At 52.4% G+C, this 57,825-nt stretch overlaps 2 protein-coding genes and 1 pseudogene across 5 annotated transcripts in view; 1 reads left to right on the top strand and 2 right to left on the bottom strand.

Annotated features, from left to right (window-relative positions):
* The window catches only part of PVR (PVR cell adhesion molecule), a 15,180-nt gene extending 2,474 nt beyond the window's left edge, over positions 1–12,706 (bottom strand). The window contains exons 1-8 of one of the 2 annotated variants that reach the window (XM_058280394.2): positions 12,512–12,706; positions 9,701–10,060; positions 8,196–8,492; positions 5,504–5,621; positions 3,538–3,686; positions 2,594–2,713; positions 953–984; positions 1–551 (exon numbers count right to left, since the gene is read on the bottom strand). The exon at positions 1–551 is cut by the window's left edge and continues 2,474 nt beyond it. In XM_058280394.2, coding sequence (XP_058136377.1) covers positions 438–551; positions 953–984; positions 2,594–2,713; positions 3,538–3,686; positions 5,504–5,621; positions 8,196–8,492; positions 9,701–10,060; positions 12,512–12,605 — 1,284 coding nt within the window. In that variant the 5' untranslated portion in view covers positions 12,606–12,706 and the 3' untranslated portion in view covers positions 1–437. Of the gene's footprint in view, positions 552–952; positions 985–1,383; positions 2,714–3,537; positions 3,687–5,503; positions 5,622–8,195; positions 8,493–9,700; positions 10,061–12,511 lie in introns of those variants that run through there. The other variant, XM_058280393.1, reaches the window with a different exon arrangement.
* A 6,320-nt stretch (positions 12,707–19,026) lies between these two features.
* On the top strand, positions 19,027–19,296 carry LOC139436834 (non-histone chromosomal protein HMG-17 pseudogene; annotated as a pseudogene).
* Positions 19,297–20,063: 767 nt separating this feature from the next.
* Positions 20,064–42,293, bottom strand: IGSF23 (immunoglobulin superfamily member 23). Of its 3 annotated transcripts, none has more exons than XM_004483878.5 (5): positions 42,166–42,293; positions 31,253–31,594; positions 24,842–25,111; positions 22,598–22,742; positions 20,064–20,426 (listed from the first exon to the last, which is right to left on the bottom strand). In XM_004483878.5, exons 1-5 carry the CDS (start codon positions 42,227–42,229, stop codon positions 20,390–20,392), a joined length of 858 nt encoding a protein of 285 aa, XP_004483935.1. In that variant the 5' UTR covers positions 42,230–42,293; the 3' UTR covers positions 20,064–20,389. The 3 variants fall into 3 exon arrangements, with proteins under 3 accessions (XP_004483935.1, XP_004483936.1, XP_004483934.2); XM_004483879.5 differs by having other exon boundaries at positions 20,064–20,423; XM_004483877.5 differs by having other exon boundaries at positions 22,598–22,739.
* Between the last annotated feature and the right edge of the window lie 15,532 nt (positions 42,294–57,825).

Raw genomic sequence — 57,825 nt, 5'->3', positions numbered from 1 at the left:
TCCTTCCCCTTTTGTGAAGGCATCTTGCTCTCCTCGGCGGCTGGCCACCCGCATTCCGCCGGGTCCCGTCCATCCAGCACGGTGGCTGCAGATGGTCTCCAGGGGCCCAAATCCGGGCGATGACGACCTCCCAGCTCACATCCACCGGCTCTTCCTGCTCCTTGCAGAGCCCCAGGCAGCTGCTGGGATCCTGAGTCACAGCCTCTGCCTCCCCTCCCAGCTCAAGCTTCAGCGGATTTCCTGTTACCCGGGAGCTTCAACGGGAAGGTCAAGTTCAGAGACCAAAAACTTAGAAATTCGCAGGTTGCCAGAACATTCTGTGAGCCCTAACCACAGGGTTCTGTCGCTGAGGAGACAGGGAGGTGGGGACGGCAGCTGGTCGTCTTGGAGGGGATCTTCATCCCTTGGGGAGGGGCCCGGCCGGCAAAGTCCACGTCCTAGCCCGCTGCAGTCTCTCTCCTTCCAGGCAGCCTTGCTGCCGTCACCTCCTCTGCCGGTGGCGCTTCCGGTGGTGGCGCTTCCTGGGGACGGCTGGCCTGAAGGGAGAACTCCTGGAAGGAGGATTTTCAAATGACAGCCTCAGGGTCCTTTTCCACAAATCCATCAGAATCTTCCCCCATGTTCTCTTCCTTCCCCCCCCCCCTCATTCTGGAAGCCAGGGCCTGGGGGAGCCCAGCCAAACCCCTTACAAACCCACCAGACGGGACTGGGGGGGCGCAGGGAATCTGCATTTTAGCAAACTCTACAGGGGATTCAGCCCTGCAGGAAGGCTGCAGCGGCCTTTAGAGAAAAGATGCAGGACCCAGCTTCCCAGGCCCAGCAGGCTGCTGGCTGAGCACTGCAGGCCGCCCAGAGAAGTCCGGGCTTCTGTCCCCTCCTGAGGAAAGCCCCAGCTCTTGGTCTGCAGTCTCATCCACACCCTCTTCCACGTAATCCCCCACCCCGCACTTACCCTTTGAGTAGAGGGCGTGTAAGTATTCTTACCTGGGGAAAAAGGAGTTGTCAGGAATGAATAACAATGTTTGGACAAAGAGCCCCTGAAATGCTGAGTTTTATAGTCGTGGAGGCACCACTTCTCTTCTGGCTTATCCATCAATAATAAAGGGCTGGGGTATTGCTCTTTAAGGATTCAGTCACTTAACAAATGAAGTTTCTGGAGCATGGATCCGAAGCCAGGCGGCCTGGGGCAAACCCCAGCTCTGCCCTGTAGGAGCTGTGTGAGTTTGGACTAGTGCTTTGACCTCTCTGTGCCTCAATTTCCTCAACCATCCAATAGGCATTTATTTAATCATTTATTTGTTCAGCAAACATTAAATGCTGGCTTTGTGCCAGGTGTGTTCCTAGGGCTGGGGTTATAGCTGTGAACAAAACAGACGCCAACCCTGCTCTTAAATAGCTTTTATTAATAATAATAAAAATAATAACAGTAACGACTGTTATTACAATAGTAATAATAATCATAGCTAAGATATACCGAGTGTGGGCTTACCACGTGCCAAACTCTGTGCAAAGTGCTTTACCCGGATTATCAGGTACAGATGAGGAAACTGAGTCATTGAGATGAAGCAGTTTGCCCATGGTGATATAACTAATAAAGTGGTGGAGAGAAGACCCACACACAGGCAGCCTGGCTTTGGAGTTGACATGACTCAGCAAATACTTTCCCCAGTAAGTGCTCTGGGTCTGACCTGGGTAGGGTGGTGCTGGGGACACAGCTGTCACAGAGCCTCGTCTGGTCCCCATGGGGCTCAGTCCAGTGGGGGAGACAAACCCATCCTGGGACAGGGGCGGCCCAGGGTGGGCAGGGCTGGGGTTGGGGAGCCAGAACGGCTGCTTGATCCAGGCGGGAGAATCAAGGAGGGCTTCCTGGAGAAGGCATCCAGCTGGGATGTGAGGGGGCGGTGTTGTTTAGTGGCTGAAACACCTTTGTCGTCAGCAGGCCCGTGATGGCAGCGAGGGGGCCCTCAGCAGGTGAACTTCACGTGGGAGCAAACCCTTCCTTACCAGCAAAGTGGGGCTCACGGCAAGCAGGACCCACTTTGCAGGGTGGCCGTGAGCACTCCAGGCACATGGTAAGTGTGCAGTAAAAGGGGCTCTTGGATGACAGAATCAGCTGCAGGGCTTCTTCCGAAGGAAGGAGCCGTGGGGAGGCTGCTCGGGCATAGCCCTGAAGGCAGGCAATCACCGGCCTGGAGAGGTGCTCCCTCCCCGCCCCCACCTCCGTTCCAAGAGGGCCGGGGGTTCCCGCGCCCCCTCCTCCTGGTGAGAGCAGCTGCGCCGTGGCGAGGCCGGCCGAGGGAAGCCGAGGGCCTCGGTAGACTTCTGCTCCACCCATCTGGCAGGGCTTCTGTGCCGCCCGGGTGCAAGTCCAGGGTCCTTCCCGCAGACCTTGAGGCTCTAAACGACCTGCCCTAGTGCCTAGGGATCTGCCCATTGGACGGGTGAACTGAGCAAAGAGGCTCCCCGGCCTGAGCGTCCTCGTCTGTAACGTGGGGCGTCCTCACCGTCCTGAGGTGATGAGAGGAGGGTGTGGCACAGAACTGAGCACCTACTGTATGCCGCCCCTGTCGGGCTGTGGGAGGAGGGGACTCACGGGAGTTTCTGAATATCTTGAAATAAAGCAGAGCCCCAAGCAGCAGCAGCAGCAGCAGGGCACCCACAACTATGGCAGCGATGATGCCAAGGGACAGGGCTGAGCGCGACTGCCCCCTCGCTGGAAGAGAAGAAGGAACAGGTATCTGGTTGGTTAAGGAGCCTTTGGGGGTTTCCCCTACTCAGCAAGTACCCTCCCTTGTTCTGGAAAGGGCACCCTGAGTCTCCTTCAGGAGCTACTGTCCCGCCCTCAGTCCCTATGGCTGGGGTAGACTTGACCCCATCCTCTGATTCCTAGGACAGGACTTGAGGCCAGCCCTGGCCAGTTGGGGCATTCCCTTCTCCTGGGCTGCAGTGATTGCCTGATAGGGAGGCTGTGACGTACGTTGGGCCAATGAGACCCAGCCCTGGGATTTTTGACAAGAGCTACGGAGCAGTGTGTTCTTCCCTGAGACGGCCAAGCTGGGAGGAAACGAGACTGCAGCTGCTGAGGGCTGTCTGGCTTCACCGAGAGCAGGGCGGGGAGCCCACCTGAGAATAAAGCCAGCAATGGAGAACCGCAGAGACCAGAGATGTGAAGAAAAGTTCCTAGATTATGTGACCGGGCACCTGGATCTAGCCATACCTGAAGACTCTTTTTTTTTTCTTGGACTACTTTGATTGGAATTTCTGTCGATTGCAATTGATAGAGTCCTGCCAATTACCGTTGGAAAGGTCTCTCTGAGGCCCCGGGGGAAGCGGCATGCCTCAACTACCCCAGCTGGGACGGGGGACGCACGGTTAACGGGAGAGTAAAGCTGAGCCTCCTGCCCTTTTCATGAGGGGCGTAGGGGAAGATGGGCTCAGAGAGCCTTCCTGGGGTTGGGGGGTTCCCTGAACCAGGGCCCTCCTCCAAACCCGCCTTCGAGGGGAGCCCCTCCTCCCGCGGTCGCCCTCTTGCCCCACCTCGGACCAGGACGGTCTGCTCGGCCTGGCCAGTCCCCACGGTGTTGTTGACGCTGCAGATGAAGGTCGTGTTGGCGGACAAGTCCACGGGCTGGATCAGGAGCTGGTGGCCCCGGGCTACGGCACTGGGAGGCAGGGGCCCCGCTGCCCTGGGAGCGACAGACAGGTGAGGCCGAGAGTGACGGGTGCCTGGTCTCCCCCATGCCGGGAACGCAGACTCCCTCACGACATCGGTGCTGGAGCCGGGAGCCGATCCTGGGGTCCCCCAGCTCCTCTTTTCCTCTCACACCAACGTCCAACCCGTCAGCAGGTCCTGTCGACTCCACCTTCAAAACCTCCCCAGAACCCCACGGCTCCCCGGCTGCCCCACGGCCGCCACCCTGGGGACCGCTGCGGCCTCGTCCTGCCTGGCCCTGCTCCCTCCCGTCCCCTCCCGTGGCTGCGGGTCACTCAGGGCCGTTCTGACCACCCCGTCCATTACTCTCCCCTTGGCTCCCACCTCCCCGTCCCCGTGGCTGCCCCCGCCGACCCTGGCGCTCCAGGGATGCCGCCACCCCGGAGCCTTTGGTTCCGAGGTCTGGAGTACTTTCCCCGGGTGCCCACACAGCTCACCCGCCCCTCCCTCAGGCTCCACTTTTGTTTTGTCACCTTAGTGAGGCTTCCTTGGTAACCCAATTTCAGTGGCAATGATGCCTTTCCTCTTCCCCACCCCAAAAAGTGCTTTGTTTTTCTCGTGGCATTTACCACCATTGGACACCCCAGCCCCTCCTCCCTCAGACCAGGAGTCCAGCCCCAGCCCCTCCTCCCTCAGACCAGGAGTCCAGCCCCAGCCCCTCCTCCCTCAGACCAGGAGTCCAGGCCCAGCCCCTCCTCCCTCAGACCAGGAGTCCAGGCCCAGCCCCTCCTCCCTCAGACCAGGGGTCCAGGCCCAGCCCCTCCTCCCTCAGACCAGGAGTCCAGGCCCCAGCCCTCCTCCCTCAGACCCAGGGGTCCAGCCCCAGCCCCCTCCTCCCTCAGACCAGGAGTTCAGCCCTAGCCCCTCCTCCCTCAGACCAGGAGTCCAGGCCCAGCCCCTCCTCCCTCAGACCAGGAGTCCAGGCCCAGCCCCTCCTCCCTCAGACCAGGGGTCCAGGTCCAGCCCCCTCCTCCCTCAGACCAGGGATCCAGGCCCCAGCCCCTCCTCCCTCAGACCAGGGGTCCAGGCCCCAGCCCCCTCTTCCCTCAGACCAGGAGTTCAGCCCCAGCCCCTCCTCCCTCAGACCAGGAGTCCAGGCCCAGCCCCCTCTTCCCTCAGACCAGGAGTCCAGCCCTAGCCCCTCCTCCCTCAGAGCAGGGGTCCAGGCCCAGCCCCTCCTCCCTCAGATCAGGAGCCCAGGCCCAGCCCCTCCTCCCTCAGACCAGGAGTCCAGGCCCAGCCCCTCCTCCCTCAGACCCAGGGATCCAGGCCCCAGCCCCTCCTCCCTCAGACCAGGAGTCCAGGCCCAGCCCCCTCTTCCCTCAGACCAGGGATCCAGGCCCCAGCTCCTCCTCCCTCAGACCCAGGGGTCCAGGCCCAGCCCCCTCCTCCCTCAGACCCAGGGGTCCAGGCCCAGCCCCCTCCTCCCTCAGACCAGGGGTCCAGGCCCCAGCCCCTCCTCCCTCAGACCCAGGGGTCCAGGCCCCAGCCCCCTCCTCCCTCAGACCAGGAGTCCAGGCCCAGCCCCTCCTCCCTCAGACCAGGAGTCCAGGCCCAGCCCCTCCTCCCTCAGACCCAGGGGTCCAGGCCCAGCCCCTCTTCCCTCAGACCCAGGGGTCCAGGCCCCAGCCCCCTCCTCCCTCAGATCAGTGGTCCAGGCCCAGCCCCCTCCTCCCTCAGACCAGGGGTCCAGGCCCAGCCCCCTCCTCCCTCAGACCAGGGGTCCAGGCCCAGCCCCCTCCTCCCTCAGACCAGGGGTCCAGGCCCAGCCCCCTCCTCCCTCAGACTCACGTTCTCCAGTTGTAGACCGTGGGCTCCGGATTACTGTGGACGTCACAGCTCAGGGTGGCCTCACTGAGGCCGAGGTACCAGTCGTCGCTGTAGCCTGAGATGGACACCGTGGGTGCGTCTGGGGGAAATGGACACAGGCTTGGAGACCGGGAGCCTTCAGGAGGCCTGGCGCTCTCTGGGGCTACTGTCGCAGGACCAGGCCCCAGCAGGTCTGGGGAACAGCCACGGTGAAGAGACCCGCGAGGAGTCTGGGGCAATGGGGCTCCCTCGCGGTGGAGATTCGGCCCGAAGGGTATCGGGAATGAAACAAAGAGAAAGAGAGAGAGCGCTGGGATCAGGGGGTTTTGTGAGGAGAGACTCATCAGACAACTTCATTGTTTCCAAGGGGCTTCTATATACCCCAGTCTACGTGAGAGCAAGCAGCAACCTGCACTTAACTACCAGCATTACTCAGGAGGGAAGGAACTCAAAAAATCTTATCTCAAGGTACAAAGGTCTAAGTGTTCTAGGCACTACAAAGTGTATCTGCTCATCTTTTCTTTCAGCCTTTAACAGCTTCATCTTGTTTGCTCGGAACTCTTAATTGCCACATTCCTTAGGGTGCAAGTGTAGCCATGGAAACAGCCCAACTCTTCTTGCGAGACCACTGTGCCTTAGTTTCCAACACTCTGGGAGAGCAGAAACCTGGGAGTGCTCTGTGGGGGGCGGGGCAGGGCGCAGAAGAGGGCCCCGAGCGGGAGCTGCCACCCTCCGTGTCCTGAGTGCCAGGTCCTGTGCGTCTTGGGGTCCCGGGAGAACAATCTCTGGGCACTCACACGGGAGCACACTCAAGCAGGAAAGTGTCCTGCCTGACCCCGCATCAGCCTGCTGCTTGGCCTTCCCATGTGTGACCGACACAGAAGACTCCGCAGGTCCCGGGGGAAGGCCAAGGAGGCAGGCGGTTTTAGGGGGGTGGGGAGGGGGTCAGCGTAGCTCCCCTCTTCCCTCAGACCCAGTAACAATGTTGAGGGGGCCAGGGTGGACAGCGCCCGAGGGAATCTGTGTGGCCACTGCTTGGGGGCGTAGCTGGTACAGACAACTTAGGGAGGGCCCATAGGGGCAGCACCCAGAAGAGCCTGTGCAGATATTACTGAGGTCTAGAAGATCGTCTAGGGTTCAGGACACAGGCGAAGGCTGGACATTCCCCAGAGGAGAGAGGGACAAAGGAGGGGAATTGCCACGACAGAAGCGTGAGTTGAAACCAGCGGCAGCTGCTGCCGGCACCCTCCCCCACACTAGATATTCTTGAGGGACTCGGTGTAGACGGTGGGTTGGGGTGTCAGAGCAGATGATACTGTGTAGTCAGTTGCCGAGAGAGCCAGTGCTGCAAATGTTGGGGGACACACACGTGCTATGCAGAGGGTGCCCAAGGGAATTGGCAAATTCGTACAGGCTGTGTGTGTAGACAGTATCTGGATGAGCCAGTGTAGACGAGGCGGGAGCTCAGGCTAGATCTGTGCTGCCCAGGGTGTGGTGGCCACTGGCCCCGTGGGGCTACGGAGCCCTCGACCTATGTCTGCTCTGAAATACACCCTGAATTTCAAAGACTCAACATTAAAAAAAGGAGGTAAAAGATCTCACTGATAATTTTAAAAATCAATTACATGTTGAAATAAGCGTTTTCCTATATTGGGTTTGGTTAACTATGGGATTAACAGTGACATCTTCTGCTTTTTGCTTTTTTAAGGGGACTCCTAGAAAGGTCATTGCCATGTGTGGAGCTTGCACCACGTTGCTCTCAGCCCGTGCTGGTCTAGAGGGTCCCTGGGGGTGGCAGGGTCGATGATGCCTGTGGTAGCTTGGGGAGGAGATGCTGTGTAGGCAGGATTAGGGGTTGTGTAGACAGAACACAGGCAAGCCAGTGTGGGGAGGGTAGATAGTCCCTGGACGAGCCAGTGTAGACAATATTGGGGCAGAAGACTGTGTAGAATGTACTGGGGATACAACATAGACAGTGCCTAGGGGCGCCAGTGTAGACCGTGTGGAGACAGCTGACTGTGGCTCAGGGGAGCTGGTGAAGACAATGTGGGGGTTCGGTGTATATGGTTCTCCAAGGGAGCCCATCTAGGACAGTGTTGGAGGTTGGTAGAGAGAGTGCCTAGGAGAACCAGCGTAGACAATGTGGAGTGTCAATACAGGCCGTGGGGTGGGGGGCAGCCTAGACAACATGGCGAGTGGCAACAGCCCCCCATAGCTGGAGGCCTACAGTATTGGTGTAGAAAACCGGAGCAAGGCTGTTGGTGTTGACAGTGATAAAGCGGTATAGAAAATGGACAAGGGGGTTGGGGGAGACCACGAGGGGAGCAGCCTTGGTTGACGGTGGCTCAGGGAACTGCTGGGGCAAAGAGAGGAGGTCGGTGTAGATGGTTCCCGCAGGGAAACAGGTGCGGGCCATGTGTGTGGGGGCAGTGTAGACTGTGCTGCAGGGAACCGTGGCAGACAGTGTAGACAGTGCCCAGGGGAGCCAGGGTGGCCCAAGCCATTGGTGCAGACAATAGGGGGCAGTGCTGTTTGTGGCTCAGAGGAGAGACTGTAGACGATAGCCAGGGGCGCTAGTGCCAATAACGGGGCAATGATGACAGCGGCCTGGGGGGCCCGTGCAGACAGCGGGGAGGGGGCAGAGGCCGCCAGGCTCAGGCCTGGGCACACTCACAGCGCACGGCGAGGGTCAAGGGCAGCAGGGCGGGCTCCTCGAGGCTCTCGTGCTCCACTATGCAGGTCACTGTCTCACCGTCCACCTGGCTTGAGGGCACCAGGGTGAGAAGGCTGGTGACCGTGACTGTGCCGGGCCGGGGCCCTGGCACCTGGCTGTTGGTGGCCTTCCCCCCCGGGTGTGTGGACCAGGAGATGCGGGCGGGCGGGCGGCCCCCACTGGAGACGCAGCGGGCCACGGGCACGGGCTCCGGGCCGAGCATGATGGCCAGGGCTTCCACCTGGTTCTGTGGCTCGGCTGGGGGAGAAGCACAAAGGCTGCATCACTCCTCACTGCGCCATTCGACACCCCCTCAGCGGCGGAGCAGGGGGGTTCAGGGCACAAACCACCCCCATTCAAATCCCAGCTCTACCCCTTCGTAGCTGGGTGGCCTTGCAGGAGTCTGGGCCTCAGTGTCCCAGTCTGTCAAATGGGGATAATGATGGCTCATGGGCAATGTGCAGGTCAGGCCCTAAAAATGGCACATGGCCCATGATACGTCAATCACTATTAGTATAAATCGTCGAATACATTGTCTGGCTCCGCGGTGGGGAATGTTAGCGACCTGGCAATGACCCACACAGCCCCAGCTCTGCCCTCATGGGGTTCACAGTCCAGGGGCAAGACAGACCCGGTGCTAGACAGTGACCACCCAGGCGGGCAGGGCTGGGATGGAGTGCCTGGGGGGTCCGGAAGGTTGGGAGGGGAAGCTACTTGCCCAAGGTCACACAGCTGGAAGCCAAAGAGCTGGCTTTCCCACTGGTCAGTCTTGACCATTTCCTTTCTTTTTTTTTGAATCTTGTTTTATTGATATTTTCTTATTGGTTTGATTATATTGCCTTTTTTTTTTTTTTTAAGGTGCCAGGGCGGGGATTACCCCGGACCTCATATGTGGGAAGCCGGCGCTCAACCGCTGAGCCACATCAGCTCCTTGGCTGTTTCTTAACTGTTGCTCTGGCGAGTTCCAAACCTTGGGTTTCCCTCTGTTCCTTCCCCAATGTTACCTGAGTCATAAGTTACTGCAGATTTCTCTGTAATTGAACCAGCTGTTTCTGTTTTACCCACATCCTAAGCCACAAGATTAAAAAACCCCAGCAGTGCTGGAATGCCCAGAGCTGCCTTGGTGGGTTTTTGTTGGGGTGCTAAGACCCTCAACAGGGCCTGGCACAGAAGCCAAAAATAAATGCCAGCTCTTAGCAATCCTCAGAGCCACCCCCGTCTCACAGATGAGAAACCGAGGCACAGAGAGTTCCTGCTCGGGTGCGGATCCTGCTGTGAAGGCGAAGCCCCAGGATCAGCAGGGCCTCCCTAGGGAATGCCCTGGCCGCTGGCTGACCTTCACCTTCCCCCGGTCAGACTGACCACAGCTCCACTCCCTCCACCGCCTGCTCCCCCATCTCTGGCCTACCCCCCGGTTTTCTGCTCCCCTCACTCCCTGCAGGCCCTGCCACCCCCGCGCCGCCCACCGAGCACGCGGAGCCGGGTGGAAGCCCTCCCGCTGCCCTGCGGGAAGGTGGAGAACACGCAGGTGTAGTTGGCCTCGTCTTCGGCGACCACCGCCCGCACCGCCAGCGTCGCGTCCCGCAGCTCCGCGCCCGGCCTGGCGGCGACGAACTCCATCCGCTCGGGGTCGAGGAAGCTGACGCCCCGCGTGGGGTGGAAGACGGCAACGCTGCGGGCCTGCCCCGCGGGCTCCCGCCGCAGCCAGGTCACCTGCGTCACGTGCACGCCCGGCGCCAGCTGCGACAGGTGGCACCGCAGCGTCGCGGGACCCCCCAGGAAGGCTTCCTCGCGGGCGGGCGCCTCCACGTGCAGCACCGGGGTCCCTGCGGGAAAGCGCGGGGAGGGGGGGCGGTGTCAGGCAGGGGCGTCCCGGGTCTCCACCGAGAGGGGGCGCTCGGGAGGCCGCGCACCTGCCTGTGCACCGGGCACCTGCCGGTGCCGGCCTGCAGCCCCCCAGGTGGAGCTAGTCCCGGAAAGGGCAGGGGCAGGGCAGCTGCGGGTGAGCGTGGACTAGGGCTACCGCACTCTCGGCGCCGGATCTCTGCTGCCGCTATTAAGGCGATAAAAGGAAATGATTCGTTTTATTGTGGTAACACCACAGAAAAGAAAACTGGCCATATAAGCCAATCTAAAGTATGCAATTCAGTGGCATTAAGCACAGTCACCACTGTTTAGTTCAGGCCCTTTTCATCAGGATCATCGATTTTAAGGGGTGCTGTCATTGACAGCCGTGACTCACCATCGCTCTTAAAGCACCCCCAACTTAGAGGTGTGAAAACGGGAGGAAATTCTGTAGGTTATAGAGTCCATGAAAGGGGATCATGATTACTTTAGGTGGACTGGGATTGGGTGAAGGTTTGCAGGGGTCTCTGGTACAAGAAAGGAGGAGATTTTAGCCCAAGGGCTTGGGGTCCCTTCTGATCTCGGCTGGTTACTTAACCTGAGACTTTATCTTCATCTGTAAAATGGGACTAATAACTGGACACTCACAGGGTGCTGACCACAGGTCAGTGCTTCACACATCTCTGAACATTTAGTCCTAAAGATGGGGAAACTGAGGTACAGAGTCCTTTGCTCCAGGTTACATGGGTGGCACAGGTGGGACTTGAACTTGGGTCATCTGCCTTTGGAGTACCTGCCTCTAACCCACTAGGAAAAGCTCTCTGAGGACCCAGCACACAGTAGCTTCTCTTTATTGATAGTAGTAAACAACACAATGCTATGTGTTCCTAGAAATAATAATAATAATAGTGAGTAAAGTTCTCTGAGCCCCAGCCTTGCCACTCACTAGCTGCGGGCAGGTGATTCTGGGCCCCTGAGCCTTTGTCCTCATTTGTAAAATGGGGTGATAACATAACATGGCTCTGGGGAGAAGTAAATGAGGAAATCCATGTAAAAGGATCAGCACTGCTAAACACACCGTACAGGTGAAAGTTACAACTCTTGCTATCGTGAAGGACAGGGAGCCTGGAGCAGGAGGGCACAGCTTGGATATGGGTAATGGAGGAGTGGTGAGCGTGCTCATCTGCGAAGTGGGCTCGAAGGCTGGCTCTGTCCTTGCCTCGCTGTGCAGCTTTGGGCAAGTGAATCTCCTTCTCTGAGCCCCAGTTTCCTCCTCCGTGGAGGGGGCCTGGAAGGGCTGCCAGGAGGATGAAATTGGGAGAGGTGGCCTTTCCCTTGGCGTGTTCCCTAGGTGACAGCCAGGCTCGGCTGCCAGGTAGATGCTACTCCCTTTTGGGCAGCTGCCCCCAGCCCTGCCCTGGTGAGAGCGCGTGCCCACTGTCTCAGTTCCACCACTCCCCGCTGGGTGCTTCCAGCAAGTCACTTCCCCCTTCCATGCCTCAGTCTCCTCATCTGTAAATGGGGGTCACAAGAGGACCCATGTGGGGAATCTCCTTGAGGGGCTTTGAACTGTTCAGACCATGGGACCCCTTTCCTGGAAAAGCGCCGAGGGTCCCTGGCCCCCCCCCCCGACTTCCCACTCGTTACTGTTATTGTTTACCCGTATTACCATTATCGTTACTGAGTGCAGGCCACCTCCCAAGAGTTTCTCATGACAGTCTTATTTAATGCTCACAGCAGCCCTACAAGCTAGGTTAAGAGTCTCTCATTTTATGCATTCAGGGTTTATGTAACTTTCCTCAGGTCAGAAAGCTGAATTTTGAACTTAAAGCTATATCCTGGAAAATTGGTCCACTGCCTGGCTCAATAAATGGATGCAAGAATTTATGAATGAATGAATGAATGAATGAATGAATGAATGAATGAAAGGCCACATCCTTGGAGCCAGATATTTGGGGTCAGGCAACGACCCGAATACTGCCCCCCCTCCCGTGAGATCACAAAGCTGAAGTTTGAACCCAAAGTTGTATCCCCGGCACTTGGACCACTTCTTGGCTCAATGAATGAATAAATGAGAGAAAGGTCACATGTTTGAAGCCAGATATTTGGAGTCAGGGGAGGACCCCGAGTCCTCCCTCCTCCCCCAACAAGTCGCTGTTGGGATCTGAGGAGCACCGCAGGGTGGGAGTGGTGAGGAGGGGGGGCAGGAGTTCAAGCGTCAGGTATCCTGGGCCAGAGCCACCTCCGGCTGAGGCTGAGGCTGAGTTTATTTCGGGAGATGACGCGGGCATCTGGGTGTCCGACGCAGTTGCTCTGGGCGGGCTGAAAGGAGAGTGCCAACCTCCCTCCCCACAGGACCGGCAGGGCCGTCAGCCTTCCCCTGCCCAGGAGGCCGCGGGTCCGGGCTGGGTGGGGTGCGCGGGGTCACTCACCGGCTCCGGGGGGCGCCCAGCACAGCCGCAGCAGCAGCAGCGGCAGCAGCGGCCAGGCGGGGGGGCCGGCCGGGGCCCTGCTCGCCGGGGCCATGCTCGCCGCGCCCAGCTCCCGCGCCAGGGTCGCGTCTCCGTCGCCGCCCGCCGCCGGTCGGGATCGCGGGAGTCCGCCGGGCCCGCCCCGGGCACCGCGAGGCTCGGGCGGAGCCGCGGGGGCCACGAGCCGCGGGCCTCGCTGCGGATTGGCCCGCGCCGCCGCCCGCCCGCCCTCGGGGCGGAGCCGCGGTCTCCCGCTTCCGGGAGGCGCTGGTAAGGCGAGGAAACTGAGGCAGCGTAGGCGGCGTGTGGTAAGTGGCAGCGCTGTGATTCGAGCCCACAGCGGGGACAGAGCCCGCGCCCCTCCGGCCCCCGCGCCCCTCCGGCCCCCGGCCCCCGCGCCCCTCCGGCCCCCGCGCCCCTCCGGCCCCCGCGCCCGGTCCACCGCGCCCCTCCGGCCCCCGCGCCCCTCGGGCCCCCGCGCCCCTCCGGCGCCCGCGCCCCGTCCACCGCGCCCCTCGGGCCCCGCGCCCCGTCCACCGCGCCCCTCGGGCCCCCGCGCCCCGTCCACCGCGCCCCGTCCACCGCGCCCCTCGGGCCCCGCGCCCCGTCCACCGCGCCCCTCGGGCCCCCGCGCCCCGTCCACCGCGCCCCGTCCACCGCGCCCCTCGGGCCCCGCGCACCGTCCACCGCGCCCCTCGGGCCCCGCGCCCCGTCCACCGCGCAGGCTAACGCCACGGGCTTTGGGGCCCGCCAGGCCTGGCTCAAATCGGGCAAGTTGCTTCTGCTCTTGGGACCTGTTTCCTCATCTGGAAAATGGCCGTGATAATAGTATTCGCCTCGCAGGGGCTTAACCCAATTCCTGGAATAGACTTTGTGCTCAGCAGTCACAACAATAGGGACAATTAGAAGACCACAATTTATTATTTTATTATTTTATTCATTTCCTACAGTTGTATCGAGGAAGAATGTCATTCATACTTATTTTGTTGTTTTTTAAAAAATTATTAGAGCGAAGCAAGCCAGACACAAAAGGACAAATACTGTATGATTGCGTTACTATGAACCAAATATATTGTGTAACATATTGTATGATTTTAAAAAATTTGTATGTATCAGTACATTTAATTGAGATTGTATATTTTTATTCAACTATTTTTAATTATTGTTTACATTTTCAACCAGTAAATATACAAAATAAAGTTTAAAACTCATATTTTAAAACAAAAAATTTATATGTATCTAGTACATTTAATTGAGAAATGTATGTTTTTATTTTATTTTTTAAAGATTTATTTATTTCTCTCCCCTTCTTCCCCCTGTGGTCTGCTCTCTGTGTGCATTTGCTGTATGTTCTTCTGTGTTTGCTTGCATTCTTGTCATGTGGCACAGGGAAACTATGTTGCTTTTGTTTTTTTGCTGTTGTATCATCTTGCTGCATCAGCTCTCCATATGTGCGGTGCCACTCCTGGGTAGACTGTGCTTTTATCGTGCAGGGTGGCTCTCCTTGTGGGGCACACTCCTTGCAGGGCACACTCCTTGCGTGTGGGGCACCCCTACACGGGGACACCCCTGCGTGGCACGGCACTCCTTGCGCATCAGCACTGCACGTGGGCCAGCTCCACACGGGTCAGGAGGCCCTGGGTTTGAAACCCTGGACCTCCCATAGGGTAGGCAAGGCTCTATCAGTTGAGCCACAATCGCTTCCCTGTATGTTTTTATTAAACTGTTTTCTTTTTCTTTTTAAATTATTGTTTATATTTTCAATTTTTAAATGTACAAAATAAAGTTTTAAAAAATTTTTAGAGTACTTGTCGGTTTACAGAAAAATCATTCAGAAAGTACAGCATCCCCATATAGTAATATTCCCCCCAGCTCTCCCCCTAACAATTTTCCCCATTATTACCATTTTGCTTTAGTGTGGTACCTTTGTTCCAATTGATGACATAATATTATTATAATTGTACTATTAACTGTAGTCCACTGTTTACATTAGGGTTCATTTTTTGTGTTGTACAATTCTATGGTGTTTTTTTTAAAAAATTTATTCTGGTTACGTTTATACAACCTAAAATTTCCCATTTTGTCCACTTTCAACTATGCCATTCAGAGGTGTTACTTACATTCACAGCCTGGTACCCCCATCGCCTCCATCCATGACCGAAACTTCATTTGACCTGTGTACATTGAACCGAGCATTGTGCCAGGGACTAGGGATTCAGCAGGAAATGATACAGACAAAAATCCCTGCCCTCAGGGAGCTGACTGGTGGAGGGAAACGGCCATAAGCACATTGATACACGGGACAGCAGCACGTCTGGAGCTGATGGGGGCCGTGCAGGGGGAGGGATAGGGAGAGGTGGGTGTGGAGCGCCAGGGAGATCAAGGCCCCTGACAAAGATCTGGAGGCAGTGAGGCAGTGAGCTGTGCAGACATCCGTGGGGAAGAGCATTTCAACAAGTGGGAACGGCCAGGTTAGAAGCCCAGAGGCGGGAGGTACCTGCCGTGGGCCACGGCAAAAGAGGCAGGAGAAAGGAAGAATTTACTCCCTGAACCTTTGCGGGGACTTTCTGAGGGGGGACTTTTCATATACTCACATTTCATGTACTCCCAGCAAGGAAATGGGAGTCTGGAGGGCCCTTAGAGGCCTTTTTAACCCCTCACAGCTTGTATGCTCCCAGGGATGGTGAAGTCACTACCTCATTCAGAGGCCTGACGCCCTGTTGGGCAGCTCTAGCTTCACCAGCTCTTTGACATCTACCCGATCCCTGGTACCTGTGAATGTGGCCTTTTTTGGAAATATGGTCTTTGCACTGACATCAAGTTAAGATGAGGTCATACTGGAGTCCGGGGGTGAGGGTGGGGCCCTAATGCAGGAAGAATAATGTCCTTATAGGAAGAGAAGAGATAGACACGTAGAGGAGACTGCCGTGTGAAGACAGAGACCCACGGGGAGAAGACGGCTGGAACGATGGAAGCAGAGATTGCAGTCATGCTGTCACAAGCCAAGGGAATGCCTGGGCCCACCAGAAACTGGAAGAAGCAAGGAAGCTTTTTCTCTTAGAGAAGGAGCACAGCCCTGCTGACCCCTTGATTTCAGATCAGCCCCCAGTGGCCTGAGCCACGTCTGCTCCCTGAGGGCTGCAGCATCTGCTGGCTTGTGGCATCTGCTCGTTGTGGCTTCTACCTTGTGGCGGGGTCAGCATCTAGCTTGTCTTCTTTTGGGAGGCACGGGGACCGAACCCAGGACCTCCCATGTGGTAGACGGGCACCCACCTGGTGGAGCCGCATTTGCTTTCCCCCGTTGTTTTAAGCCACCCAGTTGTGGTCATTCATTACGGCAGCCCTAGGAAAACGAACTCAGCCAGGAATTCCACTCCCAGGTAGATTCCCAAGGGAAGTGAAACTGCACGCCTACGTAAAAGCGGGCACATGAGTGCTCACAGCCGCGTTAACCATCATCACTGAAAAGTGGAAACCACCCAGAGGCCCGTCAGCCGGTGAATGGCTAAAGAAAATGGGGCCTGGCCACATCATCGAATATTCCTCGTGAAAAAGCAAGATGACTTGGCTACAAGGTGGAGGGACTTTGACAGCTTTATGGTCCGTGAAAGCAGCCAGTCCCAAACAGCCACGTGTGATATGACTCCTTTTACACAAAATGCCCAGAATAGGCAAATTCACAGAACCAGAAGGGTGCGTGCTTGTCGGGCTGGAGGGCAGAGGGAATGGGAAGGGGTTTCCTTTTAGGGTGATAAAAATATTCTGGAGTTAGGTAGTGGTGATGATTGCACGACTCTGTGAACCTCTAACAGCCTCTGAATTGCATGGACACTTTGAAAGGATGAATTTTATGCTTTGTGAATTCTCTCCATAATGCTGGAAAAAACCATAGCGTTTTAAAAACGGAGGTAAAATTTCTATACAGTAGAATAACTAAATGTCAAAGGTACAGCTTTTGGTAAGTTTCTTTTATGTATGTATGCACAACCAAGTGAATACTATCCCAGCCAAGATATAGCAAATTTCCAGCTTCCCAAAAAGTTCCCCAGACTTCCCTGAGGTAAGCACTGTTCTGATTTGTGTCACCACAGAAGACTTTTGCCTAGTTTTGAACGCTATGTGCCAGGCACTGGGGATGCTTCTGTGAACAAGACAGAAGTCCCTGCCTTCTAATGGGGGACCCAGCCCATAAATAAGGAGGTAAACAGACAGTATAATTTTAGTTACTAGTAAGTGCAAGAAGAGCAGTACATCTGGGTGAGGGAGAGAGGATGATGGGAATGGGGCTATTTTAAAGAGGGATCTGGGAAGGCATCTCTGAGGAGGTGACATTTGAATTGAGATGCAGCTGCCAAGCAACAGTGAGAAATGCAAAGACCTAGGGGAAGAATGCTCCAGGCTTAGGTTAGAGCAAGTGCAAAGGCCCTGAGGCACGCCTTCTTATTGGTTGATGCTTGCTGCAGAGAGCAGTTGTGCTAGGACTGTTGAAGAAGACAGTGGAGCTGTTTTCAACCTCGAGAATGTCTCCTAAAATAAGGGGAGGTGGGGCTGGCCTGCTGTTTCTGGGGTGCTCACCAAGCCCCAGCCCCCTTCCCTGAGAACCACGTCTTTTCTCGTAGACTCACGCTCCTGAGGTTACATTTGTTCCAGGGGGCTTTGAACCCAGCCACAGCTGAGTGGACCAGACACTTGTCATCTAACCCGGGCTTCTCCTAGGAATGTGGGCCTGATAGATTGGCCTGGAGCACAGGAGTGTGACGGCTTGGGAGCCAGGGCGGCCACCGGGCATGGCCGGAGGGAGAGAGGTGGTCTGCAGAGAGAGGAGGATGGGGTGGGGAGGAGGCAGGAGGGCAGGGCCCAGAGCCTGAGTGGGAGGGAGCGACAGGCAAAAAGACTAAGAGAGATGGGTGGGGACTTAGAGGGGATTCCACGGCTGACGGTGTGGATGCGTCCAGGCACTGGGCAGCACGGAGGCCTCGGGTCTTTTTGGGGGTGGTGGTGAGGATGGGCTGGAGATGCGCTCACGGGGAGCCAGCACTGTCTGTGCAGAGCCTCAGGATCCCTCTTTGGCCCTCCCAGAGGCCCTGCGAGTTGTCGGTTATCCTCTTCTACCTCCACTAGCCAAAGTGGTGCCTATTGTTTGCAACTGAGTGCTGGCCAGTAGCAGGGATGGGGAATTCTGGGGGCTGGTGGGGACAGGATGTGCTGCAGTCAGGGCAGGTGTGGTTGATTTGTATGATGGTGACCAGTTATTTGCTGCTTGCCCTGCAAGAGGCTTCTGCTGCCCTGCCCCACCGCCAGCAGGCAGGGCCGTGGGATTTGTCTGGGTCCGTGGAATCTGAGTGGCAGTGAGGGGAGCTGCTTCCCAGCAGAAGCTTGAAAGCCCTGCCTGGCTTAGCCACCATTGCCCTTCCTTGGTCACGGTAACTGCCTCTCCCAGATGGGGTCGCTTCTTCGGCTATGATCCAGGATGAAGAGGACGTGCAGCCAACCCGCAGCCAGCATGGAACACGAGCAAGGAATGGTTGATGCAAACCACCAGGATTTGGGGGTTGTTTGTTATTGCAGCAAAACCTGGTGAATGCTGACTGATAGAGAAATCATCTCCCAGGTGGTGAGTGTGAGAGAGACCAAAATGAGGGAAGCTCTGAAATGCCTGGGGTGGGGTGGAGGGAGTAAAGCATTCTAGGCAGAGGGAACAGCAGGTGCAAATGCCTGGTGGCACGAGGGAATGGGGTGAAGACAGAAGAGGCTGGTGGGAGGTAGACTGGCGATCTATTCACTAAACCCACTTTCTCCTCTGGGGGTACTCAGCTAGATTACATTTCTCAGCCATTCTCACCATTCCTTGTGGTCATGGGACCTAGAGGAGGGCTGAGCCCTTAGGCTAGCAGGAGCCTGGGTCCCCGAATGACCCAGTGGAGCAGAGCCTCCCTGGTGACCTGCACTGGACTGTGACATGAGCGAGAAACACCCTGTTACTGGATTAAGCCCCTGAAGCTTTGGGCCTGTTGATTACAGCAATTGGTCAGCCCTGACCAAGCCTGGCCAGTGTGGCTGGAGACGACTCATGAGGCTGGAGATGCGAGCAAGGCCAGGCCTTGCAGGGCCATGGGACCGGTGGCATGGGAGTGGCAGCGATCTGAGCAGCTTCTTGGTCCTCTTTGAGGACATCTGTATAGTTATATTGGGGGAGGGGCATCACAATGGTGCTGAGGTGTTCCAAGGGGCAGGGGGCACTGTGTTCCTTTATTCTTTTTTGTTTCTTGGAGGTACCGGGGCCAGGGATTGAACCCGGGACTTCGTAATGTGGAAAGCCAACGCTCAACCACTGAGCCACTTTGGCTGCCAACTGTGTTCCTTAAAAGGCTTCCAGGGAGCAGTGTGAGGAAGAGGCGAGGACGACCCCCGGACCGACCAAAGCCCGTGCGCCGCTGCATCCCCACGTCCAGCGCCCACGTCCCGCCGCCGCCAGCATGCCCAAGAGAAAGGCTGAAGGGGACGTTAAAGGAGATAAAGCCAAGGTAAAGGACGAACCACAGAGATCGGCAAGGTTATCTGCTAAACCTGCTCCTCCAAAGCCAGAACCCAAGCCTAAAAAGGCCCCTGCAGAGAAAGGAGAGAAGGTACCCAAAGGGAAAAAAGGGAAAGCTGATGCTGGCAAGGATGGGAATAACCCTGCAGAAAATGGAGATGCCAAAACAGACCAGGCACAGAAAGCGGAAGGTGCTGGAGATGCCAAGTGAAGTGTGTGCATTTTTGATAACTGTGTACTTCTGGTGACTGTACAGTTTGAAATACTATTTTTTATCAAGTTTTATAAAAATGCAGAATTTTGTTTTACTTTTTTTTTTTTTTAAGCTATGTTGTTAGCACACAGAACACTTCATTGTTTTGGGGGAAGGGGCAAATGTCACTAATAGAATATCTCTGAAGCTGGATTAATATGGGAGAAAACACCTTTCCCCTTAGTTTTTTGAGAGACTTCCTCTTTACTTCCAGAAGGGAATCCCTGACGTTGATAAACATTATTCAACTTGGCACAGATGCCTTGCAGTGCGGAAAAACTAAAATTTGTTTTTATGTCCTCATGACCTATTCTCTCTCTCTGCCTTCAGCATACACTTGACTCCCTTAACCCAGAGACCTGTTGGGGCCTGACCCAAAAAAAATTGGTTACCAGGATGTCAGGCAATCTGGACTTTCCAGTGATGCCATGGATATGGCATCTCTCAAAAAAAGTAGCAATTCCTTTTTTAGATTGTGGATAATTCTGCTGTTTTCATTTCATTTCCTGAAAGTCAGGGTCGGCTCGTGAAAAGTTGTTAAACAACATGCTAAATGTGAAATGTCAACCCTCACTCTAAACTTCCCCTGTTCAGAGCATCAAATGAAGACTTCATTGGGTTTTATAGTGGCTTTCTGATTTTGGTAGTCCATTGAAGAAGGGAGTTTGAAAGTTGTTGTATACCGTTAACGATTGTCTGCCCACGTCCTGCCTGAAATGCCATGATTGTTTATGAAAAGTATCTTTAATAAAAGCTGGATACAGTTTGGAAAAAAAAAAAAAAAAGGCTTCCAGATGGGGTGCCAACAGCGAGAGGAGAGAAGAGCAGCCCCTGGGGCTTTTGACAAGATGGGGACATGTGACCGACAAACGATGAGGAAACGGGGAGAGAGGAAGTCTCCTGCATCTTCTCCGGGGCAGGCGCCCACACTTCAGCAGCACATCTGCATCCTGCACCTGTCAGTCCTGCTGTGAAGAGGGAGAAACGATGATGCCACTGCCCGAGGAGAGAGGAAGTCTCCTGCATCTTCTCCGGGGCAGGCGCCCACACTTCAGCAGCACATCCGCATCCTGCGCCTGTCAGTCCTGCTGTGAAGAGGGAGAAACGATGATGCCACTGCCCGAGGCCTTCCTCCCATCCTCTTCAGTCCTCACACCCCTGCCCCTTTGAGGCAGCTGTTATTCTCCCCGCGTTACAGACAAGCCGCGGGGACGTAGAAAGGCTAAAGGGCTCACCCAAAGCCACGGGCCAGCAGATGGCAGCGCCGGGCCGTGAACCCAGGCAGCCCACAGCTGCAAAGCCTGGGCCCTGGCCGAGTGCCGCGGCCCCGGGGGGTGTCTCCTCCAGCCCGCGCCCCTCTTTTCTCCGGACTGGCCCTCCCCGCTGCAGGAGAGGTGGCAGGCCTGCTGCGCCCCAGGACCTCATCCCCAGGGGTCACCGCCGGCTGCCAGGGCTGCTTCCCTCGGGCCGGGCCGAGGCCGGCCCTGCTGTGCTGGGCATCTGTTGTGTGCAGCCAGCTGCGGGTCCGGGCCAAGACGGTGGTGAGGACAGGACGTGACCCCTCCCGCCTGCTCGGGGTAGGGGCGGTGACCCGGACGGCCTGGGCGGGGACCTTCCTGCCAGCCTGATTCTTGGCCCTTGCGCCTCTTAGACGTGGCTTTGGGTTGAGATCCAGGTTCCTTGCAGCGCCAGCCATTCGTTGGCCCGTGTCCTCGGGCCAGCCGGTGAACTTCCCTGAGCTCTAGTTTTACCAGTTTGGAAAATGAGGACAATGACAGCAGCCCCCTCCAAGAGCTGTTGTGACTGGGAGGCTTCTGGCGCTTACTGAGGGCCCGGGGCATCGGAACTGGCACCGCGGCAAAGAGGAGGCGCAAAGGGGAGGCCAACGATTCCACACTGCCTGGCCCCCACCCCCGCCCCCGGGGGGCCCATGTGGGGGCGTGGCCTGGAGGCCTGGCCCCCATCTCTCTACACCATCATGACCCAGGAACTTCGCTTCCCCAGAGTGCAGAGTGCCAGGGCTTGTATCAGTAATGGTGGAAAAGAGGCAGCATTGAGGAGCTAGAGCTCGGGGACGTGGGTTCAAATCCCTGCTCCAACTGTGGGGCCAGGGGCAAATCCCTTCTCTCTGAGCCTTGGTCTACTCTGACCAAACAAGCTCTTCATCCCCGCCCCCCCCCTAATGTTTTTGGGGGAATAAATGGATTAATGTTTAGAAAGCATATCATAGGCACTCAATAAGTAGTAAGATATCAATCGTGTCCTCAGAACAGCTGACACGTACAGGGTTAAAGGGCAAGTCAGCTCTTGTCCCTCCTCTCTGCGCTAACACTTCCATAGCTCCCATCTTACTTGGGACAAAAGTCAGGCCTTTACATTGCCCATGAAACCGTACACCTTCAGCGCTTCCCGCCCCCCCCCCCCCCAGTTCCCTCTCTGACCCTGGGTCCTACTTTTCTTCCCACCTCTCACTCCACTCCAGCCACACTTGATTCCTTGAGCATTGCCAGGCTAGTCCTGCCTCAGGGCTTTGCACCTGCTGTTCCCTCTGCCGGTTGTGCCCTTCCCCTAGAAGTCCCCAGGTTCCCTCTCTCTTCTCCTTCAGGCCTTTGCCCAAACGTCACCTCCTTAGGGAGGGCCCCCTGACTTATTTAAATTGCACCCCCACTCTTCCTGTCCCCCTTCCCCGCTCTACTCCTCTCAGCACTCACCATCTGACACATTATCTGTATTTTACTTTTCCGTGTCCCCGACTAGGATGCGAGGCCCATGAGGGCAGGGATTTTTCGCTGCTGATTCCCATGGTTTCCCCGGTCCCTGGCACAGACTAGGGGCTCAGGAGACACGAGTGGCAGGTATGACGCCAGTGCTTACCCTGTCCCAGGCACTGGTCTAAGCGCTTTAGAAATAGCAGCTCGACTAGTCCTCACAATAACCTGGGAGGCAGATGCTGTTACTGTCACCCCTGTTGAGCAGATGGAGAAACCGAGGCCCAGAGAAGTGAAGTGGCTTGCCCACGGCCTTGCAGCTGGTAAGGGACAGAGCTGGGATTTGAACCTGGCACATGGCTCCAGTACCCATTTCTTCCTGTCTCTGGGGACAGACGCACAGCTGGAGAGCCACAACTTGGCCGAGACTCTCTCCCAACGAGCTGGAGCTTCTCGGGCGGGGACCCTTGATTTGGCCTCTCCGTGCAGTGGCGCGTGCTCTGTGGCCCACGGCGGCCAGGGCTGCGTGGACGGGGCGGGGGCGGCGGTACCTTTGGCTCTGGATGATGGTGAAGATTATGCCTGCGGTCAGCAGCACGGCCCCGATATTGCCAGCGACGGTGAGGGCGATCGCGGAACCTCCCCGCAGGGTGAGGGTGGGGTCTGGCTCGATGGGCTCCGGGTCTGTGGGTTCTTCTGGGGACCAAAGAGGGGGAGACTGAAGAGCCCCCTCCCTCCACAGCCCCCGCGGGCCGCCACCCCACCTCCGGGGTGTCCCTCCAATCCATCTTTCCCTCCCCAGCCCCCGTGTCCTCCCTGCTCTTCTGTCCCAGTGTCACCCCACCCAGTTCCCCATCACGTGGAAACCAGAAGGGTCTTCTTAAAGCTCCAAACAGACCCCGTTTCTCCCTGATCTGAACCCCGGCGTGGCTCCCCAGCGTTCCGAGCATGCCTTTATGTCATTTTTCTCCACCTTGACCTGGGTAGTTCCTTTGACTCCGTGTTCCAGCTCAGATGTCGCCTCCTCCAGGAAGCACTCCCTGACCCCCTGGGCTGGGTCAGGGGCCCCTCTGGATCCTCCTTCCCAGTCCTGCCCACTCTGGGTCGTCACTCTCTAGGGACAAGGCTGTCCCCCCACTGGACTGAGAGCCTGTGCAGGTGGGCCTGGGAATGTCTGTCACTGCTGTGCCCCTAGCCCCAGCACGGGCCAGGCCCATAGTAGGTGCTCAGTAAACATTTTCCCATAGTTGATGGATGAGTAAAGAGGGTCTTGAAAGTATGGTCGTTCTGAATGAACAGGTGCTACAAGGTTTTAATTTATTTCTTCCAATAACTCACCCAGCACCAAATCCCAAAGCTCCTGCTGGACCCTGGCTGGGGAGAGGAGGCAGCTTTCTAGGAACCCCCCAGGCTGGGATTTTCATCGCCCCTGCCCTACCCATGCTGGCCCAGCTCTGGACCTTTGCTCCCCTGCTGCCCCAATACCCTTCCTCTTTTCTCCCCTTGACCAGCTCCTCTGCATCCTTCTAGACCTGCCCAAGTCCCATGTGCTCTGTGAATAGAAAATCACAGTCGTGGGGAGCAGATGTAGCTCAAGGCGTTGAGCACCTGCTTCCCATGTAGGAGGTCCTGGGTTTGATCCCTTGTACCTCCTATAAAACAAATCATATTTGTGAAAGCAGCTACCATTTAAAGCACCCAGTTACTGATAGGTGCTCCATGGGACCTCATTCATGCATTCGTTTTTGTTCCTGTGATAACCCTGCAAAGGTAGATGGGGTCATCTTCATTTTACAGAGGAGGAAACTGAGGCTTAGAGGGGAAAAGTCATTTGCCCAAAGCTGAGAAGACATGGGGCCAGGTTTTAAACCCTAGTTCGACCACTTCTCTGATCCCAATAACCAGGTGTGTGTGTGTGTGTGTGTGTTTTTGTCCCTTTTTTAAGGAGGTACCAGGGTTTGAACCCAGGACCTTGTACGTGGGAAGCAGGTGCTCAACCACTGAACTACATCTGCTTCCCAGCAATATTATTATTTTAACTGAATTAAATTTCATTGTTTCTAGGGCAAACTCTAGAGGCTTTTGTTGTTTTTCTGTTTTAGCAAATTCTAGCACATTATTATCAAAAAACTCTGTACATTTGTCATGATAAACTTGAAAGTGAAACAAATAAGATATAAATACAGATATGGATGGAACGTGAAAAAGCCAAAGAAACCAAAAAGCCAAAATGAAAACAAAAACCCATCTGGGAGTGTGGGGTTCCTGCGTGTGAACACCGCCGGCAGTATTAGTTCAGGCTCTTCCCCTGCCTGGCTTGTTGAAGGCTTATAACCACTTTGGGTGGGCACTGCGATTCCCCAGTTTCACAGATGAGGAGACTGAGGCACGGAGAAGTCAAAGCACTGATCCAAAGTCACCCAGTCAGGAAGCGGTGGAGCCGGGACCCAAATTTGAGCCCAGGCTCCGAACTCCTTGCTGCTGTTGTGACCCACATTTTTCAGAGGTGTGTGCTGAGGCTCGGAGAGGTCAAGGGGCTCCCCAGGTTCACACAGCCCGCAGGTGGTCGGAGCCGGGCCCCAGGCATCCCGCCCCCTTCCAGGACACGGCTTTTGTTAGAGCTGGCCGTGGGCGAACGGTAGCCTCTCGTCTGTAAAGAGGGCTAATGAGCGCCACCTCTGCAGGTGCAGGAAGGATGGAACGATGTCTTGGCTATGAAAGGGTCTTAGAGGCTCGGCGTAACGGGGAAGGGTGGCCACAGCCCAGCGAGGGCGCAGGGGCCGGGTGGGACTCACCTGCCAGCAAGACATTCACGGGCTTTGAGGATGCCTGCCCCTCGCTGTTCTTGGCCATGCACACGTAGGTGCCCAGGTGCTGCCGGGACAGTCTCCGGATGATCACCCTCTCTCCGGTCTTGTAGGGCTCCCCGTTGAAGGTCCAGCTCCGCACGGGCTCGGGCTTACCGCTCGCCACACACGACAGGACCACGGAGTAGTTGAGTTCGCTCCTGATGACACCCTGTTGGGTCTCCGGGTAAGTGCTGAGCAATGCGAAGCCGGGGGCGGCTGTGCGGGCAGGGAGGAGGGCGCCGGGTGAAGAGCCTGGGCTTTCCTTGCGCCCAGCACGGGGGCAGTCATTCATTCGTTCATGCCTGCATGCATTCACCCACACACGTTTGGAGTGCCAGGTGCAGACCCTGGGCAGGGCCCCACCCCACCCCCTCGCCCTGACCCCTTCCATCCCGCATCCCGCTGCCTGGGCTCTCTTGCTGGCCGGTGGAGCCTACTCTGCCCGTGCAGGCAGCAGGCCACACGTGCTGGGAAATTAGCCCCCGGAGCAGCCCCTGACACGGGGTGGTGTGTAAGTAGCCCAGCGCCCTCGCCCTTGGCGGGTAAGCCCGCGGAGCATGCTCTCTCCAGGTTCCTGGGCCCCCTGTGGGTTGTGCTCCAGTTGCGCCCCGTGGCGACAGACTGGAGAAGACGGCCTTCGTGGCTCCTTCCTTCCCCCTCCCCAGTTCTCTGCCTCTCCCCTAAAACCATGGGCTCCCAAATCCTTGCCTCCAGATCTGCTTCTGGGAAAAGCCAATCTAAGACACTGGGGCTCCGCAGAGGTGAAACACACAGTCCCTGGCCTCGTGGAGCTGACAGCTGAATTGGGAGACAGTCAACTAAGAGACCAATAAATGTATAGTATGTCCGGTGGCACAGTAAGCGCTTTGAAGGAAACCGGGCTTGGACTGGAGGTGAAGTAAGCCCATTTTAGGTGGAGCAGGGAGGGCTTCCCTGAGGAGGTGGCAGCTGAGCGGGGACCTACGGAGGTGAGGAAGGAGGTCCTGTGGATTTGGGGGTGTGTGTTCCAGGCAGAGGGGATAAAAAGCAAGTGCAAAGGCCCTGGGGTGGGAGTGAACAGAATGTGCCTGGAGCAGAGCGGGAAAAGGGGAGAGAGGTGGGAGAAGAGGTGGGAGAGGGAACAGGCGCAGCTCGCGCAGGGCCTCAAGGGCCACGGTGAGGACTTTGTCCTCTACCCTGAGTGAGACAGGAGCCAGGCAGGGCTCCGCACGGAGGACGGATGTGACCTGGCTCATCCTACAGGTGTGCATTGATGCCTCGGCTGCCGTGTGCGACGCAGACGTGAGGGAGCCCAGCGAGGAGGTGACCGAAGTGGCCCAGGAGAGAGGATGGGCCGGGGCGGAAGCTGAGGAGGTGGCAGAAGGGGTGGATTATGGATTATTTTGGGGGCAGAGCCCGCAGCATTTGCTGACGGTCAGGGTGCAGGTGGGAGAGAAAGGCAGGGGTGGGAGGGGCCTCCAGGCTTAGGAATGCTCTTTATAGAGAGGCCAAAAAGACGATCCTCACCCTAGCTCTCTTTCCAGGTGGAGAAGACGCTGAGGATTAGAGAAGCTAAGGTCCTGGGATGTGTAGAGCCAGGCCGCAGGGTCGGAGGGTGGCAGAGATGGGGTCTGCACCCCGGCCGGCTGATGTCTGGGTGTGCCGGGAAGCTCCTCCCCGAGCTCATTCCCATTTCAGTGAAATGTGACCAGGGAAGCACAACGAGCGTGAGCGTCGGCTCAGCCACAAAGCTCTCGGAGACCCCCTGGAGGGGCCAGGGCCTGAATCAACCCCTGAAGGAGGAGGAGCCCACCAGAGGGCAGAAACGTCGGCCGAAGTCACGACCACGCGCCTTAACTCGGAGCCAGGCCCCGCTCCGAGCCCCGCGCATGTGTCACCTCCGGGCCTGATAAATGGCGAGCGCAGCCTGTTTGTGGGTGGAGAATTCATTTGGTAAGTTGTGATCAACAGGCAGTGAAATGTAATAGCAAATATCAGAGTGCATCTCTCATCGCAATGATGAAAACTCTCTTAGGAGTTAGCTGCGATGTCAGTAGATACGGATTCCGGGGTTGTGATCTAAAACAGATTGTGTACTGTGGGTCACGATGGCAAGAGCTCGGAAGCCTCTGTGTTTACTCATGCAATCCCCACAACAGCCCTGTGAAGTAGATTTTTTTTTTTAAAGTATACATTTAGCTTTTTAAAAAAATATTTCTCTCCTCCCCCCGAGTTGTCTGCTCTCTGTGTGTTCTTCCATGTCCACTTGTATTCTTGTCAGCACACTGGGAAACTGTGTCTCTTTTTTGGTGCATCATCTTGCTGCATTGGCTCTCCCTGTGTGCGGCGCCACTCCTAGGCAGGCTGCACTTTCTTTCGCGCTGGGTGGCTCTCCTTATGGGGCGCACTCCTTGTGCGTGGGGCTCCCCTACGCACGGGGACACCCCTGCGTGGCAGGGCACTCCTTGCGCATCAGCACTGCGCATGGGCCAGCTCCGCACGGGTCAGGAGGCCTGGGGTTTGAACTGTGGACCTCCCATGTGGTAGGCAGATGCCCTAACCACTGGGCCAAGTCTGCTTCCCTGAAGCAGATGTTATTACCCCCATTTTGAAGGCTCACAGAGGGCAAGTCCCTTGGAATAATCATGGCGAATGTTCACCATCTCTGTACTAGGACTTTACATGGATTGACTCATTCAGTCCTCACAACCTTAAGGGCCCATTTTGCAGAGGAGGAAACTGAGGCACACAGCCGGGATGTCAGTTTTCCCAGGACACAAGGTTGGTCAGCGGTGGAGCAGACAGGGGACTCCTGCACTCCTGCGCAAGCTCCTACTCCTTCTCCATTTGCAAAGTGTGTGGAGGAGCCCGGGTGTGGATGGAAGCCTGCAGAGGAAGAACTGGCTTCGAATCCCAGGAAAACTGTGCAGTGGGCCGTAGCAGCCCTTAATTTTCTGGGAAAGCTAAAAGTCCCTTCATGCAAAAGCAAGTCCCAAGCCGACTCTCCTGGCCTTCGGGACATGGAGATGCACTTGAGAGGTGCTGCGGGCTAGAGAGGCAGTGTGGAAGGAGACGTCGTTTTGGATCCCAGCTGTGCCATTTGCTCACTTTATGGCCAAAGGGGACTGGCCTTGCCCCTCTGAGCCTCAGTTTCCCCAGTTGTGAAGGGGGCTGGTGCGCATGGCATCTTCTTTCTCAGGTTGTGGTGAGATCACCCAGTGCCTGGCGCAGGGGGAGTCTTTGGTGACGGGGAGCTGTAGCCTCTTGCTTCCTGTCGTCCACTCCGGCTGGCCCCTCTGCAGGAGCGCTCCCCTCCCCACTCTTCACCCGGTGAGCTCCTGCTCCTCCTGCAGGTCTCAGCTCAGAAGCCCCTTCCTCTGGGAAGCCCTAAGTGCACCATCTCCCCCCCCACCACCACTAGAGCTTTAGTTCTGCCATACCTCTGGCTATGATGCCAGCATCCAGGACAGAGAACTAGGAAAGTATTTGATGCATAAATAAAAATCAGCATTGGGGAATGTTTTATTGAACGGAAGTCTAAACTCTCTCCTCAGGCTCCCAAGGCTTGGCATGGTCTGCCCCCTGCTGACCCCCAAGCTCTGCCCGCCTCGCCCATCCCCAGCCCTATTGAAACACCAGTGGCCTCACACGTCCCTCGACATGCGCCCTCGATGCTGCCCTACTCCCAATTTTTCAGACTCGCCAGGATTTTGCTTGCCCCTCCAGCCCTTGCACATGCTGTTCCCGATGCCTGGTACAACCATTCACATCATCGTTGTTGACCAACTTCCATTCTGCTCCAGATAGCATTTTAAACGTCACTTGCTCAGAGAAGCTTTCTTGGACTCTGCCCTTGGAATTATTCATTTCATGTCTGTGGCCCCTGGTAGATTGGGAATTCTCTGTGTTGTTTGTTTCCCCTGTCCAGGAAGCCCTCTGGTCGCCCTAAAGAGAACCCGCAGCCTCCCCCGCCGCCGGTTCTCTCAGCCCAGCTCCGTGCGCTCTTGTGGCCACTGTCTGGACCTGTCTCCTCTAGTGCACTCTGAGCCCCGGGTGGGGAGGGCAAGTCCAAGGTTTACTCAGTCCCCGCTGTGTCCCCAGTGCTGCGCAGCCCAGGACTGGGCAAAGGGCAGATGCGGATGGTTTGAAGCAAAGTGGTCACGCCCATCTCAAGCGTCCCCGCAAAGCCCCCGTCCTCCTCCCGCAGACCCCTTCCTCCTAGGAAATGACACCATTTCTTTACGCTTCCTCCGCTACCCCTCGCGGAGCTGGGAGCCCCCAGGAATTCTGGCACACAGGGACAGACAGATGAGGGAGGGGGCTAGTGTAGGAGCCAAAGACTTTGTGGTTGGAAGGACCACTTGGCTAAGTTATTTGGGATGAGGGTAAGACCCCAAGGGGCTGCTCTAGTAGCAACCTGTGGCAGAAACTGATGAGTGTCTTTCATCATCTCTTCTCCCCTTCCTTTAGTTGCAGAACCCTATGTTGTAGCTAGGCATATGTTTGCCCAGGATACAGACAACATTTCCAGCTTCTCTCTCAACTAAGTATGGCCATGTGAGCAGCTCCCAGTGAACGGGATATGAGCAACCTCTGGGTTGGGCCTTGAAGGGAAGGGGTCCTCACTCTCCCTCCCCTTTCTCTGATGCTGGTTGAAATGCAGATGGGAGCCATCTTGGAGCACGGAAGCCTTGAACCCTAGAGACACCACATCAGCCCTGAACTGCTTACGCCAGGCTCTTGTGGCAGCGAGAACTAAACTTCCATCTTGTTGAAGACTTATTTTGGGTCTTTGTTAGAGCACCCGAATTTGAACCCCAAATAACAGAATCTCTAAACTGCCTTGAAAGAGGGATGGGTCTGGTTAACCTCAGGGCTTTGTTTTTCTGGTTCAGGTATGAAAGTTCGAGTTCAGAGCTGAAGAATTCATAGAATTATAGTTGCTGTTGAAGGCTTGCCATGGAGAACATCTCCAAGTGACAGATATTTAAGGACTATCTGTTGGCGGGTGTGATAGATTGCATAAATCCACTGCAACACTTTTGCAGCTTTCTTACCCAGAGTTGGAGTCTGTTTCCCTCCCGTAGATCTGGGCAGGCCATGTGGTTTGCTCTGGCTGAGGAAATGCGGCAGAAATAACTGTGCCAATTCTGAGCCTGGACCTCAGGACTTGCAGCTTCTGCGCTTGCTCCTGGTCCACCGTCAAGGTGAGCAAGCTTGGGCTAGCCTGCTGGAGGATGAGCGCCTCCCCCATGGCCCTGGCCATCAGCCAGGTCACTAGCCCTCACTCATGAGTGAGCCCAGCTGAACCCAGCGGAGGGGAGCGGAGGTGACTCAAGCTGTTGAGCACCTGCTTCCCACATGGGAGGCCCCGGGTTTGGTTCCCAGTGCCTCCTAAAAACAAACTACAAGCAAATGAATGAAAAAGCCAACTCAGGGGAGCTGATGTGGCTCAGGGGTTGAGCGCCAGCTTCACACATGCAAGGTCCCGGGTTCATTCCCTGGCCCCTGTACCTCAAAAAAAAAAAAAAAAAAAAAGGCTGAGCTCAGACTCATGAGCTAAATACAGTTGATTCTCATTATCTGCAGTACTTAAGTTCTATAAAGTCACTGTGAACCCTGAATCAGCAAATACTGGACCATTGCTCCTAGGGGAAATACAGGGTGAGGGTCCTGTGAGCTTCTGGCAACAACATTTTCACCAGCCAAGCAGGACATAGCCTTCTTCTTCTATGTATGTTTCTGTTTAAAGATGTCTTGTTTAAAATATATTGTTGATTCATAAACATCGAACTCATGGCCCACAGCACTATAACCCATACTTGAACGAAGTTTACCCCACACACGTATTTTCCCTGTCAGGCCCACCCCAGCCTTCTTGCACTTTGGAACACTAGACAGCACTTCAGCACTATGCTTGGAGGCCATTTTAAACAGTGACATCACCAACAGGAAGCACGAAAATGCCAAAAGAAACCCCTCCCAAACATGGTACTAAATATACTGCAGAAAAGTACATTTCTAAAATGAGAGTTGAAACAAGAAAGCAGGGCATCACCTTGTTTCACCTCAACTGGGGATGTGCGCATCTGGTGAGCAAAGTTTTCACTGCTCTGCCCATGTCTGCGAATGACCACGGACGTGCCCGGAGAATTGATTTTGTGGTTACAGGTAACTTTTAGGGGGTAGGGAAATTCGCAAGTTCAGCTTCTGTGAAGCATGAGGATCGACTGTAAGTGGCTGCTGTTTTAAGCTTTGGGGTGGTTTGTTATGTAGCTGCAAATCACTGGCACATAACAGTGTCCTGCTTTGGGCCCTGCTGGGCTCCGGTGGCCTGAGAACTGGGGAGAGCCCCTCCCACCGTGGGGCCCCACTCACTCTGGACGGGTGGCTCCTTCAGCACACTCCTGCGTCTCCTGACAGTCTCCAGCACCGTGGTGTAGTTGCCCGAGTCTTGAGCTGACACCTCTTCCATGACCAGGTTGTCTCGGCTGCCCAGCACCTCCCGGCCAGTGTGCCCAGGTCCTGGGAGACCCTCAGGGGAGAAGATCGTGGCTTCCGGTTGCGCTTTGTGTCCCCGGAACCAAGAAGTGATGAGAATGCCATCGAGGCTTCCAGGCACGGTCAGGTGGGCACCGGTTCCTTGGGTCAAGGGGTCTGACTTCGCAGAGATGGACAGCTCCAGGGAGGCAGAGCAGGTGCACGATGTGAGCAGGGTGCCTTGAGGGAGGCGAGAAGGAAGCAGAGAGAGCACGGGGACACGTGAACACCAAGGCCAGGTGCCGACCCAGCGAGTAACCCTTCCAAGCCGTTGAGCGGGAGTGTGGGGCAGCAAGAGTTGATGGCAACGAACGCAATGATTAAAATAGTGGTGGAAAGAAAAGGGAACGTTCACTGAGCGCTTCCTATGAGCCAGACAATGTTTTATGTGCTAATGTATCTGAACTCGTGTATTCCTTCCGGGGATCACAAAGCACGCATTACTATCACGCTGGATGTCATGGGGATCGGCCCTTCACCCTTCTCTGTACTGCTCTGTGCCCCAAAAGGCTGACTTCTCTGGACTGCATTGTTGGAGTTCCCCCACTTTCTGCTTCTGGTTGGCTTTGGCCACTGGGAACACTGGGATGAGAAGGGAGGGCTGGAAGGGAGTGAGACTGAGCAATAAATTCCACAGTGCCCACCCTGCCCTGTCACCACAGTTCCCGGTGTCTCTCTACGAGAGCCCTGGGTGAGCCCCGTGGGTGCGAGCTCGTTTGTAAACAGGATCTTTGATCTTTGACGGTGAGGCCAGATTAAATGAGTGTGGACTTTACTCCAACCTGACTGAAGTCCTTATAAGCAGAGGAATTTTGGACCGAGCAGGAGACAGATGGGGAGAGAGGCGGCCACGTGGCAGAGGCAGAGGTGGAGTTCAGGATCGCCGCTAAGCAGGCAGCAGACTGCTCCGGAGAGAGAAGCACGGCGCTGCCGACACCTTGCATTTGGATTTCTAGCCTCCCGCGCTGTGAGACAATAGGTAACTGTCACTTAAGCCCATCGGCCTGCAGTTATTGTACGGCAGCCTTGGCACGCTGAGACCGGAGGCCCTTCCCATACACTGCCCTCTTGGGTTTGGGGCGAATGCCTCCTCTTAGGGCTCCTAGCCCAGGGCTGGTGACAGCTCCCTGCTGTTGCTAGACCCCACATGCTGCCGGCAGCTCTGCACAGAGTCCTGCCGTTAAACTCTCCTCAGTTACCCTCTTTTTTGTAGACCATCTTTTTTTTGCGAAGACCCCGACTGCTGCTGTATTATACCCCTTTTACAGATAAAGAAATGGAGACTCCGAGAATTTAAGTCATTTATCTAGGATGTCACAGGTTGTAATTGGCAGAACTGTGATCCACATCTGGGCAGCCGGAATTCTCAGCTGTTAACTCGTACCATCTGGCGCGCTGACCCCACTCTGTTCCCACTTCCCATTCCTGGCTTTGGTTTCTGTCACTTATTCTCATTAAGTTTTCCACATGGTCTGGAGCTTGAATTTTAATCCTTGGATTTTGGCTCCAGATCTCATGCATTTACCCACTGTCTTACAGGAATGGCAACTTTTCATAAGAACACAAGCTCCAGCCATAAAAGACTGACAAATGTGACCCCATAAAAATAAAAAGAAATTTCTTCAAGGTGAAAAAACAAACCATGTGCAAAGTCAAAAGAACAACGATGATACCAGGAAGGGTTATTTGCAGCTGCTATCACAAACAAAGAAATAATTTCACTAATATATAAAGCGCTCCTGCAAATCAACAAGAAAGATATCAATAGCCAAATACAAAAATATAGACAGGGTATGAGTAGGCAGTTCATAGAAAAGAAAATTCAAATGTCTCTTGACATAGGCAAGAATACCCAGTTCTGCTCATAGTAAGAAATGCAAACTAAAACAAATGGAGATAACATTTTCTACCTATCAGATTGGCAGAGAGCTAAAAGTGTGATGGCTCATTGTGTGACCCAAACTGAGGACAACAGGAACTCTCACACATTGCTGGTGCAACCCCTGTAGAGGGCAATCTGGCAAAATCTTTCAAAATTATGAATTCTGATATCCTTTGATATCAGAATTAAACTTCAATTTATACCTTCTACAGATACACATGCACAGTGTGAAATGACTGATGTACAAGGTTATTTAACACATCTTGCTCGTAATAGCAAAAGACTGGAAATGCCTGTCTGTTAATAGGGAACTGATTAAATAAACTACAGTTCATTCACACAATGGAATAATACAGAGCTGCACAGAAGAATAAGGAGCAGAGAGTAGATGTGGCTCAAGCAGTTGAGTGCCATGGGAGGTCCCGGGTTCGGTTCCCGGTGCCTCCTAAATACAAAAAACAGGAAGTGGATGTGGCTTAACTGATAGAGCATCCACCTACCATATAGGAGGTCCAGGGTTAAAATCCAGGGCCTCCTGGCCTGTGTGGAGAGCTGGCCCATGTGAAGTGCTGCTGCGTGCAAAGAGTGCCACGCAGGGGTGTCCCTTGCAAAGGAGAGCTCCACGTGCAAGGAACGCGCCCCGCAAGGAGAGCCACCCCGTGTGAAAAAAGCACAGCCCACCCAGGAGAGGCACCGCACACACAGAGAGCTGATGTAGCAAGATGACACAACAAAAAAGAGACAGAGGTTCCTGGTGCTGCGAGAATGCAAGCAGACACAGAAGAACACACAGTGAATGGATACAAGGGAGAAGACAATGGGGGCATGGGGGGGAAGGGGAGAGAAATAAATAAAATAAATCTTAAAAAAAAAAACAACAAACAAATGAAGAAACCAACTCAGGGGAGCTCAGTGGTTGAGCACCGGCTTCCCACTTATGAGGTCCCGGGTTCAATCCCGGGCCCCTAGTACCTAAAAAAAAAAAATAAGGAGGACCAATAAGAGAGAGACAGATTGGTGAGATAGGTAATTAAGACATAAATGCAAGGAGCTGAACAATCTGTAGTATGCTACCTTTTGTGTAAAAACAGGAGAAAACTATATAGTTGCATTTGCTTATAAACACATGAAGACACTCTGAAAGGATACATAAAGAATGGTTATCTATTTGTGTGTCTTTGGCGGAGAGAGGTAGGGACATGGGGAAATGGGTGGGTGGGACAGGACAGAGATCTCAGCAGAGGCCTGTATATAGATCTTCGAGATTTGAACCATAAGGATGCAAAACCCAATGAAAAACAAAGTAAAATTTGAATTAAACAAATAAGAGCCTATACATTAGGTTCTTTTAATTGCCTCTCTCACACATGCTTGGGGGCAGACACACAAATTCACACACGCCAGATCGCAGGCTCCAGAATCAGACTGCCCGAGTGCAAGTCCATCCCCGTACTAGCACTTGTGACTCTGGGAAAGGTGCTTAACCTTTGCGAGCCTCGGTTTCCTTCTCTATAAAAGGTGAATAAGAATGTATCTCCTTCCTAGGACTTTGTGAGAACTCAAGGATCTAGTTTAGATAACTGATCTAAAGAACAATAGTTCTCAACCAGGACGGTTTTGTCCTACCGGGGCTATTTGGCAATGTCTGGGGAAGTTTTTGATGATCACAAGTTGGGGTGGGGTGGTGTTGCTACTGCCATCTAGTGACTCTGCTGCTTGATACCCTAACGTACAGGATGATCCCCCACGTCAGAGAATTATCTGGCCCCAAATGTCAGCAGTGCTGATGTTAAGAAACCCTGACCTAGTGCCTGTAAAGTTTACGACAGTGTGCTAACATGCTGATTGCTGGATGAACGCTTGATGTTATACTTGCCATGGTTTTTATTACCACTGCAAGTACTGGGTGTGCTGCAAACACGCCTTTTAAAGATCTCTTGAAAAAGCAATGTAGAAACGCTCACAGAACCAATATCCACTGATGGAACAAATAGCAGCTTACAGAACAAATATAAAGACATTAGCTCTTTTCATGGTAAATGACTAAGAAATGATGGCGTTGGAGAGCACCTCCCGGGGCAGAATGAACCGTGCTGCGGTCTGGAAGCTTAAGAAAGCCGCCCCGGTGACCCTGCGTGGCTGATGCCAGGGATCTCGCCAAGCCTGCAACCATTACTCACTGAACCCCTTCAACAACTCTGCGGTTGGCGCTAGTCCTGTTTTATAGGCAAGGAAACTGAGGCACAGCAAGCTTGAAACTCAGACGCAAGGTCATAAGCAGAGAGCTGGGAGTTCCCTCACCGTGGTGTCTTATCTGGGCTCACTGCCTCCCTCCTCCATTGTGTTATCTTTGAATTAGTAGCTGGTGTGGCTTTTCTAAGTGACCACATTACTCTCCTGCTCATAAACCTTCCATGGCTCCCTAGTTCCTTCAGGATACAGACTCCTTAGCATGGTACTGCTGCTAAAGCTCCTTGTTTGTCTCCCCCTTACTTTCCACCTCAGTCAGACTGAACTCGTTGCAGTTGCCCTGGACTCGAGACCTTTGCCCAAGCTTTCTCCCTGCCTGAAGGCCTGTTAGGGATTGCACTGAAATGTGCAAGTCCTAACCTCTGACCCTGGAATGTGACCTTACGTGCAAACAGAATCTTTGAGGATGTTAAGATGGGGCCAAACTGGACGAAGGGTCCTAGTCTGATATGGTTGGTGTCCTTATAAGGGGAGGAAATTTGGACACAGAGGCAGAGAGAGAGAGACACCCTGTGACAGAAGTGGAGATGGGAGTGACGCAGCCGCAAGCTGAGAAATGCCGGGAGCGGTCAGGAGCTGGGAGGAGGAAGGAGGGGTGGTCCCTAGAGCCTTTGGAGGGGCAGGGCCCCGCTGACACCTTGATGTTGGACTCGAGCCTCCGAAGTGTGAGAGAATGAAATCCCTGCGGCCTCGGCCGACCAGCGCGGTGCTTTCCTACAGCAGTCCTGGCAAACCGAGACAAGGCTCTTCCCCCACTCTTTACCTACTCGAGATTCAAGTTTCCATCAGACACACCCTCTTCTGAAGCCGGCGGTGCCCGGGTGGGATGGCGAGGGGATACCGCGTAGGTACTAGCGGGTTTGCGCAGGCACCTCCGTTGGCTTGATGGGTGAGGAAGCTCTTGTCAGAAAATGACAGGAATAGAGTGTCATGCCCAGGAACCCGCTGAGTTTTCCTTTCCTGTTCTGATGGAACCAAAGCATGGGGATGCAATTTGCACAGTGGAAATCATGCATTTCTGAGACTCTGATTTTGGTGGCCTTGGAAGGTTTTCCCCTGACATGCCCCCCCCACTTTTAGACTTGACCCCTCTTCTCTGGGGTCCTTCCCCCTCCCCTGCCCCCAGGCCCCGCCCACTCGGGGTCACGGCTGTCTGGGGACAGGTCTGTCTTCCTCACTGGGACTGGGAGTCCCAGGAGGGCAGGGCCAGAGCTGTGCTGGTCACTGCTGTCCGCCGGGCCGGGCCCAGAGCGGGCACTCAGGCAGTGTTGGCTGAACAAACGAGCAAAGGGCGCAACGCTCGGTCATCCAGCCCGCATCCCCGGATGGCGTTCTGGCTCTGACACAACGGCAGGTGGCCGGTGCTTCTGGGAGTGTCCCAAAGGTACCATACGCAGAAGACCACACACGTCTTTTGCAACAGGCTGGGGACTGAAGTCATGTCCCCCACTAAAGGCATGTTCCGGTCCCTGGTCCGGGGGTGTGAGCCCACCTGTAAATGGGCCTTCGAAGAGGTTTTTCATTAAGGTGGGGCCAGCTGGGTCAGGACGGGCCTTTACCCCGTATCCCGGGGTAAAGAAGGCCACAGGGGGAAAGCCGGGTGGCGTCTGGAAGGGAGAGCAGAAGGGGCCTCCGTGTGCCTGGCCGTATCGTGGACAGGCCAAGGAACCAAGCGTTGCTGGCTGGCCAAGAAGTTACCGACCCCGGGAGGGGGCGAGCCTTCCAGCCCCTGACACCCCGAGCCAAGAATTCTTGTGCTTGGGCCAGCTCGGCGCGTGGTATTCATCTGAGCGGCTGGAGGGCTGAAATGCGACACTTACTACAGCCCAGGAAGCCTCCCGGCTCCATTTACAGACTTTGAGGCCTCCCCACCTGGTCCATGGCCCTGACTCTGGGCTACCAGCCTCAGTGTCCCCACTCACCAAGGAGGGGGATGGATAGTACCATTTTACATAAGTGCGGGAGAGTCAATGAGATCATGAATTTTCAGGGCTGAGGATGGGCGAAATTAACATCGGCACGCCAGCCGGTCCCAAACGGAAACCGCCTGCCTCCCTGGCCCGGGCCTGCTTCTCACGCTCATTCCTGACTTCTTCCAGTGAGCCCCCGCCCCCTCCCCGCTCTCAGGCGTCTTCCATCCCCGCTCCCCTCACTAGCTGCAGGTGGCTAGGACCTTCTCCCCACCCCCCCCGCCCCAACTTGTGCATTGCCTCTGGAACATTCCTGCCTCCACTTTTCTGAACAGAGGCTGTAACTGAGCCTTTACTGAGACTTAACTATATCTATATTTTACAGCTTTATTGAGATATTATTCATGTCACACAGTTCACTCAAAGTACACACTTCAGTGGTTTTTAGTATATTCGCAGAGATGTGCAAATATCACCACAATCAATTTTTAGAATATTTCCATCACCCCAACAAAAATCTTGTACCCCTTAGCTGTCATCCTCCAATTCCTCCATCTCCCCCAGCCCTAGCTCCACTAATCTACTGCCTTCCCTTAAATTTGCCTACTCTGGACATTTCATAGAAATAGAATTATACAATGTGGCTTGCTTGCTGTCTGCTCTCTGTGCCTGTTCACAAGGGGGGGGAGGGGAAATAAAATAAACAAATACAGACACAGAAGAGCACACACACACACAAAATGAATTAGAACCTGATAAAGCCAAACCTCCCTTCGAATTCCATCCTGGGGTTTCCAATACTCTACTGGCTCATGCTGTCATGGAGCTTGTATTTTGTGTTTACAGAGTTTGAGCACTTTTTTTTTTCCCTCTCTGACCACTGTGACATAAAGTTTTCTCCCCTGTCACTGCAAACACTTTACCTAAGCCACTTTCTAAAAGCTGGCTGCTATTTTACTGAGTGGCACTGCCAAACCTTTGCTTGATCAGTGAGGGCTTCTTGGTTGCCTACGGTGTGAACTTGATGCTGTCTTTCATTTACTTTTTTTTTTTTTAAAGCACAACACATTTTGGTCACTATTAAATGACATTAAATAGTTTTAAGTTTTTAAGTTTCAACTACTAAACAGCACTTTGAATGGTGAAAACACAGATAGTATATTGTCATACTTGAATGCTTTTCTTTAAAAACACAATTCCAGTCCTTATATATATTACAAAACAGCCTTAAAAGAAGTGACATTTTCTACAGTACTTAGGATACTCAACACAGAACTGAAAAGCAGTCTAACAGAAACAAAGGCAAATCTTCACAGCTGTATGATTTCGGCAACCAAAACTGGATGATGTGGTGGACTTGGCCCAGTGGTTAGGGCGTCCGCCTACCACCTGGGAGGTCCGAGGTTCAAACCCCGGGCCTCCTTGACCCGTGTGGAGCTGGCCCATGCGCAGTGCTGATGCGCGCAAAGAGTGCCCTGCCATGCAGGGGTGTCCCCGCGTAGGGGAGCCCCACGCGCAAGGAGTGCGCCCCGTAAGGAGAGCCGCCCAGTGTGAAAGAAAGTGCAGCCTGCCCAGGAATGGTGCTGCACACACGGAGAGCTGACACAACAAGATGACGCAACAAAAAGAAATACAGATTCCCATGCCACTGACAACTGGAGCGGACAAAGAAGACACAGCAAATAGACGCAGAGAACAGACAACCCGGGTGGGGGGAGAAGGGAGAGAAATAAATAAATAAATAAATATCTAAAAAACAACAACAAAAAAAAACCTGGATGATGGACTGAAACATTAGTATACAACTGGGACAAAACATACACAATATCACAATACTAAGCAAAAACGCTTTACACCCAAAGAAATAAAACAGGTTACAAAATGTGGAGAAATTTAGCAGGCAAACTGTATTACAAGCAACATTTTAAATAGTCATTTTAAAGACATTACAACTATTTAAAACATCTAAAACAAATATAAAAATGAGCCGTCTAGTATCTTATTGATGTGATTCTTCCATCTTTAAATATTTGTTAAAGCTTGATGTTATACTCAAATTACATAGTATGTAGCTAAAATGTCAAGTGCGGAAAGTATATGCAAAGTGGTCCAAGTGTTATTTCAAATTGATATTTCCAATTAGTCCTTCAAATATTATTCTTTAAGTCAGAGTTTCCGCCACGGCAAAAAAGATTTAGAGGGCTGCCTAAAATTTTCATATCTATGTTTTGAGCAAATAATTAGACTACGTTGAAAATCCTCAGGTCCAGGAGTCATTTACTTGTTCTATGCATATGGAAGCAGAGTGTTTAACTCCGAGCATGGAAGCTACCGCTCGGGTACAAGGTTGGTGAGGGACAGAAGCCCTTCCTTAAGCTGGCAGGGGCACTAGAGACGCCGTCTGGCTGTGTTGCTGAGGCCTGAGGGCAGAGCCTCTTCCCGGCCCGGTCCCGCCACGGATCAGCGCCAGAGCTCTCACCTGCGCCCTTCCGACCAGGGCCACCTCACCCCTCCTTAGGCACCTGCTGGTCCCCCGGTTCCGGGAGGTCTTGACACCGAGCTCAGCCCGGAACTCCTGGCCCACGCGGTCCTCCCGCCTCAGCCCGCGGGCGGCTGGGAGCACAGGCCACCGCGCAGCCACACTGTCAGGCCTTGAGTCAACCTCTGCTACTGGGCATTTGGGGGTTCAGGAAAAATATTATTCTAAATAACCATGTCCCGGGAAGCAGATTTGGATCAACTGACAGAGTGTCCGCCTACCACAGGGGAGGTCCAGGGTTCAAACCCCGGGCCTCCTTGACCCGTGTGGAGCTGGCCCATGCGCAGTGCTGATGCGTGCAAGGAGTGCCTCGCCAGGCAGGGGTGTCCCCCGCGTAGGGAAGCCCCACACGCAAGGAGTGTGCCCTGCAAGGAGAGCCACCGGGCATGAAAAAAGTGCAGCCTGCCCAGGAATGGTACCGCACACATAGAGAGCTGACACACCAAGATGATGCAACAAAGAGACACAGATTCCCGTGCTGCTAACAAGAATGCAAGTGGATATAGAAGAACACACAGCAAATGGACACAGAGAGCAGACAACTGAGGGGGGGGGGGGCGGGGAGAGGAAGGGGAGAGAAATAAATAGAAATAAATAAATCTTAAAAAAATAACCATGTTCCTGTAAAATAACAGTTCTTGGGTCATCTCAATGATTCTAGCTGAGAAATTCCATCCTTCATCTGGCAGGCTTAAAAATATATTTTAATGCACATTTATATTTATATAGGTAAATATAATTATTTATCTATATAAAAAACAGAATGTTAAGTATGACTTCTCCCATTGTCTCAAAATCCCCAATCGGCACAAAACAACGGATGCCGAGACCGGCGCGTCCCCAGGGCCGGCGGCGGGGAAAGGGGTCACTCGCCACGGGCTCTGCCAGCACCGGCCCCTGCCAGGCCTTGCGGACATGGAGGGGAAGAAGTGACGGGGAGCAGGCTTCCCTGGGGGCTGAGAATGTGGGGTCTGCCCCAGTGGGCGAGGGGCTGGCGCTTCCCGGGCACCTCCGCCAGGCGAAGGCGGCCCCAGGGAACCTCCTGGGTGGGGGGACGGACACCTATAAAATTCTGCAGGAGAGGGGTGGGGCCTGGGGCAGGGGAAATAGGGCCCGAGGGGTGGGGCGGAGGCGCCTGTGCGTTGCCACCCGACCTGCGGGCGCCCCAGAAGGGAGCGGCGGGGGGCGGGCCAACACCCTCAGCCAGAGCTCGCTGCCCGGGGAGCTGGGGGGATGGCGGCGGGCCCCCCGCGGGCCCATTTCATGGGAGCCTTGGGGCGTGCTCTCCAGTGACGAGGGGTCCCCAAAGACCTCCCGAGGCGCAGCCTCTCGGAAAAGTCCCCCAACGGCTCCTGAGCGAGGCGCGTGGCCCGAGTTCAGCCCCAGGGTCCGCGTTCCTGATCCTTATCCTTCCTCCTCTCTGCCCACCACCCTGAGGTGCCTCAGGCAACCGGCGGGGTGGGGAGACAAGAGAGAACTAGGCATCGCTTCCTCCCTGCAGTCGTCACGGCCGCAGCTTAAGGGACAGGGAGTGGCTTTAAACTGGCCGGAGTATGGGGAGAAGTGAAGTTTTCAAGACCTGGGAAAAGAGGCAATTCTGAGAGGGAGATGTCAGTGGTCCCTGGAGAGTGTGACCTGGTAGCCAGACCATCTGGGTTCAAATCCTTCTGCCACTTCCAAGCTGTGTGACCTGGGGAAGGTACTTAACCTCTCTGAGACTCAGTTTCCTTCTCTGTGAGATAGGGACCACATGATCCCTGCCTCAAAGGCTGGTGTTAAGAACGACAGGTTAGTACATGTAAAGCAGGCAGAACAGCCCGGCATGGAGAAGCGCCCAGTCGTGACGGCTTATCATTATTATTATTAATTATGTGGATGGTGCGGATGGCTGGCGTGATTCGGGATGCTCCGGTGGAGAGGAGCTGGGTGGGGGCCCAGATTCCGATTCTGTCCCTTGCCAGCGTGTGACCGTGGGCGGGTGCCCCCTGTCCCCTCTCTGAGCCTCGCCTTCCTCTTGTAAAAGGGGACAACGGCCCTGCCTCCTGGGGCTTTCGAGAGCTCCAGCCTTGGCGCCTGCGCTACCTGGACGCTGAGCTGGGCGGAGCGGGGTTCCCGAGCAGGGGGTGCGCCTCCTTGTCTCCCACCCCAGGTGAGGCCGTCTCGCACGCACCTGCCAGGAGCAGCCCCTTCCAGGCAGGGCTGGAGCCCGCGCCGGCGTCCCCACGACCCTCCATGCTGCGCTCTGCAGGCGGCGGGAGGGCGCTCCCCGTCCCGCGCGCGGTCGTGGACGGCGCCGTCGTCGCCCCGCCCCGGCCGCCCCGCGCCCCAGCCGCACCCCGCCCGGCCCCGCTCAGGCTCCGGCTGCTGTCGCCCCCAGGCCTGCGCCCTTCTCTGGCCCCTGGGCCCTGGTGGTGGTGAGTGGGGAACAAGACGGGGCGGGGCTCCTGGAAAGGGGGCGCTAGGGTCTCGCCCTCCTCCCTTCTCGCCCCCCTCGCCCCGGAGAACGAGGAAGCTGGAGCTGGGGCAGGGTTGTCCGGCTGCTGTCAGCCACATCAGAGGGGAGGAGCGGCCAAAGGGCATCAGCTGGGGTGGGAGCGGGGCTTCCGGCTGGCCCTGCCACCCTCAGCTCTGGGCCTCGGTTTTCCCCCTTGTGAAATGGGGACATTAATACTTGTGCCTGCCCCAGGGTCAGATAGGGCCGTGGGGCACGGGGGCCCAGCCCAGGGCCGGAACGGAGCAGGTGCTCAGTGACTGGGGGGAGCTATTAAAAGATTGCTCATGATTGTGGGTCCCAGGATCACCTGGAGGAAGAAGCCCCTGCTTGGCCTTGTTGGTGCCCCACCCTGCACTTTAGATTCTGGGAGGATAAACCTGCAAGGCTCCTTTCTCTCCGCTGAGTTCCTAGGCCCCTTCTCTCCTTCTCAGATTAATAACTGTGTTGCTCCAACTATAACTGGACGCCTGCTGGGTTGACATAGTAAATCAATTTCCTAGTTTTTAGATTGGAAATTTAAAATTGTTTTAAAGGCAATTTTAAATTTCTTTAAAAAATTATTGCCCATTTTCATCCTTCTAGCCACCTTGAGGGGTAGATATGGTTGTCCTCATTTTCTAGTGGCCCAGAGAGGCTAAATAGTTGGCCTAACATCACACAGCTATTCACAGTGGCTTTCTGTACTGGAGGGAGTGGAAAAGGTGCACACCTCAGGGCCTTTGCACTTGCTGTTCCTGCTTCTGGTGCCTTACATAAATCATCTCCTGGCCGACTGCATTACATTATTCTTTTTTTTTTTTTTAATTTTTATTCATTTTTAAAAAATATTACATTCAAAAAAAATGAGGTCCCATTCAACCCCACCGCCCCCACCCCACCACTCCCCCCCCAGCAACACTCTCTCCCATCATCATGACACATTCATTGCATTTGGTAAGTATATCTCTGGGCATCACTGCACCTCATGGTCAGTGGTCCACATCATAGCCCACACTCTCCCACGTTCCATCCAGTGGGCCCTGGGAGGATCTACAATGTCCCGTAATTGTCCATGAAGCACCACCCAGGACAACTCCAAGTCCCGAAAACGCCTCCACATCTCATCTCTTCCTCCCATTCCCCGTGCATTGCATTATTCTGGTCTCAACTCAAATGTCACCTCCTTATTAGGCAGGCCCCCAGCTCCTCTCTAGCAAGCCACACTGTTTTATTTTCTTTACAATATTCTCTACTATCTTTTTTTTTAAAAAAAAAGGTTTACTTATTTATTCTCCTTCCCCTCCTCCCACCCTGCTGTTTTTGCTGTCTGCGTTGTCTTCTCTTCTCATTTTTGCTCCTCTAGGATTCACCAGGATTCGATCCTGTGGACCTCTGAGGTGGAGAGAGGTTCCCTGTCAATTGCACCACCTCAGTTCCTGGTCTCTGCTGTGCTTCACCTTGACTCTCCCCTGTCTCTCTTGTTGCGTCATCATCTTACTACTGACTCACTTGTGTGAGCACTGGTTCACCATGCAAGCACTTGCATGGGCACTGGCTTGCGGCGTGGGCACACTTTCTCTTCTTGTTTTTCACCAGGAGGCCCCAGGGATCCAACCCAGGTCCTCTCATATGGTAGGTGGAAGCTCTGTCATTTGAGCCACATTTGCTTCCCTACTCTCTTGAGTTATTTATTTATTGGTTCGCTTGTTTATTATTACTCTTCCCCTCCTCTACTCTACCCCCGCCCCTCCCCAACTAGAATGTCAGATCCAGCAGGGCAGGGATCTTGTCTGCTTCTCAACCGTGTCCCTGGTGATTAGAACCGTGCCTGACACATCATAGGTGCTCAATAAATGTTTTTTAAGTGAATGTGTGAGTGAGTCAGTGAAGTGGGAGCTTTGGGATTTGAACTCAGATCTGTCTGACTTAGAAGTTCATGGTCTTTACTCCAGAGACATCAAGATTCCACCCAGGTTATTTATTTATTTTTTTATGGTTGGCAGTGTTTCATTTTTTTATTTTTATATTTTTAATAAATTGTCTTTTCTTGTAATGGAGCACTGCTACACTGCTTGGATTGTGGTTTGCATTGTAATTGGCACTCTGTCCTGGTGTATTCAGTGGGTTATGGCAGGATACATGGTGCCCAGCATCTCTCCCTGCAGTATCATTTAGGACATCTGCCATATGATCCAGCAAACTCACTGCTCGGTATATACCCAGAAGAACTGACAACGACACAAACCGATACATGCACACCAATGTTCATAGCAGCACTATTCACTATTGCTAAACGTTGGAATCAACCCAAATGCCCATCAACAGAAGAAGGGATAAACAAAATGAGGTACATACATACAATGCAATACTACTCAGCTATAAGAAGGACTACAGTACAAACACATGGAATAACATGGATAAATCTTGAGGAACTTATGTTGAGTGAAGAAAGCCAGGCCTTGAAGGACAAATACGACATGACCTCTCTGATATGAAAAAAGGAAGCCAAGTTGTCTTAGAGAGCTATGGACTGGGTGATAGGCTTACAGGAAATTGGTGGGGTGGGGGGAGGAGGAAAGTTGTGAGCTGATGCCTACATAGGTGAAATCTACGATAAAGTAGAGGTTAAGTAGTTGTACAGAGAAGGGATAAGACAGGGGCATAATGATAATATTGGCTAGGGCTTTGCAGGTTTGGGGGGCAGGGTTGGGAGGATGGGACAGATGGCCCAAGGAATTGGGGTGAGGGCTCATGGGCACAGATGAACATGGCAGATTGTTGGGTATGTGGTTGAAACTATAATGTTGAGAAAATTCTTTAGAAAATAGAATAAGGAAGGGTTACCAATTTAGGTGGTTAAAGGGGGACATCTGGCACAGGGGCAGGCTTCTAGGGAATGTGTGAGTGCTCATCTTGTCATAGTGTGTTATATCATTGGGTGGAGACCCATACGATGAGTGAGAAGGTGTACCCCCATCCTGGGGAGGCCTGATGTTCTCAAACAGAGGAAATTGTGTCTCGAGAGAATTGGTGGCTCCCAATATGGGAAGATGGTCTAGCATGTCAAGCCCTCAGCATTGTTGCAAGTATCTGTGAATCTGGTCCTTAAGGCAGTGAAACTTGGTTGTCACTGTGGGTCCTGAGGGGAGGTGGAGAGAGGAATAGACTAGATGGAAGCAGGGAAAATGGGGGACAATGGAAGTGTTACACAAGATCATGCAATGATGGATATAGGACCTGTGAAATTTCACCAAAATGTATAAAAGTCTACAGGCTAAAATGTAAACCATAATGTAATAAAGAATTTAGAAAATTGTATGGTCTAAAATATAAACCATAATGTAAACAAAAATGGAACGAAGTTTGATAGCTATGTGTCAATATCTGTACATCATCTGCAGCAAATAACATGAACGTGTGAAAAGATAATTTCTCGGGAAGGGGGAAAAGGTTTGATGTTAGATATATGGGAGTCCCCTATGTTGTATATGTGACTTTACTGGGATCTAAAACTTTTTTGAAGACAAAACTAAAAATTAGAAAAAAAAAAAAAGGCGTAGACACTGAGGATGAAGTGAAAGAAATGGCCTTGCCACTGTACATACAGGGCAACACCTATTAGAGTGAAGAAAGGTAAAACATCAAAAACAAAGATGTATGATTTTTTCATTTTTTTAATACCCCAATTTATTTTTACTTTATTTTAGTTTTTCTAAATTAGTATGTATTCTATTTCTAATTTTAAACATATCATTACTATTTCATTTTCTTATTAATTTAATTTGGCAATATATTAGGCTTCAATTTCGAAGAAGTTTTGGACCACAGATGGGTTCAACTATGGCAGGGGAGGAACGCTGGTGTGGGGTATAATTGATGGGGACTCAAGATTGGGAAGGAGTTTTCCAGAGCATGTATATAAAAAAATGTGACAATACCCTTGCAATTTGTAACCAATGTTTCATAAAAACGCAAGGTGTTTCTGGAGGGTGATGTATGGGATCCCTGTATGATGCTACACATGTTTATTTTGTAAGTTCATAACTTTTAGTATACACTTATTGTTTAAGTTTGTTCATGTATGAGTGATATTCTTCAATTAAAAATATTTTTAAGAAAAAAAAAAAAAAGATTCCACCCAGGGGCAAAATTTCAACCATGAATCTCTGAAATTAGTCATTCCTGGGTGACTCAAAAATTTCCGTCTTAGCATCAGACGAACTGCCTCTTTTATGACTCCTTGGAAGGCCCTGCTAGGACCTCACTGCTTGTGATAAGCAAATCCTTGCCACGTGACCTGATAACCTGGGCTCTGGGGTTTCTGCTCGCTCAGCGTTCATCTCTTTTTTTCTCTAGGTAACAGGACCTGGAATTCCCTTTGAGAAACTGGCCTTCCCGTGGATTAAGTTTTGACCCCTGGGCCAGGTCCCACTTCATTTCCTCTTTTCACTCCTCCCACAAATTCATCTCTATCCCAAGCCTATGTCATGTTTTCAGGCCCTTGCCTTCTCTTTCTGTGTGTGTGTGTGTGTGTGGTGTGAGTGTGGAGGGTAAAGGGGGTATGTGGGTGTGGGGGTGAGGTGGTACAACATCATTTTATTAACAGTGGTACAAATAGTTAGGGCAGGGAGTCTTTGGTCAAGGCTGGATTGGAAACAAAACAGCCTGAGAGTCAGAAGGGCCGAGCGCTACATGCTCCTCCCAGCCTGGCTACGTTTGGGTGGGGGAAGGCTTGACTTACACTGGAGTGTTTCCAGGGGAAGGACTCCTGGTGGTTGGTTCATTCCAATCAGAGGCATTGCTTCCCCTTGCAGGGGGTTTGGAAACATCTGCCTGTAGTGGGTTTGTCCCAGTGCCTGTGGATGGGAACGTTCTTGACATTTATTGGGCAGGAACTGGGAATGCTAAATATTCTTCAACAAGTGTGTGTGTTCCATACAACAAAGACGGTCTTGCTGAAAACGACAGTGCCCCAGGTAGAAACCAGCAGTAGAATACGGCTCCTGGCTTTTGTCCCCATCTCCCTGTTATGGGATTGATGACTTTGGGAGAAGAAACTGAGCTTGCTTAGCTCAGACCCTCTTTCTCTCCTGTGTTTGGCCCCTCTCCTGTCATGTGATAAAGAGTCTGTCCCTGAAGGGGAGGTCCTTACAGCTGTTGGGGGTAAATATATGTGACAGAGAAGCTACTGATGTGCCTATCCCCACAACTCAAAATCTATTAGCCTTTTCTTTCATATTAAGAAGTTTTAGGGGGGAAACGGACTTGGCCCAGTGGTTAGGGCGTCCGCCTACCACATGGGAGGTCCGAGGTTCAAACCCCGGGCCTCCTTGACCCGTGTGCAGCTGGCCCATGCGCAGTGCTGATGCACGCAAGGAGTGCCCTGCCACGCAGGGGTGTCCCCCGTGTAGGGGAGCCTCATGCGCAAGGAGTGCGCCCCGTAAGGAGAGTCGCCCAGTGCGAAATAAAGTGCAGCCTGCCCAGGAATGGTGCCTCCCACACTTCCTGTGCTGCTGACGACAACAGAAGCGGACAAAGAAACAAGATGCAGCAAATAGACACAGAGAACAGACAACCGGGGGAGGGAGGGGAATTAAATAAATAAATCTTTAAAAAAAAAAAAAGAAGTTTTAGGGGGAGCGGATGTGGTTCAAGTGGTTGAGCTCCTGCCTCCCTCATGGGAGGTCCCGGTTTCAGTTCCTGGTACCCCCTGAGAAGAAAAAAAACAAAAGTGAACAACGTGCAAAACAAACAAACAAAAAACAGCTCAGGGGAAGTGGACTTTGTCTAGTGGTTAGGGCGCCCGCCTACCACATGGGAGGTCCGAGGTTCAAACCCCGGGCCTCCTTGACCCATGTGGAGCTGGCCCGTGCGCAGTGCTGATGCGCGCAAGGAGTGCCCTGCCATGCAGGGGTGTCCCCTGCGTAGGGGAGCCCCACGCGCAAGGAGCGCGCCCCGTAAGGAGAGCTGCCAAGTGCGAAAGAAAGTTCAGCCTGCCCAAGAATGGTGCCACACACACAGAGAGTGACAAAACAAGATGACGCAGCAAAAAGAGACATAGATTCCCGTGCCACTGACAACAACAGAAGCGGAAAAAGGAGAACAACAGAAAAGGACAAAGAAGAACACACAGCAAATAGACACAGAGAACAGACAACTAGGGGAGGGGAGGGAATAAAATAAAATAAATAAATCTTTAAAACAAAACAAAACAGAAAAACAGCTCAGGGGAGATAACCAGCAAGATGGCAGTGGAGTAAGGAGCTCCTAGAGTCAGCTCCTGCTACAGGGCAGTTAGCAAACACCCAGAGCTCTCTGGAGCTAGCTGAAGCTCCTGTTTGAGGGCTTCAGGAGGCCAGAAGAGCACCCTGCAACATCCTTGAAGGAAATGAAGGAGGAGACTGCCCATCTGCAGAGAAGACTCGTAAGTAGAGTGCTCCACGCCGCGGAGGCCGGTGCCCATCCTCCACTGCAGGCACAAGCCGCCTCAGGAGCTGTTGCACAGCTGGAATTGGAAGCTCCAATTGGAATTGGAATTGGAATTGGAAACTCCCCTCCACGACAGGGGAGGAAGAGACAGTTGGACACCAACTTCAGCTACTGATGAGTAAATACGGCAGGCTAAAGTATAACCTTAAGAACAGTGGAAGTTTGAACCTGTCTGTTGGAGAAAATATGGTGCTTATTGGGATACGGAGGCTGAAATGATTATAGACAGAGATTTATTGAGAAGTTTTCCTAACAGAGGGGGTCCGAAGAACAGACTTCAGTCCTCCCACCAGCATGGTGGGGGTCTGAAGAGAGACTTCAGCCCACCCCTGGAAGGGAGGATTTGGATTTATACAGAACTTTTTTAGGTGGGGAAATGATAGCTGGTGGGAGGGGGTTGAGGGTCCGAGTGAAGTGCAGGGGCCAATAGGAAGCCCTAGAGGTGAAAGCTTTCCCTGACAGTGACTAGAGGATAGTGGAGTAGGGAGTTATGGATTTTTGGAATGCTGCCAGAGCAGATGTTTCTTTGTTCAGTAGGAATTTTATCTTCCTCCAGTATGTTGGTAGGGAAGGTTTCCATTTTCCTTTACCCCTATCTCTATGTGGTTTTTAAACTTAACCTGTGGAGAAGTGCCATGCCCTTGGACATGTAGGCTTATGGGGGATGGGGTTAGCTTTTTCCCAGTGCATATCAGGGGAAACTGAGCTACAACTTGTTAATTATTGCAAACCTCTAACCCTGTCCAAGTCAGAAAGAGGCCGGGAGCCGCCATCTTAACTCTGCACCTGGCATGAGGGGAAGTGGGGTAGACTGAAAATCCCAGTGCTGGTGGGGACCGGCTTCTTTCCATCCAGGTCAGATTGCAGCTCTAGCCTAGGCCCCAGCCCCAACTCTAGCAGGGAGGAGGCTGGTGGGCCCTGCACCAGCCTATCCAGGTAACTGCAGGTATCTTTAGTTGGCACAGACTGAATAATTGGAAGTCTACCAGGGCAACTGCGATCATCTTGGACCCACACTGCATAGATCGCTGCCCACACCTGCAGCTCCATCCCTTCCCCAGGCAGGGGAGAAAGGGGCATGAAGCTTCATCAGTTTCTCTGGGCGACTACGGTCTAGGCCTGCATGACTGGATTATTCCATACAGCTGTGACTCTGTCCCTACCCCCAGCAAAGGAGAAAGTTGGAAGAAGCTTCATTGATCCCTGGAACAATGAGGGCAGCTTGAGCTTTACAGCTTATAGCACCAACTCATCCTTGCCTCCTACTGCACAACCAGGAAGGGAGAAAGGTCAGGAAGCCCTAAACTAAAGAGAAAATCTGCACCCAGAATATATACTCTAGTAAGCCAGATGTGAAGACACCAACCAAAAATTATAATCCACACCAAGAAATAGGAAGCTATGGCCCAGTTAAAGGAACAAGATAAACCTCCAGGTAACATAAAGGAGTTGAGACAACTCATCATAGATGTTCAAACAAATGTCCTTAATAAATTCAATAATATGGGTAAAGAGATTAAGGGTATTAGAAAGACATTGCATGAGCACAAAGAATTTGAATGCATACATAGAACAATAGCAGATCTTATGGGAATGAAAGGCACAATGAAATTTAAAAAAACATTGGAATCATAAAATAGCAGATTTGAGGAGGCAGAAGAAAGGATTGGTGAGCTTGAAGAAATGGTCTCTGAAAGTGAACATACAAAAGAATAGATGAAGAAAAGAATGGAAAAAATTGAACAAGGTCTCAGGAAACTAAGTGGCAGCAAAAGGCATGCAAACATATGTGTTATGGGTGTCCCAGAAGGAGAAGAGAAGGGAAAAGGGGCAGAAGGAATATTTGAAGAAATAATGGTAGAAAATTTCACATCCCTATTGAAGGACATAGATATTCATGCCCAAGAAGCACAACATAGTCCCATCTGAAAAAAATCCAAATAGACCAACTCTGAGACACATACTAATCAGAATGTCAAATGCCAAAGGCAAAGAGAGAATTCTGAGAACATCAAGAGAATAGCAATGCATAACACACAAGGGATACCCAATAAGATTAAGTGCTAATTTCTCATCAGAAACCATGGAGGCAAGGAGACAGTGGTGTTATGTATTTAAGATACTATAAGAGAAAAACTCCCAGCTAAGAATCTTATATCCAGCAAGATTGTCTTTCAAAAATGAGGGCGAAATTAGAATATTCACAGATAAACAGAAACAGAGTTATTTCTAACCAAGAGACCAGATTTTCAGGAAATACTAAAGAGTGTGCTATAGCCTGAAAAGACAAGACATGAGAGAGGCCTGCAAGAGAGTCTAGAAATGAAGTGTGACATAAATGCTTTCTGGGAATCTTAATAGCTTGCATTGTCTCTGCTATTCTTATTGCTACTGCCACTGGAATAGCTGCAACAGCTCTTGTTCAATCTGTAAATACTGCTCGTACCATCAATGAAGTAAGACTAACATTACCAAGCAAATGATCACTCAAACTACCATAAGTCAAGGCATACTAGCTAGGCATGACACCTTAGAAACTGCAGTGCTCTGGTTAGGAGAAAGAGAGAAAGCTATGAAAGTCAGACAGTAACTAAATTGTGACTGGAGGCATTCTAGCATTTGTGTCGCTTCTTTAAAATGGAATGACACCCAACATACTTGGAACTAAATAAAAGAACACTTTCAAGTGCCTTCTCCACTCACATATCAGATGAAGTGGAGGCTCTCCATCTCCAAGTAGAGCGTCAATTATGGAACTTAAAAATCAAACTCAACAAACCACTCTAAAAATCTTAGTCAAACAGTTACAATGGCTGAACCCAATCCTTCAACATGGTTTTCCAATCTAAATTTTAAATGGTGGGCAACAAAAGGAAGATTAATTTGTCTCCGTCTTGTTATATTTATAGGATGCTGATGCTTCTTCCAACTATGGCAACGTATCACACAATGCAATGAGTACCTGGCCGCCATATATACAGCTATTCAATAAAATCACCTGCTCTTAAAAGAAAGGGGGGAGATGTAGGGGTTAGTTCCACCACCTTGGCAGGGGAATGGTTGTTGTGGCAAACTGGCTTACCTATTAGTTTTTTCTTGTTATTGTACAAGATGTTCAGAGTTGCCTCCTGTTATTGTAAATTACCTTATTGTAGATGTTGCAAGTTGCTTCTTATGTTGCAAGTTGCTTCTTGTAGCCCACAGCTGCTCATTAGCTTTCAAATAAATAAGATGGGGAAACTAGGGCTGTGAAGCTCCTGGTCCCATCTTCGTTTCCTCTCGTGTCTTTCTTTCTGTCCTTTCATTTCTTCAGTTCTGCATTGCCTTACCTTCATGTAGACCTATTGCTGAGTTGGTCTCAGGAAATGGTTAAATGACTTATAAAAGCTCATCTGCTGGACGTTGTGTGTCCTGCCGTGGCCCACTGGGTGGACTGCGGGAGAGCGTGGACTACAATGTGGACCACTGTCCATGGGGTGCAGCGGTGCTCCAGAATGTATTTGCCAGGTGCAGTGGCTGTGCCGTGATGATGGAAGAGGTTGTTGATGTGGGAGGGGTGGGGTAGGTGGGTTGGAGGGTATATGGGAACCTCATATTTTTTGAATATAACATTTAAAAGAAAATAAAGAAGGGGGAAATGGACTTGGCCCAGTGGTTAGGGCGTCCGTCTACCACATGGGAGGTCCGCGGTTCAAACCCCGGGCCTCCTTGACCCGTGTGGAGCTGGCCATGTGCAGCGCTGATGCGCGCAAGGAGTGCCGTGCCACGCAAGGGTGTCCCCCGCGTGGGGGAGCCCCACGCGCAAGGAGTGCGCCTGTGAGGAAAGCCGCCCAGCGTGAAAAGAAAGAGCAGCCTGCCCAGGAATGGCGCTGCCCACACTTCCCGTGCCGCTGACAACAACAGAAGCGGACAAAGAAACAAGACGCAGCAAATAGATACCGAGACCAGACAACCGGGGGAGGGGGAGAAATTAAATAAATAAATAAATCTTAAAAAAAAAAAAAGAAAATGAAGAAGACGAAGAAAAAACCTCATCTGTTCTTGCTTCAGAGAAAATATAGCTCTGTCCTTGTTTTTCTCTGTACAAGCTGTTTTTTTTCGCTTGAAGTTTGAAAATAACTTCCTCATGCATTTCTGCTGCTAGATAGGATGTGAGTCTAGGGACAAAGTTTCTTGTTCCAAGACAAAATATCCTTGAGAAATTTAACTTTCACCACTGCCCTTGGCCAAATCCAGAAATACATGATATATAAGGAAAAGAAATAAAGCAGACGCGGCCCTCCCTGCATGTGAGTTTTGGTGTGAGTCATTTCTGCAACAACCACCCTGATGCTCGTCACATTAGTGTTTGGGGATAGTAGCACTCCAGTATTTGGGGAGAGCTTGGCCGCTGTGCAAGACTTGGAAGCAGTGGGGTTGCCACTTAATCAGTCCTGGAGGACATAACACTGGCCCAGGACAGACTAAATCTGTAACAGATTTTGATAAGACTTTATACTTAGTATTGTTACTGAAATGACTTAAGGCTTTTGGGATATTGAGATGGAATGAATGTATTTTGCATTTATAAAGGACATGTCTTTTTGGGGTCTAGAGGGTAGAGTGTGGTGGTTTGAAGCTGTATGGCTTCCTCTCACAGTCTAGGACAGCTGCCACATTTGCCACATTTCAGGATGCTCCAACCAGCAGGAACAAACAGATGCAGCAAAGAAGAACTTGTCTTTTCATTTCTCTTCAAGAGCTAACACAATCTTTCCCATCAGCCCCAGCAGACTTCCCCTCACTCCACATTGGCCAGAACCAGGTCACATAACTGTGCCTGGAAATGGGAGCACCACGATTGGCTCAGGCTTTGACCAATTAGGATTTGTCCCTCGTTCACGTTCCAGTCTGAGAAGCCACCTCCAAGTGCAGAAGAAGGGTGGACTGTCCTGAGGCTCTTTCAGGAAGGAAAGATGGGGAGGAATGGTGCCTCGGGAGAGTCCCAACAACCTTGGCCAATCTCCCGCTCCTCTTACATCTGAGCTGCCACCCAGCACTCCAAGGGCAGTTCATAGCCCACCCTCCCCACTCCTCCAGCCCCAGGTTCTCTTCTTTGCCTTTCCTCACTTGAAAGCAGTCCTGCAGAGAGAGATGGACATCTGTGAAGCATCAGAGGCCTCCTGCCAACAGCTGTGTGAATGCGCCAACTTGCCCAGTCAAGTTTCAGGGACCTGCAGCTCCAGATTTCATCTGCAACCTCATGAGAGACTCTGAGCCAGAACTACCCAGTTAAGCCACTCCTAAATTCTGACACCCACAAACCATGTGAGGTACTAAGTGGTTATTCCTTTTTTTTTTCAAGTCCCTAGGTTTTGGACTAATTTGTTATGCAGCAACAGGTAACTAATACACTCCTTCACAGGATGCCAGTGAGGTAGGCTTTAGAGCACATGCTACCTATTACTGTTTTATTTTTCTGCAGTTTACCAAAATTGTTTTCAATTTTAAAATTCCATCTCTTTTACATGTATCCTTGGGCTAAACTGGATCATGCACCAATCCTTAGGAAGTGGGCATCATTTCAGTCTGAAGCAGCATCATCCAGTGGGAATACAATGCAAGCTACATGTGTATTTAAAAATGTTCTGATATGGGAAACGGACTTTGGCCCAGTGGTTAGGGCATCCGTCTACCATATGGGAGGTCCGCGGTTCAAACCCCGGGCCTCCTTGACCCGTGTGGAGCTGGCCATGCGCAGCGCTGATGCGCGCAAGGAGTGCCGTGCCACGCAAGGGTGTCCCCCGCGTGGGGGAGCCCCACGCGCAAGGAGTGCGCCCGTGAGGAAAGCCGCCCAGCGTGAAAAGAAAGAGCAGCCTGCCCGGGAATGGCGCCGCCCACACTTCCCGTGCCGCTGATGACAACAGAAGTGGACAAGGAAACAAGACGCAGCAAATAGACACCAAGAACAGACAACCAGGGGAGGGGGGGGAATTAAATAAATAAATAAATAAATAAATAAAAAAGTTCTGATAGTTACATTAAGAAATAAAAAAAGGTGAAAATAATTTTAATAATATATTTTATTTAACCCAATATATCCAAACTATTATTATTTCAATATCTAATCAATATAAACAATTATCGATGAGATGTTTTACAATCTTTTTTTTTTTTTTGCAATAAGCCTTCCAAACCCAGGGTGTGTTTTACACTCATAGCACATCTCAAAGAAGACCACCCACATTTAAAGTGTTTGGTAGCCACATGTGGGTAGTGGACAGCTCTGTCACTGTAGTGGACAGCTCTGGCCTCTGATGTGTACAGTGAAAAAGAATCAGAGAGGTTTGGAGACCGGCTCAAAGGCACACAACAGGGCCCAGCTCTGCCTTCTCCTTAACCCCTGGTTTTCTGTGGGGGTGAGGCCAACGCACAACGTGCTGTAAGTCAATGGCTCTCAGTTTCTAGGGCATAGGAGAATCGCCTGGGCAACTTGTTAAAAGGAGGGTCCTAGTCCCACCCCAGACCTTCAGCATCAGAACCTCTGCATTAACAGGCTCTCTGTGATACGTCTTTTGGGCACTTCTGGAAATCCATTGCTCAGAGACAAACGGTAATCAGTTGGGAGGCTTTTCAGAATTTCAATGTCTAGATTGCATTCCAGACCAATTAAATCAGGATCTCTGAAGGTGGAGCCAGGATATATTTTCAAGATTTATTTATTTACGCGCCCCCCCACACACACACATCGTCTGTTCTCTGTGTCCATTAGCCATGTGTTCTGTGTCTGCTTGTCTTCTCTTTAGGCAGCACTGGGAGCCAATCCTGGGAGCTTCCAGAGTGGGAGAGAGGTGCTCAATCTCTTGCACCACCTTAGCTCCTTGGTCTGCTGTGTCTCTTATTGTCTCTCCTCTGTGTCTCTTTTTGTTGTGTCATCTTGCTGTGCCAGCTCTCCACTCGGGCCAGCTCTCCCCTTGGGCCAGCTCGTCACGCAGGCCAGCTCGCCTTCACCAGGAGACCCCAGGAATCAAACCCTGGACCTCCCAGATGGTAGACAGGAGCCCAGTCGCTTGAGCCACATCTCCTTCCCCAGAATGTATTTTTTAAATCCACATTACCGAGATATATTTACATACATGAAAGTGTACATTTTAAGTGTAATTTCGATGTGTTTTGGGCCTTGTAGCCCACACTAAAATAAAATATAGGGTATTTTCATTACCCCAAAAGATTCCTTTGTGACTTTTTTACAGTTAAAATCCCCATCCCCATCAACCACTGATTTGCTTTTTTGTTTTTTTTTAAAGATTATATTTGGGGAAGCGGATGTGGCTCAAGTGATAAGGCCTCCATGTACCATATGGGAGGACCCAAGTTCGATCCCTGGGACCTCCTGGTGAAAAAGAAGAAGAGAAAGCGTGCCTGCGTGGCGAGCCAGCGCCTGCGCAGTGAGCCAAGTGCCCATGTGAGTGCCCCCGTGAGTGCCTGCACAGCGACCCAGTGGCCACGCAAGTGAGTCACACAGCAAGACAACGACACAAAAAAGAGAGAAGAAGGGGAGAGTCAAGGTGGAGCGCAGCAGAAACCAGGAACTGAGCTGACGCAATTGACAGGGAACCTCTCTCCACATCAGAGATCCCTAGAATCAAATCCCTTTGAATCCTAGAGGAGAAAAAATGAGAAGAAAAGACAAAATGAGAAATAGGTAGAGAAGATCACACAGTGAATGGGCACAGGCAGCAAAACACAGCAGGGCGGGGGTGGGAGAGGGGAAAATAAATAAATCTTAAAAAAAGATTATATTTGTCTTAGTATTTAGTATCAATAGAATCACACTGAATGCATTCTTTCTTTTTTAAACAAATCAATTTATTGATACATATTAATAAAGCATGCGAACTGTCCAAAGTAGACAATCAGTGGTATCTGATATACTCACATAGTTGTGCATTCACCACTTCAATCATTATTAGAGCATTTTTGTTATTTTGATAATAATAATAAAAATAAACAAAAACCAGATAAGCAAAAAAATTCATCACCTCTCAATCTCTCTTTGCTTCCCCTGTTATATATAATTGCTATTTCTGGCTATTCTTGCACATTTACTTATTTATTTTAAAGCAGTTTTATTGAGATATATTCACATACTATATAATCTATTCAAAGCATATAATCATTAGCTTTTAGTATAATCACAATGTTGTGCATTCGTTACCACAAAACCCTTTAGAACAATTTCATTATTCCAAAAAGAAAAACTCCACGCACCTTAGCAGTCATCCCTCAATCCTTTGATCCTTCCCCAGCTCTACATAATCACTAATCTAATTTCATCTTCATAAATGGATTTATATTTATATTTATAGAAATGGAATCATACAATATATGGTACTATGTGTCTGGTTTCTATTACCTAGCATAATGTGTTTTTTTTTGTCTGATATCACTATCTTGTAATTTTAACATTGATTGCATTTTCTGGAGTACATTTTGAGTACTTATTTTACTCAGCACAATGTTTTTGAGATTCACTCACGTGTTTACATGTCTCACTATTTTGTTCTTTTTTATTGTTGAGTAGTATTCCACTGTATGGGTGTTCCACAGTTTGTTTCTCCATTAGTCAGTATTTTTTAAGCCTGCCCCTCCTAAGATGGTTCCCATATGTGAGCAAGGTTGAGAAGCCTTCCTCTGAGGTAGCGGCTTTAAACCTGTAAACCTGTAACTCTCTACATGCATTCCTGCCAGCTTCACTGGTGAGGGTGGGAAAGGCACGGATGAGGGATAAGGTCAAGCTGTGCCTTCTGAGAGAGAATTTCCCCAGTTGTGTGCCTGCCTAATGGGTCGGAATGGGGAGAGGTCAGAGTTGGGGATACCAGGGAGAAG

Source organism: Dasypus novemcinctus, chromosome 18, assembly GCF_030445035.2.
Source record: "Dasypus novemcinctus isolate mDasNov1 chromosome 18, mDasNov1.1.hap2, whole genome shotgun sequence".
Classification (NCBI taxonomy): Eukaryota; Metazoa; Chordata; class Mammalia; order Cingulata; family Dasypodidae; genus Dasypus; species Dasypus novemcinctus.
The sequence above is the reverse complement of the archived record's forward strand: the minus strand, read 5'-3'. Positions and strand labels throughout refer to the sequence as shown.

Coding starts and splice junctions, on each gene's coding strand:
- IGSF23 (XM_004483878.5), bottom strand. CDS start 42,229: ATGGAGGGTCGTGGGGACGCCGGCGCGGGCTCCAGCCCTGCCTGGAAG. Junction 25,112..31,252: donor GAAGGAGCCACCCGTCCAGA/GTGAGTGGGGCC, acceptor CTGCCCGCACAG/CCGCCCCCGGCTTCGCATTG. Junction 20,427..22,597: donor ACCATCATCCAGAGCCAAAG/GTACCGCCGCCC, acceptor CCCTCTTCACAG/CAGGACTGACAGGCGCAGGA.